This window comes from Mixophyes fleayi, chromosome 6, assembly GCF_038048845.1.
Source record: "Mixophyes fleayi isolate aMixFle1 chromosome 6, aMixFle1.hap1, whole genome shotgun sequence".
NCBI lineage: Eukaryota > Metazoa > Chordata > Amphibia > Anura > Limnodynastidae > Mixophyes > Mixophyes fleayi.
Genome location: NC_134407.1, coordinates 19,286,411 through 19,358,499, shown reverse-complemented (window position 1 = coordinate 19,358,499; position 72,089 = coordinate 19,286,411). Strand labels below are relative to the sequence as shown.

General features: G+C 42.2%; 4 protein-coding genes across 7 annotated transcripts; 2 read left to right on the top strand and 2 right to left on the bottom strand.

The window, feature by feature from the left end:
• Positions 1-12,605: 12,605 nt before the first annotated feature.
• Positions 12,606-26,157, bottom strand: CUTC (cutC copper transporter). Of its 2 annotated transcripts, none has more exons than XM_075215963.1 (9): positions 26,114-26,157; positions 25,246-25,322; positions 25,088-25,147; positions 21,286-21,495; positions 20,226-20,261; positions 19,672-19,805; positions 18,855-18,882; positions 17,525-17,630; positions 12,606-14,481 (listed from the first exon to the last, which is right to left on the bottom strand). In XM_075215963.1, exons 2-9 carry the CDS (start codon positions 25,316-25,318, stop codon positions 14,370-14,372), a joined length of 759 nt encoding a protein of 252 aa, XP_075072064.1. In that variant the 5' UTR covers positions 25,319-25,322; positions 26,114-26,157; the 3' UTR covers positions 12,606-14,369. The 2 variants fall into 2 exon arrangements, with proteins under 2 accessions (XP_075072064.1, XP_075072063.1); XM_075215962.1 differs by having other exon boundaries at positions 26,046-26,127.
• A 268-nt stretch (positions 26,158-26,425) lies between these two features.
• Positions 26,426-32,574, top strand: COX15 (cytochrome c oxidase assembly factor COX15). Of its 3 annotated transcripts, none has more exons than XM_075215961.1 (10): positions 26,426-26,518; positions 26,983-27,130; positions 28,170-28,357; positions 28,587-28,709; positions 28,955-29,141; positions 29,246-29,413; positions 29,931-30,012; positions 30,702-30,856; positions 30,966-31,079; positions 31,417-32,574. In XM_075215961.1, exons 2-10 carry the CDS (start codon positions 27,050-27,052, stop codon positions 31,546-31,548), a joined length of 1,230 nt encoding a protein of 409 aa, XP_075072062.1. In that variant the 5' UTR covers positions 26,426-26,518; positions 26,983-27,049; the 3' UTR covers positions 31,549-32,574. The 3 variants fall into 3 exon arrangements, with proteins under 3 accessions (XP_075072062.1, XP_075072060.1, XP_075072061.1); XM_075215959.1 differs by having other exon boundaries at positions 28,167-28,357; XM_075215960.1 differs by lacking the exon at positions 26,426-26,518 and adding an exon at positions 26,525-26,870 and having other exon boundaries at positions 28,167-28,357.
• Positions 32,575-34,370: 1,796 nt separating this feature from the next.
• Positions 34,371-39,311, top strand: LOC142160898 (V-type proton ATPase subunit e 2). Its single transcript, XM_075215958.1, has 4 exons — positions 34,371-34,603; positions 35,044-35,091; positions 36,404-36,523; positions 38,495-39,311. The coding sequence occupies exons 1-3, from the start codon at positions 34,500-34,502 to the stop codon at positions 36,495-36,497; spliced, it is 246 nt and encodes an 81-aa protein (XP_075072059.1). The 5' UTR covers positions 34,371-34,499; the 3' UTR covers positions 36,498-36,523; positions 38,495-39,311.
• A 482-nt stretch (positions 39,312-39,793) lies between these two features.
• Positions 39,794-68,206, bottom strand: ENTPD7 (ectonucleoside triphosphate diphosphohydrolase 7). Its single transcript, XM_075215957.1, has 13 exons — positions 68,075-68,206; positions 66,071-66,196; positions 65,741-65,923; positions 53,770-53,975; positions 51,876-52,026; positions 51,128-51,231; positions 50,444-50,503; positions 49,983-50,131; positions 48,155-48,321; positions 47,746-48,070; positions 47,575-47,660; positions 44,812-44,973; positions 39,794-42,204 (listed from the first exon to the last, which is right to left on the bottom strand). Exons 2-13 carry the CDS (start codon positions 66,076-66,078, stop codon positions 41,973-41,975), a joined length of 1,833 nt encoding a protein of 610 aa, XP_075072058.1. The 5' UTR covers positions 66,079-66,196; positions 68,075-68,206; the 3' UTR covers positions 39,794-41,972.
• Positions 68,207-72,089: the final 3,883 nt, after the last annotated feature.

Below are 72,089 nucleotides of genomic sequence, written 5' to 3'. Positions count from 1 at the left end.
ATGGTTAATGATTACCACTTTAAGGAAAAGAAATTCATGTTGACTATCTGTTCCTATATTGATCTTTATCAATGAACTAATGTTCTACATTACTGCCAGGATTTGGACATTCCTTTAATATTGTTAAGAATGTTCTACAAGTATATGAAATTACAGTAGTATCTATTTGCGGCATTTGATACTGTTTTTATATCTTATATGTAATATTTCTTTTATTCTATACCTCCCTTGTGCATGATGTGGGATATTGTAAACAAATGTGATTGCTGCAATGAGATCAATGTCTTTGCAATTCTATTAGGTTTTAGATAAACTCATGAGTTTAGTACTGGTTTTATATGGTTATAATTTATTTTATTTTATATTACATTATTAGAGAGTTATGTGTGATTTATATGATTGTGAATTACATTACATTAAATTAATTACATTAAAATTATATATATTTGTACCGGTGATTCGTGAGAAACTATTAATATTTATGTTATTACTTACAGTGCATTTTTGGGCAATTAGTGCTATCATTTTCTTTTATTTGGTCGTTTCAATGAGTGTCAGCCCATGTACTGGCAGGTTCACGCTCAGTGTGCTCCAATGAGTGTCAGCCCATGTACTGGCAGGAGCATGCTCAGTGTGCTCCAATGAGTGTCAGCCCATGTACTGGCAGGTTCACGCTCAGTGTGCTCCAATGAGTGTCAGCCCATGTACTGGCAGGAGCATGCTCAGCGTGCTCCAATGAGTGTCAGCCCATGTACTGGCAGGTTCACGCTCAGTGTGCTCCAATGAGTGTCAGCCCATGTACTGGCAGGTTCACGCTCAGTGTGCTCCAATGAGTGTCAGCCCATGTACTGGCAGGTTCATGCTTAGCGTGCTCCAATGAGTGTCAGCCCATGTACTGGCAGGTTCACGCTCAGTGTGCTCCAATGAGTGTCAGCACATGTACTGGCAGGAGCACGCTCAGTGTGCTCCAATGAGTGTCAGCCCATGTACTGGCAGGTTCACGCTCAGTGTGCTCCAATGAGTGTCAGGCCATGTACTGGCAGGTTCACGCTCAGTGTGCTCCAATGAGTGTCAGCCCATGTACTGGCAGGAGCATGCTCAGTGTGCTCCAATGAGTGTCAGCCCATGTACTGGCAGGTTCACGCTCAGTGTGCTCCAATGAGTGTCAGCCCATGTACTGGCAGGAGCATGCTCATTCTGTGCCAATGAGTGTCAGCCCATGTACTGGCAGGAGCATGCTCAGTGTGCTCCAATGAGTGACAGCCCATGTACTGGCAGGTTCACGCTCAGCGTGCTCCAAGGAGTGTCAGCCCATGTACTGGCAGGTTCACGCTCAGTGTGCTCCAATGAGTGTCAGCCCATGTACTGGCAGGAGCATGCTCAGCGTGCTCCAATGAGTGTCAGCCCATGTACTGGCAGGTTCACGCTCAGTGTGCTCCAATGAGTGTCAGCCCATGTACTGGCAGGTTCACGCTCAGTGTGCTCCAATGAGTGTCAGCCCATGTACTGGCAGGTTCATGCTTAGCGTGCTCCAATGAGTGTCAGCCCATGTACTGGCAGGTTCACGCTCAGTGTGCTCCAATGAGTGTCAGCACATGTACTGGCAGGAGCACGCTCAGTGTGCTCCAATGAGTGTCAGCCCATGTACTGGCAGGTTCACGCTCAGTGTGCTCCAATGAGTGTCAGGCCATGTACTAGCAGGAGCATGCTCAGTGTGCTCCAATGAGTGTCAGCCCATGTACTGGCAGGTTCACGCTCAGTGTGCTCCAATGAGTGTCAGCCCATGTACTGGCAGGAGCATGCTCAGTGTGCTCCAATGAGTGTCAGCCCATGTACTGGCAGGTTCACGCTCAGTGTGCTCCAATGAGTGTCAGCCCATGTACTGGCAGGAGCATGCTCATTCTGTGCCAATGAGTGTCAGCCCATGTACTGGCAGGAGCATGCTCAGTGTGCTCCAATGAGTGACAGCCCATGTACTGGCAGGTTCACGCTCAGCGTGCTCCAAGGAGTGTCAGCCCATGTACTGGCAGGTTCATGCTCAGTGTGCTCCAATGAGTGTCAGCCCATGTACTGGCAGGTTCACGCTCAGCGTGCTCCAATGAGTGTCAGCCCATGTACTGGCAGGTTCATGCTCAGTGTGCTCCAATGAGTGTCAGCCCATGTACTGGCAGGTTCACGCTCAGCGTGCTCCAATGAGTGTCAGTCCATATACTGGCAGGTTCATGCTCAGTGTCCTCCAATGAGTGTCAGCCCATGTACTGGCAGGAGCATGCTCATTCTGTGCCAATGAGTGTCAGGCCATGTACTGGCAGGAGCATGCTCAGCGTGCTCCAATGAGTGTCAGCCCATTTACTGGCAGGAGCATGCTCAGCGTGCTCCAATGAGTGTCAGCCCATGTACTGGCAGGTTCATGCTCAGTGTCCTCCAATGAGTGTCAGCCCATGTACTGGCAGGAGCATGTTCATTCTGTGCCAATGAGTGTCAGCCAATGTACTGGCAGGTTCATGCTCAGTGTCCTCCAATGAGTGTCAGGCCATGTACTGGCAGGAGCATGCTCAGAGTGCTCCAATGAGTGTCAGCCCATGTACTGGCAGGAGCATGCTCATTCTGTGCCAATGAGTGTCAGCCCATGTACTGGCAGGAGCATGCTCATTCTGTGCCAATGAGTGTCAGCCCATGTACTGGCAGGAGCATGCTCATTCTGTGCCAATGAGTTTCAGCCCATGTACTGGCAGGTTCACACTCAGTGTGATCCAATGAGTGTCAGTCCATGTACTGGCAGGAGCATGCTCATTCTGTGCCAATGAGTGTCAGCCCATGTACTGGCAGGTTCACACTCAGTGTGATCCAATGAGTGTCAGCCCATGTACTGGCAGGAGCATGCTCAGTGTGCTCCAATGAGTGACAGCCAATGTACTGGCAGGTTCACGCTCAGCGTGCTCCAATGAGTGTCAGCCCATGTATTGGCAGGTTCATGCTCAGTGTGCTCCAATGAGTGTCAGCCCATGTACTGGCAGGTTCACGCTCAGCGTGCTCCAATGAGTGTCAGCCCATGTACTGGCAGGAGCATGCTCAGCGTGCTCCAATGAGTGTCAGCCCATGTACTGGCAGGAGCATGCTCATTCTGTGCCAATGAGTGTCAGCCCATGTACGGGCAGGTTCATGCTCAGTGTGCTCCAATGAGTGTCAGCCCATGTACTGGCAGGTTCACGCTCAGTGTGCTCCAATGAGTGTCAGCCCATGTACTGGCAGGAGCATGCTCAGCGTGCTCCAATGAGTGTCAGCCCATGTACTGGCAGGTTCACGCTCAGTGTGCTCCAATGAGTGTCAGCCCATGTACTGGCAGGAGCATGCTCAGTGTGCTCCAATGAGTGTCAGCCCATGTACTGGCAGGTTCACGCTCAGTGTGCTCCAATGAGTGTCAGCCCATGTACTGGCAGGAGCATGCTCATTCTGTGCCAATGAGTGTCAGCCCATGTACTGGCAGGTTCACGCTCAGTGTGCTCCAATGAGTGTCAGCCCATGTACTGGCAGGTTCATGCTTAGCGTGCTCCAATGAGTGTCAGCCCATGTACTGGCAGGTTCACGCTCAGTGTGCTCCAATGAGTGTCAGCACATGTACTGGCAGGAGCACGCTCAGTGTGCTCCAATGAGTGTCAGCCCATGTACTGGCAGGTTCACGCTCAGTGTGCTCCAATGAGTGTCAGGCCATGTACTGGCAGGTTCACGCTCAGTGTGCTCCAATGAGTGTCAGCCCATGTACTGGCAGGAGCATGCTCAGTGTGCTCCAATGAGTGTCAGCCCATGTACTGGCAGGTTCACGCTCAGTGTGCTCCAATGAGTGTCAGCCCATGTACTGGCAGGAGCATGCTCATTCTGTGCCAATGAGTGTCAGCCCATGTACTGGCAGGAGCATGCTCAGTGTGCTCCAATGAGTGACAGCCCATGTACTGGCAGGTTCACGCTCAGCGTGCTCCAAGGAGTGTCAGCCCATGTACTGGCAGGTTCACGCTCAGTGTGCTCCAATGAGTGTCAGCCCATGTACTGGCAGGAGCATGCTCAGCGTGCTCCAATGAGTGTCAGCCCATGTACTGGCAGGTTCACGCTCAGTGTGCTCCAATGAGTGTCAGCCCATGTACTGGCAGGTTCACGCTCAGTGTGCTCCAATGAGTGTCAGCCCATGTACTGGCAGGTTCATGCTTAGCGTGCTCCAATGAGTGTCAGCCCATGTACTGGCAGGTTCACGCTCAGTGTGCTCCAATGAGTGTCAGCACATGTACTGGCAGGAGCACGCTCAGTGTGCTCCAATGAGTGTCAGCCCATGTACTGGCAGGTTCACGCTCAGTGTGCTCCAATGAGTGTCAGGCCATGTACTAGCAGGAGCATGCTCAGTGTGCTCCAATGAGTGTCAGCCCATGTACTGGCAGGTTCACGCTCAGTGTGCTCCAATGAGTGTCAGCCCATGTACTGGCAGGAGCATGCTCAGTGTGCTCCAATGAGTGTCAGCCCATGTACTGGCAGGTTCACGCTCAGTGTGCTCCAATGAGTGTCAGCCCATGTACTGGCAGGAGCATGCTCATTCTGTGCCAATGAGTGTCAGCCCATGTACTGGCAGGAGCATGCTCAGTGTGCTCCAATGAGTGACAGCCCATGTACTGGCAGGTTCACGCTCAGCGTGCTCCAAGGAGTGTCAGCCCATGTACTGGCAGGTTCATGCTCAGTGTGCTCCAATGAGTGTCAGCCCATGTACTGGCAGGTTCACGCTCAGCGTGCTCCAATGAGTGTCAGCCCATGTACTGGCAGGTTCATGCTCAGTGTGCTCCAATGAGTGTCAGCCCATGTACTGGCAGGTTCACGCTCAGCGTGCTCCAATGAGTGTCAGTCCATATACTGGCAGGTTCATGCTCAGTGTCCTCCAATGAGTGTCAGCCCATGTACTGGCAGGAGCATGCTCATTCTGTGCCAATGAGTGTCAGGCCATGTACTGGCAGGAGCATGCTCAGCGTGCTCCAATGAGTGTCAGCCCTTGTACTGGCAGGTTCATGCTCAGTGTCCTCCAATGAGTGTCAGCCCATTTACTGGCAGGAGCATGCTCATTCTGTGCCAATGAGTGTCAGCCCATGTACTGGCAGGTTCATGCTCAGTGTCCTCCAATGAGTGTCAGGCCATGTACTGGCAGGAGCATGCTCAGCGTGCTCCAATGAGTGTCAGCCCATGTACTGGCAGGTTCATGCTCAGTGTCCTCCAATGAGTGTCAGCCCATGTACTGGCAGGAGCATGTTCATTCTGTGCCAATGAGTGTCAGCCAATGTACTGGCAGGTTCATGCTCAGTGTCCTCCAATGAGTGTCAGGCCATGTACTGGCAGGAGCATGCTCAGAGTGCTCCAATGAGTGTCAGCCCATGTACTGGCAGGAGCATGCTCATTCTGTGCCAATGAGTGTCAGCCCATGTACTGGCAGGAGCATGCTCATTCTGTGCCAATGAGTGTCAGCCCATGTACTGGCAGGAGCATGCTCATTCTGTGCCAATGAGTTTCAGCCCATGTACTGGCAGGTTCACACTCAGTGTGATCCAATGAGTGTCAGTCCATGTACTGGCAGGAGCATGCTCATTCTGTGCCAATGAGTGTCAGCCCATGTACTGGCAGGTTCACACTCAGTGTGATCCAATGAGTGTCAGCCCATGTACTGGCAGGAGCATGCTCAGTGTGCTCCAATGAGTGACAGCCAATGTACTGGCAGGTTCACGCTCAGCGTGCTCCAATGAGTGTCAGCCCATGTATTGGCAGGTTCATGCTCAGTGTGCTCCAATGAGTGTCAGCCCATGTACTGGCAGGTTCACGCTCAGCGTGCTCCAATGAGTGTCAGCCCATGTACTGGCAGGAGCATGCTCAGCGTGCTCCAATGAGTGTCAGCCCATGTACTGGCAGGAGCATGCTCATTCTGTGCCAATGAGTGTCAGCCCATGTACGGGCAGGTTCATGCTCAGTGTCCTCCAATGAGTGTCAGGCCATGTACTGGCAGGAGCATGCTCAGCGTGCTCCAATGAGTGTCAGCCCATGTACTGGCAGGTTCATGCTCAGTGTCCTCCAATGAGTGTCAGCCCATGTACTGGCAGGAGCATGCTCATTCTGTGCCAATGAGTGTCAGCCCATGTACTGGCAGGAGCATGCTCATTCTGTGCCAATGAGTGTCAAGCCATGTACTGGCAGGAAAAACAATACTTGTTGAAATGTAGGTATTTTGTCCTTGCTTCAGGAGAGCACAGTAGTGTACGACGCATTTCACACTGTGGTGTCATAGATGTGCCCATAGAACTCCGAAGTCGAAGTTATGCAACGCATTTTGTCAGCAAGTGTGTGTGTAAGTCTTTGTTTACGCGGCTATAATGTCTGATTTTAAGTTTTTAACGTCCATGTATAAGAGTAGTTAGTATGGTCCTGAATGGTGTAATAACCATACCCCCCTTACAGCAAAAAAAGATCCATAGACTGCACTATGTAACGCAAAGCCAATGTAATAAATTGCGGCATAGCGTGTCTCCCTACTTCTAAGCAGAACTTATATGAATATACAGTGAAAAACAGATACATACGTGCTCGGTCAGGTATTTATTTTTACATATTTCAGTTTAAAATTGAATACTGAACATGCAACACTATGATAAAATAAAAAATATATGTTTCATGTCTGCCGTAGGGAAAAGTGACATTGGGTATCGGGATCTAACCATCCATTACACACACTTTGTTCAACACACAGCTGCCAGTCTGTTCTGCTGCCACTTCAAATGCCCACTACCACCCACCACCACTGCCACTGAGGGAGAGCTAGTGAGCGCCAGCAGGGCCTTTTCTGACTGATGTTTCTCAATAATGATGTGTGTGCTAATAACTGGTCCTTGTAATTATGAATGTATATTAATTAATTTATATTAATGTTAGATTTATGCATAAGGGTATTTTTGTGAACGTTACAGTTAATTCCCTTCCGCCGAGGCAGCAGGACACAAATAGTGGGTTGTGTTTCACCCCTAAGAGGCAGAGCACTGGAAACAGATGACAGAACCACTGCCCTCTATTCCAGGAGACTGGCATCTATAGTGACTCCCCAAATAGGGTGGTTGTGTGACGGACTCACCCTGGCTCAAGCATTACTTCCGTGATTTCACCTCCTAAGGGTGTTGCCTGGGGGTGCAGAGACACCACGGTAGCACCGAGGGGAATCTGGTTGTACCGCACGTAATTTTTTAGTCTGCTATTTGGTACAGACATAACTGTGGACCACCACGTTTGGGGGCAAAGAGCCCATCATAATCTGAGAATCAGACACGGTAGGAAAATAGTTGAACCTGTACTACATCCACGCTTCTAAAAGGACACAAGCCTCGCCCAAAATTGACAGGCTTCTGGATCCAGATAAGAGGCCTGATTAATTCGATTCTCCTGGTGGATATTCCCCTGGAGCCAAAAAAATTTCTTCTCCCTATGGGGGCTCCCTCGGCATCCCGACATGAGAACAAATTGATTAGACATATTGTTTCGGCAGCTACCTGCCAAATAGCGGCAGACTGGCGTTCGCAATCCCCTCCTTCCATGCAGTCCATAATCAACAGAATTTGGCAGATTGAACGGATGGAATACATGACCAGTATTATCCGAAACTCCTCCGGAGCCTTCTCCAGGGTTTGGGACCCATGGTTATCCTTCTTCCAGGCCTGCCCACCCTTTACTTAGACTCAGCTTTAAAACCTCTTATTCCTCTTGGATCTTTTTCCAACTAACAATGGATCTAGTCACTCACTCCTTCCCTTCTCTCCTCTTCTCTTTCATTTCTCTCTCCTTTCCTCCTCTATGTATTCTCTCTCTTTCTTCCTCTTTCTATAAAACCTTAGGTCATCTGTTATTACTAATATTGTTAGACTGGTTGATTTAGTATCCTCTTATGTTTTATGCTGGTGGCTGATATTGTTTCCTCCTGTATACTTATGTTATCAGTATGCACTTTGTCATTTGTCCTATGCTGTTCTCATGACCTTGCAAAAATAAAACGTTTATAAAAAAAAAAAAAAAAAAGGACACAAGCCTCACCGGCTACCACGAAGCAAGAGCAAAGGGGACAGGAAGCCAGTGTAGCGACTGGGATGGCAAGAGAGGAAAATTCAGGCAGCAGCGTTGAGGACAGATTAAAGTGGGGAGAAAGTTGGAAAGAAGGGCCAAAGAGGGGGATGTTACAGTAATCAATGCGAGAGATAATGAGTGAGTGGATGAGAGCTTTAATTATTCCAGGGTAAGAAAGGACCTGATCCTGAATATATTACAAAGCTGGAAACGGCAGGATTGGGAGAGCGCTGAATGTGGGGGTGAAGGAGAGGCAGGAGGTGAGGATGAGACCCAGGCAATGAACCTGAGTGACGGGGAGAGGGTGGTAATGTCAAAGGTGAAGAGCAGGACCGGAGGTGAATGGAGCATGGAGGTGGTGGGGGGAAGGGGGGACAATGATTTCTGTCTTATATATGTTCAGCTTCATAAAGCCCTGGGACATCCAAGAGGAGATGGCAGATAGCCAACTGTAAACACAAAAGAGGAGGGACAGGGAGAGATTGGGGGGGAGAAGAGGTAGATTTGGGTGTCGGCAGCATAGAGGTGAAGCGGGTCACTGGGAGGACAGGAATCAGTCCTCATCCGGCACCACCACTGTGTCCCCTGGGATGGCCAATTAGTGGTTACTGTACCGGCTGCTGTGGGAGGCTGAAAAAACTGGAACAATTGTGGAGGCACAAAACTCTGCAGTATCCAGGGATTCCTATTTGCCAGCAGCTTTTGCTGGATACCAAAACAAGGCTTTTGGCTGCCGACAATTAGGAACGCACTGCAGTGCATTCCCATTGTGAAGAAAGTTCCCCCTCAGGCGTGACTAGGAATGGACTGTCAGATCCTCCTTGCCCGGGAAACTGCAGTGACCAGGATGGGGGACACTGCAGGAGTCCTCAGGGGTGGCTGACCACTCTTAAGTGAGCAAGGGGCCACTTGACCCATTCCTGAAGCCGGCGACAGAGTTGGTTATGATGGACTCCCGCTATTGATACTAGCTGATTCACCGGGTGAAATAACACCCGCTGCCATATTTACACAAGTAAGAGTAAACAGTAAATAAGAGTACTGGAAAAAGAACTGATAAGAAGCAGGGAAGCATGGGATATATAGGGTTAAAGGAGTCAGTTCATTATTCCATTGCCCTCTCCCCCTACTGCTGAAGGAGAAACATTTTACTTTTGTTAATGCTAATGGTTACTTGTCTAATACTGTTTTCCAATATGAAAACCCTAACACTACAAGAGGAACAATACGGAAAATAACTTTCATTTATATTTTCCTCTCGCTGGTTCCCAACTATCACAAAGCCTCTAATCACTGGTAAGACAAAATTATATTCCCAGCTGTGTTCCTGAAAAGGAATTAATAAAGCTCTGCTGATATGACGTGAAGACAGGTTTGAAAACCTTTGCTACAGACATTGGACATGGAGTTAATGCATTAAGTAGTCCTTCATTATGCTCCACATACACTACTTCTCCAAAAGTATGTGGACACCTGACCATCATAGCTCCGATTCATTAACATTCGTAAAAACGAACGTAATGTGCGGGGGTTTTTTTAAAGAAAAATTGCACATACATGGTGTACACACACGTCTGTATTCAACAAGGACCAGATCTGAAGATACGTCTCTTGTTCGGTACAGGTCTAGGTACGCTCTTATCTAACAGACAATACACTGCAGGATACGGCCAATACATATGTGGAAGTAAAGTCCCAAAAGAACACACAGAAAAAATAAAAAACTATTGAATTAATGTCACCTGTTAATATAATTATTAATAACAAAACATTAAAAAAAATCCTTTTTTTTTCTCATAAAAATACATTTATTAGGCTTATTGTCTAACGTACATAAAATAAATCTTTGCAGCCGCTCCAGATTGCAAACACGTTCTAGCATTGCATATACAGCCGTCATCACTAATAATCGGCACTTACACCAGACCTGTAGCTGGTACAAGTGATACGACTGAAAGTCACGTACCTTAGAGATGCCCAAAGCTTGAATTCGGACGCTGCTGGGTGCGCTCGATCTTTGCACGCCCTTACTGTACACTGACTACGCCCAGTCTCCTCCCCGTTCCGCCCATGGTATCATAGGCTGTAGTAACGGTCATTTGCGCTCAAAGATGAACTGGACGTTTTCTGCGTCTTGATGCGTATGGTCCAGTTGTGGTTGCGCAGAGCAATTGTGCGTATTATACGAAACATATAGCCAGTTACACTCCTTAATTATCAGGCCCCATATCTATATGTATGTGCTAGTAGAGCATCGCATTCCAAAACTTTGGCCATTAATAAGGAGTTGGTCCCCACTTTGCTGCTATAACAGCCTCCACTCTTCTGGGAAGGTTTCCACTAGATTCTGTAACCGGACTTCGGAGATTCAGCCACAAGAGCATTAGTGAGGTCAGGCACTGAAGTTGGGCAATAAGGCCTGCTTAGTAGCCAGCGTTCCAATTCATTCTAAAAGTGTTCAATGGGGTCGAGGTCAGGGCTCTATGCAGGCCAATCAAGTTCTTACATGCCAAATTCAGGAAACCATTTTTTGGTGGACCTACCTGTGTGCACAGTGGTATGCTGAAAAAGGAAACAGCGTTTCCCAAATGTTGCCACGTTTGAAGCACACAATTCTCTAGAACGTCATTGTATGTTAAGATCTCAATTCCTAGACCAACCATAAAAAGCAGCCCTATACATTCAGGTAGGATCAGGTAGCATTCTCCTGGCATCCACCAAGCCCAGATTCGTCCATCAGAGTGCCAGATTGTGAAGCACTTGTTTTTTTCACTCCAGAAAACACGATTGCTCCAAAGTTCAATGGCATTGTGATCTGAGGCTTGTGTGCGGCTGTGCAGCCATGGAATCCCAATCCATAAATCTGGTGATGAACTGACTTTGCTTTTAGCAGCAGTTTGACACTTATTAGTGAATGTTGCAACCGAGAACAGACAATTTACACACTACGCGCTTCACCATTCTGTGAGCTTGTGCGGCCCATCGCTTCGCATCTGAACTGTTGTTTTTCCTAGACCAGTGTTGGCTAACCTGCGACACTCCAGGTGTTGTGAAACTACAAGTCCCAGCATACCCTTCCAGCAATAAGCTGCTATATATTGGCAAAGCATGCTGGGACTTGTAGTTTCACAACACCTGGAGTGTCACAGGTTAGCCAACACTGTCCTAGACGTTTCCACTTCACAATAACAGCACATACAGCTGACCGGGGAAGCAAACTTTTTTCATATAAAATAAATATTTTTGTAATTTTTAGGGTGTTTTGCCACTGTGGCTTATCCTTTATGTTTAGAATCATTGTAACCAATATGCTGAGAATATACTGGAAGCTGGATATATTATTAAGAGCATGTTATTTAGGAGGTATTGGTTCTTTTTATATGTTATGGCACTGGGGCGGTGTTCACACTTGGAATCATTGTAACTAGTCTGGCGTGGTGTGTATAATACTTGGAGAGATTATAATAATCATCGCCATTTATTTATATAGCGCCACTAATTTTGCAGCACTATACAGAAAACTCATTCACATCTGTCCCTGCCCCATTGGGGCTTGCAGTCTAAATTCCCTAAAACACACACACAGACAGAGACAGACTAGGGTCAATTTTGATAGCAGCCACTTAACCTACCAGTATGTTTTTGGAGTGTGGGAGGAAACCAGAGAACCTGGAGGAAACCCACGCAAACACAGGGAGAACATACAAACTCCACACAGATAAGACCATGGTCGGGAATTGAACTCATAACCCCAGTACTTTAAGGCAGAAGTGCTACATAGCATAACATAGCAGTATACTGTCGGACGGACAACTTTTGGTAGGAGCAATAGATGCTACAAATATTTTAATAGCTCAAAATGATTACTCGCTATAGTATAGGATATCCTATTCTCCTTGTAAACCAGCAGGTCAGGGTTTTTTTAAGAATTCCTTCTGTTGGAACAAGTTGAATAATTCCAGGTCAAGTTAAATAGATGAATATCTCCAATGATGTAATAACACACCTTAATGAAGTCAGATTTGACCTTGCTACAAGGCCGTGCCCTCAATTTGCTGTATTGTGAGAAAATGATCACACATAAGACTGACCAGAGGATTTGGGGAAGAATAAGGGAATTAGGGAACAGAGAGAAGAACAATGGCATTCTAGTGACTGGTAGGGTTTTTCCTTTATAGAAGTTAGATAAACTCTTGCCACGTGAATAATTGAAAGTCATATCTTAATATTTACTTTAGACAAATTCAAAAAGGGAAAATCATGAGTTGCAAAGAAAAAAAAATCCTTATTAGTAAAAACTAAAATATATAGAATAAATTGAGGGCCACTCACATGCACAAAATGGGTTTCTGAATAATAAAAAGAAACAATTAAGACGCACAGGTATATTTTATGAACATTTATGCACCTGGGACCTATAAATAGACATTTTTATTTTCTCAGATAGAAGTTGGAGGAAAGAAAAGTCCACAAACATCGACCAGTAATGCAAAACATTTCTTATTTTATTTGGCTGAAGATTTTTAATTGATCTCTATTTTTTAAATCACACTTAACCAGAAAAAAAAACCAAACAAACACTAGAAACAACCACAAGTGGAACAGGAATTATGATTTAAATACTGAATTTTGTCCGGTCTCTTAACATGAAATGGTTCACTATGCACAGCCAAGGACATACTGTAAATGGGATACTTCCACCTTCCTGTATGTATAACATACAAGCTGATCTCAAATCAAATGATACATTGTACTACTTCCAGATATATAACAATTGCCATGCAGTGCCAAAATAAAAGACATTTGATATGACTTATAATGGAAGATGTTTATTCTGGGTGGTTCTACACAATACCCCCCTGCTGCTCCTTCCCAATTACTTATGTAGAAATGTTCTGTATAATACACTGATTTAGAGAACTCTGCACAAGGAACCCGATGGGGTATATTTACTAAACTGCGGGTTTGAAAAAGTGGAGATGTTGTCTATAGCAACCAATCAGATTCTAGTTATCATTTATTTAGTACATTCTACAAAATGACAGCTAGAATCGGATTGGTTGCTATAGGCAACATCTATACTTTTTCAAACCCGCAGCTTAGTAAATCTAGCCCTATGTCTTATTTTTAAAGCTAGTTGATCCTATATCTAACAAGGCTCATTCAGACAAGTGCTTTTAGAGACTCCTAACATCAAAAAAACACATATTCAATACCTGACAGAATGCTGCTGTATCATCCACAAGTCTTTACTCGCACCTAGAATATAACTTGTTTGAACAAACCCTAAACGATTCCATTAAACCACACAATTAACATTTTATTTTTCCCATTGTATGAGCAACTGGAGGCTAACAAGAGTGCAAATATTTTAAACTTTGGTGCTCAACCCCTTGGCGTTAATAAATTAAGGCCCTCTGTACAGAACAACGCCTGCTAATATGTTTAAAGGGATTTTCCCACTTACACACCACTTTCATTTATTGGTTATTGCGCACCTTCATGTAACTTTTACTAAATACCAGCAAAACAAAAAAAAAAAAAAAAATCAAGTCAGAAAGGTCAAGCGATGTATTCAGTAAAATCTACAGCAAAGGATGACAAGCCAGTATGCTAAAGTTGTCTGAATGTGGAGATTTTTTAACTAAACACTGGTAAAAAAAATAAAATTACAGTTAATTTATACATTTTACTAGTTAACCTTTAATTATAGAGATCTGTGTTATGTGTGGAACATATTAGTGCTTTACTTCCAGGTCCGTATTTAAAAAAATATTTTTATTAATAACCCAAGTGAGGATTTGATTACCATATATTATTGGGACTGTGCAAGGAGATCAACTGCTGTAGTTCAGATTGGGGTAAATGTATCCCCCCTATTAGAGGTGATTGCAGTGAATTATACGTTGTACACTCATTGTCAAGGCGTTCAAGCGCAGGATTGGTTTAAATGGCCTCTACAGCGAAATGCACTCATTCCATTCTCACCACTACAGTGTTTGTGCACAGACACAGTCTGGCCACTGAAATAGAACAGGTCTGTGTTAAACGAGTACTGTCAGACATCGCCTCACCTAGTTTGGACAAGGAAAACAAACAGCCCAAATACTGTCATGCAGTAGCACCCATACCAAACTTTGCCCTCTGTCTCCCAATCTACCAGCCGGCACAGTATTGCAGGTACCGGTCTCTTCCGTCTTGATGCCGCACCGCCGTCTCTTCTCTCCAGGAGGCCGGTGGCGGCAGCGTTACAGGAAATTCTTCGCCATAGCATTCAGTGTCCTGACTTTTGCCACGTCGGCAACCTTGATGGAATACTCGGAGGTAGTAAGTGCGGCTCCCATGGAGACGGAGTTGTTTCTGGCAGAGAAAAGATATCACAGGGTGATGAAGTGATCCATAGAGCCGGACATATTCCTGATGATGATCTGTACATGTATGTGGCAAGACACGGCTGTTTATGCATTAAACCAAGGGGAAACATTGGGCAACTATCACTTTGCTGCCAAAAACGTAATTTTGGATTTAGTTATAAATAATATACAGAATGACAGCACTCGGGAGGATAGAGCCTTAGTTAAACCTTTCCATCTTTATATTACACCGAGTCAGCATTGTATCTGCTGGCCTACTCTATATAGTTTATATGCGACGATATTGGGCCTGCAGATATATGTCAAGCATCGAGGGTGCTGATGCCGTAACACTACAGGAGCAGCTGTCCAGCATCCTGTTTACCTGCCACAATTTGTATTTACTTCCAGTGACAGAGCCCAATTTGTGGCTATGATAAATCATTCTGCTATCAGACCCCAAATCCGTTACCATAGAACATCTTTATCCATCTTTATGCGTTTATTTAATGGAATGTGGTGGCACTAAGGGGACGGAAATTAGACCTTGCTGTGAGGTTCTTCAGGTGGCAGCTTAAGTCTATTGGCATAGCCATCAGTCACATAATTCCCTGCTTGCCTCTCCCAGCCTTCTTGTCTCTCTAACAATACAATAGAGCTTGGTATACGGCCAGTGACAAGTAGCGAGCGCAGGTACGACCTCACCTACAGACAGAAACCACGGAGATAACAGGCACGTCGCCCTAATCTGCAACAGCGTTGATCGCAAAATGGGAGTAGATTACTCTTAAAAGAAGAGCACGTAAAACGAGTGTATTTCCACCCATATGCTCCTGCTTTACGGAAAGTCATCATCATCAGCGAGTATCTACAGCTTACATAGAGCCACAGTTGCATAAACGTCTTTACTGTATTTGGCTAACAGTAGAGCGCCTCTCCCCAGCCCCCGCCTCTCCAGTCACAGGCAGGTGTAAGTACCAGAATCATGCCAGTCTGCATAGGGGCATAAGCGTGCACCCACTTGTAGAGCATGCACAAACCGATGCTATACAAACTGGCATACATCCCCCCCCCCCAGAATCAGCTCCAGAGAGTACACAGAGACAGCAAAACAATATGTCCAGCATATGCTGTCCCCTGTGCTTGAAATATTTTAGAGTTTGGAGTGCCCTTTAAAAGCACTAGTTAATAGTTGGTTAAACCCCCCCTTCCACACTCATCCTCCTTCTACACTGCAGGACTCCATTGATGAAGCAATGACAGCCGTACAATAAAGGATATTTGTCCTTACTTGAAACTCAGGGATCAGATACATATAGATGGGATACAGGAACTACCTTGTGCTTTTGCTCCCTCAAGCAGAGTTAAATCAGCGTTCCAAATCATCATCATCATTTATATAGCGCCACTGATTCCGCAGCGCTGTACAGAGAACTCATTCTCATCAGTCCCTGCCCCTTTGAAACTTACAGTCTAAATTCCCTAACACACACACACAGACTAGGGTCAATTTTGATAGCAGCCATTTAACCTACTAGTATGTTCTTGGAGTGTGGGAGGAAACCGGATTACCCGGAGGAAACCCACGCAAACACGAGGAGAACATACAAACTCCACACAGATAAGGCCATGGTCGGAAATTGAACTCATGACCCCAGTGCTGTGAGGCAGAAGTGCTAACCACTGAGCCACTGTGCTGTCCAAATGTAAAACGGTCATGTTTATGGTTCATGTTTATAAATCTACAGCTCGGAGTGCAGGATTTGGCAAGTGTACAGGAACCCTGAACCTCACCTGGCTTTCAGCAAGCTTATGAAGTCCATGCATATACATTTTAAAATGTATGTACTTTAATATAGTGTTTAACGAACCGCAAAACCTTAACATTTAAAATTTTAAAAGATATGAGCCATGAAAGTAAACTATATTGTTCAACATTAACATGACATTGCACTGCAGCGCTGTTAAGAGGTAAATTATTACATCTGAATTTTAGAACAGACAGCTGCAACAATTTTTAGGTCAAAAAGATGAGAATGCAGTCACTTGTGCTACTGTGACATCACTAGCCCCGCCTATGTATGGATCATCCAATTGGAAAAATGTATTTCTGCAAAGTTAAGTCTGCTAAACAATCAGTAACTGTCTGTTTGCTTTGTTAGAGAAGCATCACTTCCCCCTAACATTACAGCCCGCTGCAGAGGGAGCGGAAGAGAGTGCAATAGCTCTATTTATTTATAAACACTCTAATTATTTCACGTATAGTGTCCATAGATCAGTAATACACACCCTATAATATTTCTTCTAACTTCTTGTTTTAAAATATTTCCTCTAATGTATTCTATAAACATCAATAAAGTTTGTCTGCTGTTTCAAATCAAATACATTTATTTCTCTGTTCTAAAGAAGAACTTTACCTAAAACGTAAAGGATCACTAAACCCATAATATCATCATCGCCATTTATTTATATAGCGCCACTAATTCCGCAGTGCTGTACAGAGAACTCATTCACATCAGTCCCTGCCCCATTGGAGCTTACAGTCTAAATTTCCTAACATACACACACAGTCAGACAGACTAGGGTCAATTTGTTAGCAGCCAATTAACCTACCAGTATGTTTTTGGAGTGTGGGAGGAAATCGGAGCACCCGGAGGAAAGCCACGCAAACACGGGGAGAACATACAAACTCCTCACAGATAAGGCCATGGTCGGGAATTGACATTTTCTTATGTTACTAATAACATTCACAAAACTATATGCAACAGTGCCCATCATTTGAAAGAACTTGATATGTTTGACAGTTCATTTACATAGTCTATGTAGATAAGTGCAAGCTACTGTTCTCCGTTATCTGCCCCTTTCATGTATAAAGAGGCTGGTTGCAGCGTCCTTCAATAGGTTTACTGACAACCATCCAGTCCTATCACAACTCCCAATTGAATATCCTGCTACAAACAGTATTTGCACAAACCACGTTCAAGTCCACTCAGCCCCCGTTTGACAGGCAGGAATTCCATATCATGGATGTATCACACTGTGTTCCGTACCTATATTTCATTAATGACTCCTTAGTGGAACGAGCAGAACAGTGGAACTCCTGGACTCCAGCTCCCTCCAGGATTCTGTGCAGGTTCCGCTCTGTAATACCACCACCTACCAGACCACAACATGAGAAACAGGGATTGGTTTAGGTTGGGTTGAATTTTGTTTACAATTATGTATTTCTTTCAAAATAATAGATTTAGAATTGCAAAATGAAAAACAATTATTCACACATTTATCTTTTAAATAAGGGAGACAATGAGTAATCGGTGTAAGCTGGCGAGGAGTCAGAGCAAGCTGGCGAGGAGTCAGAGCAAGCTGGCGAGGAGTCAGAGCAAGCTGGCGAGGAGTCAGAGCAAGCTGGCGAAGAGGTCAGAGCAAGCTGGCGAAGAGGTCAGAGCAAGCTGGCGAAGAGGTCAGAGCAAGCTGGCGAAGAGGTCAGAGCAAGCTGGCGAGGAGTCAGAGCAAGCTGGCGAGGAGTCAGAGCAAGCTGGCGAAGAGGTCAGAGCAAGCTGGCGAGGAGTCAGAGCTAGCTGGCGAGGAGTCAGAGCAAGCTGGCGAGGAGTCAGAGCAAGCTGGCGAGGAGTCAGAGCAAGCTGGTGAGGAGTCAGAGCAAGCTGGCGAAAAATCAGAGCAAGTTGTGATGAGCGCCCTTTGTAATCAGCACTATAAGATCCAGGGGCAGGCTATGCTGGGGGGCTGGGCCTGGGCCGGTCTGATAGTGGGCTACCTTGGGCTGGGTCACCTGCATTTTTTTCCTTTTAAAATGTTTCTAATAGGCTGCTGAGTCGAGTTTTGCCCCCCGGTTAAAATCAGCCAGCCCTCCCGATAAGACTCCCGACTGTATGTGAATTGCATACAATCGCAGCAGGAACTAACAGCGCTAGGTATGGGTCTCCCTTTGTTTTTTTTATTAGGGGACCAGGAGGCAGATCATTCAGTTATATTTTTGTCCACCACCCAATTGCCACTATAATGCTAAAATTGTCAGATAAGCTGATAAAACTCAATCATTCAGTCTGTTTTCTAAGGACAATCCAGCCTCTCCTGTTTCCTCCTCCACGTCTGTGTCTGAGACAACAACTGAATATAGAGGGTAAGGAATGGGCTGCACAAGAACAAGATGCAAGAGATCCCGGTCACATCCTAACAACACTGACAGCCTATATAGAATAGCGACCGGCATTGTGTGTCTCACAGGTACAAGGTCCTGCAAGATATATGATAACCGCAATGTATATATCCATAGTAGACAGGTAGAAACTGCTCAAACAGAACATTTTGCCAAGCTGCAAACATTTCAGTTGAAAAACACTTACCGAGCCCTCTACCTACCTGGCATCACTATGATTCGGCCTTTAGCCTAAAAGAAAAACACTATGTTATTATTATTAACTTGCTGATAGAATAATTATAGTATACAAGGATTTACTATTACATTAATATCACCAACTATAAAAACATGAGAATTTAAATATCAGGTGTGATTCACTAAGGACAGAGCATTTACTACATTCACTCTCCCCCCTGCCCAGTTTTGAAATGGATGGGGATAGAGCAAACGGTAGCCAATCATATCTTTAGAATGGTCACAGCAGCACAGGGTATTTCAGGACAGGAGTGTGCCGATTTTATGGGAAGCAGTGACCAGCCAACGTGTGTGATTAGTGAGGACAGGGCTGCACGTGACAGGCGCGGGTCCATAATATGGGGAGAGGGGCAGAGGCAAGCCAGACAGAGTTAGATAGTTAGTTAGGAGCAGGATCCCCCACAATACAGAGTAGTGATTTGAGGCTTTGAGTCAAAGAGGTGATAAAAAGATCAAACTCGCCTCTATATGAAATTAAATTCATACAATTTGATAAATAAACATTCTTCCACCAGGTCAATGTATCCAGCTGACAAGTCACAGTCCACAGACCTCAGTTTAATTTAAAATAGGAACCTAGGTAACTCCATCTGCTAAATACAGCTGAATAGCACAATTGTATTTTCCTACTGAGACCCACACAGCATATTCCTGCTTCCACAATCAGCTTCCAGTCTGAAGAGGTCAGAAAACAAACAAGAGCATTGATTCCAGGGGAAACCTTGTTACCTAGTCTCTGGACACAACCTAATAGAGGCACTGCAGATAGAATACTGAGGTTACCTGTTCCACTAGTCTTTTTATTAAAGGCAGACCTTCCAGGGCCGAACTATCACACCCGCTGGTCAGCACTCGCTCAATGCCCATAGAAATCAGAGTCTCCATCGCAAGCAGAGGGTCGTAGACCATGTCAAACGCTGCAATGTAACGGTACATAGTGCTGCATTATACACCTGCCATTGTCGCGTTACTGGGGATGACATCATATTTATAATGGTCTAACATAAATACTGCTCGATGAAGAAACAATTGGAAAAAAAAAAAAGACAGTACAAATATCTCAGCTGTCGGGAGACTTGTAGGTTTACAATACAGGCAGGAGGAAGTGTAGTCTGCACAGTGTAAATGTGGAAGGACATCCTGGGATAACAGCCACACATCGAGTATGTACACGCCGCCAGCCCCTAAGTCATTTTTTCTGAACGTTTTGTATGAATAAACTTTATTAACATCGACAGCCACTGACACGTTTTTTAAGTAAAAAATAGTCTCTGCATTCAGGCTGTGCCATATACAATATTACAAATACAGGGACCAGTAACATACGTCATGCTTACCTCGATGGAAAGTGACAGGAAGAGGACGAGAGACAGCTGGGGACATAAAGACAGGAGTCAGTCTGAGTCCTGAAGTCTACAAATATAGATACAAAATATTTTCCAGGAAAGAGAGAACCCCCCCCCCCCCCACCCCGGTGTGTTAATACGGACATGTATAATAGTCCAGGCATTTCAAGCATATATAATAAAGTGGATTTCATAACCATAGCTGAAACAAACACAATCATGTAAATATATTGCTGCAAACAGAATGACGACAACCTTCAATCCCATAAACCCAATGGTTAAAACGTATTTATCTCCTGCACTCGGTGTTCACGAGAATGCACCCAGAATGCCTCACGTTTCAGCAATGTTCCTAGTGAGCCGATAGGCTGGATTGTCATGAATACTGGGCAATGTTCCTAGTGAGCCGATAGGCTGGATTGTCATGAATACTGGGCAATGTTCCTAGTGAGCCGATAGGCTGAATTGTCATGAATACGGGTTTAGACTACAAAAGTGGCAGCTCCACTGTGTGTAGACAATCGTCAGACTTTGATGTTAAAAAGTCCACATTAGTTGAACCACTGTTGTGAGACCTCAGGACCTTAGCCCAACTCAGCCTCTATCCCTACAATCCCCTTTCATACGATAGTAACCATACATTATATTATTACAGTGACAGTAAAGCCAAAGTTTTATCTGTCCATCTAGGTCATTTTGCTTCCCATTGATGCTGCAAAATCTACCACCCCCTATCCCCACCAACACTGAAAAAGTAAACAAAATAAAATTTTACAAAGCACCCGCTTCCCTTTTATACAGCTTCAAGCTAATGCATGCAGGGGAATGTGCAGATGGTGATTGGTCCTGGCCTCCATCTATAAGAACGTATAGCAAGCAGCCTGCTTTTATAAGTTACTATGATTGACACGGATCTCATGTGCGCTTGTCTCCAGTACTTGTAGCCAGCAGCCTGCACAGACTAAGCGCCGTCAGCCCAGACAGAACTTGTCAGCTAAATGTACAGCGCAAAACTTGAATTTTAAATTAAATTTATGGTTCTTTTCTTTACCTAGTAAATCCATGCACAGCTCTGTGTCGATTCTCCCGTCTTCCGTCAGGGCCCCGAACACCAGCCCATCGGCTCCATGTATTTTAGCATGACGGATGTCAGCCTTCATCACCTCCACCTCTCGGTCAGAGTACAGAAAATCTCCCCCTCGCGGCCGAATCATTACAAATACTGGGATCTGGACATACTGCTTAACTATCTGTAAAAGACCTAGAAGGTAGACAGTTTTGTGTGTTGTATAAATTGGTATTAGAGATCAGTGTGTTGTAAACATCATTAATTGTAATTATCTATAATATAGCATTAGAATTACAACAAAAGAAACTTGGGGTACGGTAACCATGGGTGGCCTGTGGTGTGTTGTCCTCTCATAACAGTGATCAGTACATCCCTATGAAGAACATATTATTGGTGCTCACAGTATTGACTACAATCTATAGATTTACCTAAATTGTAGCAAACTTTATCCAGGATCTGTCTGGTATTTAAAGTCAGTACTAACAGTATAGTCCTCAATCCATTGATCCCTATTCTTCATCATCATCATCATCACCATTTATTTATATAGCGCCACTAATTCCGCAGCGTTGTACAGAGAACTCATTCACATCAGTCCCTGCCCCATTGGAGCTTATAGTCTAAATGTCCTAATACAGACACAGACAGACAGAGAGGGAGAGACTGGGGTCAATTTTGATAGCAGCCAATTAACCTACAAGTATGTTTTTTGGAGTGTGGGAGGAAACCGGAGTACCCGGAGGAAACCCACGCAAACACAGGGAGAACATACAAACTGCACACAGATAAGGTCAAAGTCGGGAGTCGAACTCATGACCCCAGCGCTGTGAGGCAGAAGTTCTAACCACTAGGCCACTGTGCTGCCCATATTCTGATGCCTGTTCATTCAGTCAGGGCCTGATTAAGTGTTCAGGCCGCCCTAGGTTAATATGCTGGTAGTGCCCCTTCACCTTCCATGCCAGGCTAATACACTGTAGGTAAAACCAAACCCATCATTCATTTAAAATGAAGGATCAACTCTCAGCTTGATACATTTAACCCCTGAAGTTCACGGTGAATAAAATGCTGATGAAATTAGGTCCAAACCTAAATAGGACTTCGGGATAGAAAGTTAAGGCCATTCGATAGAATGCGTTATGTGTATCAAGAGATTCCATCGCCTCCATGCTAGAGTTAGTGTTGAGTATAGACATGTCTGACATACATATCAATTGTCTATCCAGGCAAGAAGCTGATCTGGGTGTATATAAAATAACACTACTGAAGCTTCCTACAAGAACCTTGCAGGATCGGAAGGTTGGAACGAGATTTTTAAACAGAACGAGCAATCAAATGAAACGACGATCAATACTTTGGAACGACTGTCGCTCATTGTGTAAATATTCTCACTAGTGCGATATCGGGCCAAACGGTTGTTCATCGGGTATTTGGCCCGATAGTTGGCTGAAAAACCTGTAGTGTGAACCTAGCCTTAACTCTATCTGACCTCCTTACCATTTAATAAGTGTACAGCATCCATCTCACAGTCCACTCTGGTATCAGACACCTTATGACAGGGTTATAGACTGGAACAGCCCATGAAAGTGTGGAGGTATATTATATATGGAAGCATCACATCATCTAGCACACATATATACTTTAAGTTAATGATCAACGCTTCATCGCCAAACGCTCCGATACCGATTCTGCACCAAATGTGGTATAAAGCCTCTCCTCTAAAAATCTCTCAAGGTGTTAACGCTCTGCCTTGTATTGGTTGCCTTCATATCATCCTCTGTTCTTATGAAGATCAGAGCTCACTAGCGACAAATCAATATGGACCACATCAATTTTGATGGTACATTTTGCTTGGCACCCAGTAATACCAGCAAGCAACCGAGAGGTGTCTGGGGTCCTCCGTCATGTTGTTCAGTACTCCATCTTGCTCTACATGGTGGGAACCACAGAAGTAGACATCTACTGTTGCTTCACAGCCCCTGCTGTGGATTTCCCGGCACCCAACACAGAAGAAGTATGGAGATCGGATTAAGGAGCAGATGTCATGGAAGTGGCTGTAACTATGGATGGAAATTTTAATTGCCAGTGCTAGAGGCTACTGGAGCTGTTATTCATCTGTTCTTCTCTTTTTCAGCTGAGGTGTTTACTATAACTGGCACCAGTGATGCAAATAAAACAATAAGGTTCTTGTGCAGCACAGAAAAGCGATATATAGAGGAGCATTGTAGAGACTGACCTCATGCCCTGGCTAGCCTCAAGACAAGCAGTCATTAGAATGTTAACATTCAATATGTAATGCTTTATTTTATTTACATTAAATGCCTTGTTATTCAGGTGAATCTGCCTTTAATTTGTCAATTTTTAAAATAAAATTTAAAGAAAAAATGTAACACTAGTTTTAATAACAGACCAATAAAATGGACCAATAATCCCGCTATAAAACCACACTGATGTCTTTAAAATTTGGCAAAAAGGTTTACTTCATATACAAAAGCCTTGTTTGGGGGGTGGCTTCCACATGCTAATGGTTACTGTCAGGCAGCGTGCTTGGCCCGACTATCAAGTCTACATATTTAAAAATAATCAACTTGGTGGGCCATATCCAAACAGTATGCGTTCAGGCTCAATGGTTCATCAGCCATATGCCCGAGAGCTGGATGGTGGTGAAGGCAGCTTAAACGAAAGTAAAAACCCAGAACAATGATCCTCCACTCGCATGCTGCCCACCTTGTCCTTAAAACATCTGGCAGGCAGCAGAGCGACAGGGTTCTCTGGGGGAATGAAGGAGAGAGCCCACTCAGCCACCTGAACCTAAAAATAATCCGACGGCTGTTGATTGGGCAAAGAGCCTACACACTCACTTAAAATCGTCGGTGGAGTTGTACATGTCATAGTGGCTGCTCCACTGTTTCAAGTGGCACCCATATAATTAACAAGTGGTGACTGTATAACCAACAGTCTAGACAAGTGCAGGAGGAGAGAAGGGCTGCAGTGTCACGAGCTACCGGAAGCACAGCATGTGTAGGGTTCCAGTGGTTCAAGTTTAAGTGGCACCTATATAACTGACAGTATTACGCAACATTATCAGTGCGGGTATTGATTATGATTTACTAAAGGAAAAATTATTCCTTACTTTGTTTCTGATTAATCTTCATTCAGCTGCTGGAAATAGATACTGTCATGGCTTATTCCAGAGGAAAACATCTAGCTAGAATTCCTACCGTGGCATTATCTGGAACACCTGACTTACATGGCAATCATTGTCCCATGGTTACCAGAATTCCCTCTGGAACGGATTCTCAGATATGAAGTTGGTTTGCTCATACGCCAAGAGGGTGGCCTCTAATGCACTCCTTTGTGTGATCCCAGGATCTCTAACTTCCAGTAAACCACAAGCCTCATCATCCCTTGTACATGTCACGGAGACAGTCACTTCCAGGGGCAGGCTGGAGGACAGGGGGAGATCTGCCCCTAGGCAGGTCCCATAGTGAGCTACCTTGGGCTGGATCACTGGGCCACCTGCATTTTTTTTTCCTTTAAAATGTTCGTAATAGGCTGCTGAGTCAAGTCTTGCCCCCCGTGCTACAATTTGCCAGCCCTCCCCTGGTCACCTCAAGGCTAAATCAATTTGAACTGACCTATGAGTTTTGCATTGGGAGGGCACATGCGGGACATCCCTTGCTGGTCATCAGCACCCGTCATCCACATCCTACTCAGCCCAACAAACCTGGGCTACACTACTACGTTTAAATGATTTATAAAATGCAAATAAATGTAACAGCCTCACCTATGGTAGGTGTGATCCCGCCTTCCAGTAGACTAGCACACAATTCTATACGCCCGGCACCTATTAAAAAAGAATGGTATTTATGCACAGAAAGAAAAAAAATATATAATAAATTACATATAATAGATGACATTAAAAAGAAAAATAAGATATCTCACCTCCTCGCTCAGCATTCACTGCAGACTCGACCGAGTCTACACAAACTTCCATAAGAAATCCTTGATCCCCCATCTCTCTATATCAACAAACACGTAGAATAATTATAAAAACTGCAAGTGGAAAAAAAGTCAAACACGGACATTGTAAGGTGGGTCCTAGATGTATAAGAATATTAGTCTGAAAAGAACAATTAGATTGGTTTCCAATAATGCTTTCTGGCAATAAAACATCTGGTAAAATGATCCTATCTAAGACAAACTGTATAGGTGGCATTTTGTGAGGTACAATTACTAGAATGCATTCGTAGGACTAGTTTTGAAATTCCCAAAATGTCAGTAACTTGAGACAGCTACAGACTGCGCAATAGTAATGTCTAAAAAGAATAAGTCTGTCCGCTGCCACTGATTGTTTAATTTGTCCTTGAAATGCAACGTACTGACAAGCAGTAACTGTCACTGAACATACAACTATTAGCACACAGTATTCACACTCAGCCCAGGCAGCATTACAGTGAATTACTCACATCACTGCCATGCATTATAAATGGCAGACATGGAAGTAATTTTGGGCTCAGTATCTAGGACCCATAAGATGAAAGTTAAGGCATGCTACTATTGTACAAGCTGGATGAGCCCTGTGCCTGCAGTTTGGCCTGGGGACAAGCACTCCCATTGATGACATAACACAGCACACTGGTTCTAGTGTACACATAATAATCCATTTATATCTGGAAACATATAAATGTGCAGAAGGACAGCAGGGGACATGTAACATGTCAGGGAATATAGGGATCACCCACATCCTGCATCCTTAGAGCGGGGTCACCAATGCAGCTCACTCCCAAATCCACACAAATTGCATGTTTACCTCCCAGCATCACCATCCCCCACTCACTCCCAGCCAGCACACACCACCCACTCTCTCCTGATTGGCTGCCCTTTACGACTCCTTCCTCCCCATTGGACGATTAGTCAGCTGCTTTCGACTGATTTGACAGCTGCCATATCCGCGTCAACTCTGATTGGACGCTCAGATGACAACTCTGCTTCACGCTGAATATTCTGCGTACTAGTGTTACTTCATTGGACGAGCCACCGCGGCTTCTGATTGGACGACACTAGATTTTTGTTCCGCCCTTATCCATGACGTCAGGACTATACAGGAACTGGAGCTGCGTCTGCCCTGACCTCTTGATCCGCGTGAACGTTAAACGTGGTGACGTAAAGGCGTCAATATGGCTGCGCCCAGAAAGTGACATTTTTCTCCTTACCGGTTGGTTTCGTCTCCTGCTATGGGAATAGTCATAGGGTGCCTACATCACAGCAGCTGTTTAATGAAACTCCATTCTGTAATAACTCTAGATGAAGTTTAGGCAGCCTCTGACAAGATCTTCTGGGACTTGTAGTTCTACAGATGTCCTTAGCCTAACTTAGACCCTAGTAGAAACCCCTACCTGGTGGGTTTTAGATACAGACACAGTTATGAACTATGTAATGTGTACCCACCAGGCTTTAGTCTACTGCTACATTATAAGCTCATGGTCAGTGATGGGTTATAATGTGATTTCATGGTATTTTAGCTCCTTCAAGTATGTAGCATAAAATAAATTGTGCATTATAGTTTGGTAAGTAGTAAAATAATAAACATTCAATAAGAGGTCATTGAAGCCTGAGAGGATCCATGTGATTTACAGATATTTGGTAACTGCATTGTTGATGGGTTTGTATTTATTACAGGTCACAGTTAAAGGGGTAACTTGTAAAGTTATGTTGGTAGAGCTGGTGTAATCATAAAGCACAAACCATGCTTCTCCTTACCCTTCGCTCGAGCCTGGCGCACAGTAGAGTCCAAGCTCTACACTTTATCCACACAACAGGAAGAAAGGTAAATAAATGCTTAAGGGTTTTTACATAACTGTTTTTGGCATATTTGTTGCTATGCATTATTTTTGGATACAAAATGTACTTGTGGTTGCTTTTTTGAAACATTTCCTAGTTTGCATTTGCCAAATTGCTGGATTTGTAGGTTTAGTCCCCCCCCCCCCATGTGTTTTGTAGTCATTTGAGAGCACAAAGGTGTCAATAGAGGTGAAAGTCTTCCATGTAATAAAAAAAAATAATCTAGCAGGTCAAATGAAGCATCAAAAATAGACACAAGTATTTAAACATGCTTTCAATGCCTACAAAGCTATAAAAAAATGCACACATATTGTTGATAGCCTTAAAGTTAGTGACACTTTGAGCTTCCTGACAGGGTAAATGCAGAATTGCTGAAAAATACCATGAAAGCTGTAGGCTCAAACCATCTGTGTGTCACCAGCCTAAGGGCTTATTTACACAAGCACCTTTTCCTTATTTTTATTTTTCCTCTGCTGTGTTCGGAACGGAGTGCAAGTGGAGGAAAGGGGCAGTGAATTTCAAACAACCCTAGAGATTACTCATCCATAAGGTGACCCAAGTCTTCTGTTTTCAGTGAAAATTGGACATTGCAAAAAAAATAATAAAAAAAAAAAATTGTTATATAGGTGCCACTCAACCATGATATTTTGATGCAGTGCCCAACTTTCATTGCCTGGCTTTGGAACCTTAATATTGCAAGAAACTCTTTTAAGTGGCTAGTGTTTCAAATAATTCTTCTGTGGAGGTCTGTAGATACTGCATAATTGCTAAAATAATAAAGTAACATATAAATAACACCCAGAAGTATGTATAAATAACATATAATAAAAGTATAAATTGTATGTAAATTATCTGGTTATATAACAGAATACATGCTTCATAGACCTTCATAATGAGACCTGTTCAGAACAATGTAACTTCTATTTTGCATATAGAGATGACACATACTTTATTGTTATGTACAACTTGAGGCTCAGTGAATTATTCAGCAGCATCTGAATTGTTATTCCTGATTATTTCAGCAGAACAGCACTCAATGGAGACACACAATCCAGAAAAGATGGAAAAGCAGCATGGTATCAGAGATGGGGGCTCCGTCCAGAGCCGCTGTGGGGTCTGTACCAAACCCTGCCACAAACCGCATCATGGGGCGTTGGCTTCTTGCATGCAGCGGCATGGTAGCCGGTGCTGTAATCCTCGGGGGAGTTACTAGGTGAGGCACTGGCTTTGTAAATAGACCTTTTGTAAGTTATTGGAGAGATGGCAAAACTCCCGCCTGCCTTGTGTTACGTATTACTCTAGACCAGTGATCTGCAGCTGCCAACCCATTAACTCTGCACTAATGCAACTGTGAATGTGAATCAACCTACAATGTGTACAGTGTTTCATCCATATATTTAAAAAAAAAAAAAATACATCATTTCCTTTTTGGAATTTCATAGGTTAACTGAATCTGGACTTTCAATGGTTGATTGGCACCTGGTAAAAGAGATGAAGCCACCAGGAACTCAGGAAGAATGGGAGGCCGAGTTTCAGAAGTACCAACAGTTCCCAGAATTCAAAATGTGAGATGTGTTAATCATGAAGCAGCAACTAACATCGTGCTTAAGGGTCCACAAAGACATTGGCTGTGGCACTAATGTATAAGAAATGAACACACATTTATTTTATTGTCAACCAGAGTGTGACTTTAGAACTCAAGATGATCTACTGTTAACTTCCTCAGCAAGTTAACTGTATTGCATACACTGTATGTATAATGAACGTTGATGGGTGGTTTTAATGATATTATTATTTATTTATTCTTCAGTTTGAATCACAACATGACTCTGAGTGAGTTCAAGTTCATCTGGTACATGGAGTATTCACATCGCATGTGGGGACGGGCAGTGGGGCTGGCATACATCTTGCCAGCTATCTATTTCTGGAGAAAGGGCTGGTTTAGCCGGGGCATGAAAGGAACTGTTCTGGGTCTCTGTGGCTTTGTTTGCTTCCAGGTAACAATTTATGAGCGGAGAAGAATTAAATTACTGCTTCCCGGTCAGGAGAATAATTTTGTTATTTCAAAATCCATCTCTGTTATTCATATATCATCCCACAGGGTCTGCTGGGCTGGTACATGGTGAAGAGTGGGTTGGAAGAGAAACCAGATTCGTATGATGTACCACGCGTTAGTCAGTACCGTCTGGCTGCACACCTGGGCTCAGCGCTAGTTCTATATTGTGCAAGTCTTTGGACAGGCTTGTCTCTTCTCCTCCCAAAACACAAGGTATAACAAAACTGCGCTGTGTTATATTATCTGTCAACACCCATCTCCCTCACCGTGCCCACCTATGTGTCACTGTGTCTGCGCCCTCTAGATGCTCTTTACTACACTTGTTATATACCTTGTCCATTCTGTCTTATGTACTATATTGACTGGCCAGTAATTTGCTTGTTTGTTCTGTTCCCCACTGCAGATATCTGTTGTAAATAAATGATAATATTAATCCTCGATATAGGGCGTTCTGATAAAGTGTACCTTTTTTTTTTTTTTTTTTCCCTCCTGCGTTTCAGAGTTAGTTTGTTTTCCATTTTTTAAATGCATTAAATTAACCCACAGTGGAGGCAGCAATTTTATGGGTTGATAAATGATGCCTCAGTGATGTCACTACTTTTTGATAGGCTACCCCCTCTGTGGATAGGCAACAGGTAGTCTTCACTATATTTTATGTTGGTGGGATTATGCCAATTGTAGTTATTTTTATGGTGCTTCACAACTATATATTTTTTTTCTCTCTGGATAGTTACCGGAAACAAATCAGCTGTTAAAGCTGAGGAGATTCACACACTGGACGACAGGCCTGGTCTTCCTCACAGCACTCTCGGGTATTTGGGTCCTGTATACTGCTTAGAGCAAACCATGTGACGGGGAGGCTGTGTATGCCACGTGACGGGGAGGCTGTGTATGCCACGTGACGGGGAGGCTGTGTATGCCACGTGACGGGGAGGCTGTGTATGCCACGTGACGGGGAGGCTGTGTATGCCACGTGACGGGGAGGCTGTGTATGCCACGTGACGGGGAGGCTGTGTGCGCCTGTATGTCATGTGACGAGGAGGCTGTGTGCGCCTGTATGTCATGTGACGAGGAGGCTGTGTGCGCCTGTATGTCATGTGACGAGGAGGCTGTATGCCTGGCAATAGTTGAGAAACAAATGTCTTCACCGACATGGAAAATCTTGTTTGTAGACGCTTTGTAGAATCTGTACTGTATTACATTAATAATATAGCCTTATTACCTTACGTGTATTAGTAGTTCTCGTTCTGCCTTTCATGTGAAATATTGCCCAGTATAACAATTACTCTTTGGGGCCAGATCTACGTCTCAGCACTTTCCTGCCAATCCCAAGCAATAACTTTTTGAAAAAATGTGTAATGGGTCGCTGTTGACTTAAGAGGGCGGCAGAGAATGTCTTTTTGAGGTTTTGTTTATTATTTATTTATTATTAGTTTTGTTTATTTCTTTCTTAGTACTTGGAATTGTTATTTTATGATTTTCCACTGTTCTCCAACCACAGGGGCCTTTGTGGCAGGACTAGACGCTGGTCTAGTTTACAACTCCTTCCCTAAGATGGGGGAGCGCTGGATCCCAGACGACCTCCTAGCCTTCTCCCCAAAATTGAATAACCTCTTTGAAAACCCCACCACCGTCCAGTTTGATCACCGCATCCTTGTGAGTGACGTCATGCCTCTTCTTTTAGTCAGCAATACACAATGAAACCAGGTGTTTTGTTCATTTTGAGTGTTAGAAGTTTACCAAAGTGTATGAATCTCTTTTTCAGGGGATCAGCTCAGTAGCTGCCGTCACTGGACTATATTACTACTCTCGGAGGATCCCGCTCCCTCGTAGAGCCAGGTTGGCTGTTAACTCGCTGATTGCTGTGGCTTATTTACAGGTAACCCATTAAATTTCCCATAGTGGTGCTTAGTTGTATCATGTGATTTGGATTATCATAGAATATTTCAAGACGAGTCATCTGTTTGTCTGTTTCGTTTATTGGAGGGAAGGTTGGGAAAATAGAGTATTATCATTGACCAGTAGACAAGGCCTGAATTTACATAGTGAGCAATTTTATTTTTGTGTTGCTGGATTTATTTACTAAATGGTGGAAAAAAACTATATCACCCAGGCGTTGCTTCCATTATCTGGTGTTAGATAGATGTACGCTGACGGCTGCTATTGGTTACTGATCCATACAGCCTGGTTATTAAACCATTCTTTCTTTATTTCAGGTTACACTGGGCATAAGTACTCTGCTTCTGTATGTGCCGACCTCATTAGCAGCCACACACCAGTCTGGCTCTCTTGCACTGCTCAGCATGGCTATCTGGCTCATGAATGAATTGAGACGGCTGCCGAAGTAGCCACTTTCACAACTCGAGAATCTTTACAATCACTTTCTTTATTTCATTGTTCTTCAAGAATATTGTAAAGGGGGGGGGAAAAAAATCTAATTATTTTGCTGTACCTCTGTTTCCGCAAATATGGAAATATTGTCTTTTGTATATACTTCTTTTCTTTTTCTTTTCTTTTTTTTTTTTTTATTAAAGCGAATTACAATTGCATTCTCATGTATGAAAACCTTCTTAAACTATCTGCTGACCTGTCTGTTATAAGTGCACTCATGTTAAAACAGGATAGCGAGCGTTTGCAAAAAATATAAAAATCTCAAGAACAATCAGACTTGTCCTACAGATGACCTTAAATATTATGGATTTATGGCATAGTAGACCATACTGTGAAATATAAGTATGTAAAAGCACGAGGCAAAACTCAGACTTTTTTTTTTAATATACGTCTATTTAACAGTAGGGAGAATAGTTTCCTTTAAAATAAGTAGTAGTATTATGACAAAGACATTAAAACAATTTAGTTTTTAATTACTCTTCATTCAAAAATGACATAAATAAACACTATTGGTCCGTCTGTCACCTGTCTTATGAGGAGGTTCCTGCTGGTGGGGAGGGGTGTGGCCATGTGTAATGGGTGTGGCCGGGGTGTGTGGCCATGTGCACGGGGTGTTCTGTGCAATAAAGAGAAGTATACACTCACACACGTACAAACTAATAATAATTAGATTTCACACATGCATCTGTATAAATAAAATCTTCCTTGGGTTGTTCTATGTCTAATGTATGACTGGTTAATTTGTCAATGAAAGTGAGAAACAGTAAATGTGAAATATAACTTTTCACTCGCTGGTCCTAATGAGGAATGTCCCATCATTGTATAGAAAGATATATTATTACATGATGTGAGGTTACAGGTTGACAAAGATAAGAATATATTATTCTGAATCCATGGCACGTACTAACGGGAGTGAGTCATCATGAAAGATAGTGCTGAGATGGCTTAAATACATTAAAAAAAAAAAAAATACCATTCACCTTATGTTGTCAGTTGTTGTTTTTTTATATATTGATGGATAAAAAGAAAAAGTTTATCTTTGTGTCTTTAGTCAGTTCTTGTGTTGTGGCTCCTAGTAAGCAGTTTACAGACTTCACATGCTAAATACATTTTTAACAAAATGTTTAGAATGTGATAAATACCTTGAAGCATTATAGCAGCGCTTGTACCCTTATTATTCATTTGTGGTCTGTCTTTATTACTACATTTATAATGCAGTTGAAAGCTCTGCAAGCAGAGATAATGTGAGGTGTGTAACTGGGTATCTTGGCAGTAACACCACACAATCACATAGAAGTATAGAGGATGGCACAGTGGGATGTATGGCAGTGTGTGTAGCATATCACCATGTGAGTGCCCAGAAAGTGGTCACATGTATATGCGCTATGCAGCTTTATGTGATTCTGCCACTGATGACAGACTGGAGAGGCGTGACGGGGGCTTTGTACCATAGGCCGAGTATGGTAAGGAAGTGTTTGCGCAAATTGATAACAAATGCAGACCAAGAAAAAGACGCCTATACGCCTGAGCTAGCTGCGGATGGTAAGGGGCAGGTGTAAATAGCGGAGGATGATGGCAGTCTCTTGACTTGTGATTGGCTGTTTGCAATTGCACTGCTGATTGGTGCTTTTTTTGTCACTAGGACAGATGTTATGCTTTTGTATATGTGTTTAAAAAAAAAAACCCTAACAGAACTGTCCCTTGTTCGGAAATGAAAAAAGTTTTGCTTAAAGTTTTGTTAGTGCGTAATACGCTTACACATGAAACAGATAAAAACATGAGTGCAACATGGGATGTGTGTGTGCAGTATGCCTCTAAACCACTTCGGCCTGCACAGATCTCCGTACGCTATGTTTATGTCTGGCTATTTGAGTGTAAATTCCACCCCAATTTCCGACCACCTCTGCTCAGGCCCTTATCAGATGGGAAACTCAGGAACATGACCATGATTGACTCTTCTGCCACTGTTGACCGTGGCACAGAGCCTGGTATTGAACAGGAAAGCAGTGATTAGATCTGCATGTTATGTAGAATGAGATGGAACACACCGGGGAGGGAATCTGGAAATAAGCGATGTAATGTTTATTTAATTATAGTCTTCAGGGAGTGCAGACCTGCCGACATTGCTACATAGTGATAATGTTCTACCCCTATTTTGCTCTCTTATATTCGAATTGTATTACAATTAGGTAATTGATCAAAATAAAATTAATTTTGACACCAATATAATTTATCTGAGATTATTGCAGTTGGAAAGTAAAAACATAAATGACATTCAGAATTTACCATTTATACAGGTATTAGCATCACTTGTGTATTATAGTGTACATTAGGTATAATAACAAAGAGGGATGGAAGGGGTATGATTTCAGTTGCTGCTCTGGCAGCAGAATCGCTGGGCACACCCTTGCAGTATTATATCATATCCCTTTTAGAATACCATGAATACACCTGAAATGAAGGAAAAAAATTAGATCATAGGGTCATTTTTGCTATAGCTATTCTCCATTGCATGTTTTCTATAAGAAATATAAAAATAGATTATTTAACACATCCTGCCTAATTTTGTGTCCCAATATATTTTGGTTAATAGTCACTAATTTAGGGTCTGTAATTCCTCTAAATATAATGTTCATATGACGTCAATCACATAGACAGGTATTGACTAATGAATCAGGGTCATGCTCTGGGTAAATCTCCACCTGAATCCACTGATTGACTCGTGACTCAGCCAATAGAATTAGGCTCGAGAAGACTAGCAGCCAATAAAATGTGAGAGTAGTTAGGAGGAAGCAGCTGCATAGATCGGGGAGGTGAATCTGACAGCTGGAGGAAGGAGCGGATGCTTTGATGATACATTAGTGATACATTGTTGCCTGAAGGTTCTATATAGAGATTCTGCATCAATATGACGGCGCACTCCTTTACTGTGCCTATGATTATCTTCACCACCTTCTGGGGCATTATTGGCATCGCGGCGCCCTGGTTCGTCCCGAAAGGCCCCAACCGAGGGTAAGATTTGTCCTGTATATATTACTGGGGATGAAGACTTGTGCTGTTGCAGAACCTCAATCGGTTTGTGTCTGTCAGCTCTCCAGCTGCTGTGGAACTACGAGTCTAAGCATGCTTGCAATACTAGATGGCTGGCGGAGGATGCTTAGTAGTTCCACACACACGAATTGTCATGCTGGGGTATATCATCTGCTTCAAAGGAGATTCTACAGCAGAGCTTGTCTAGACTACATTTTAAGGGTGTAGTACTCTATGTAACAGAGCTGCACTGTCTTATGAACAGTGATGATCCTCTTACAGGGGCAGCAGACTGCTATCTTCATGCTGTATGTATTGTATGCTCCATCACCACGATCAACTTGCTTGCAGTTACATTTTTATTTTCAGATAGACAGAACAATCTTCAGCGTTCAATAACCCATTATATTTCTCTTTTTCAGGGTCATTATAACTATGCTGGTAACCTCAGCTGTCTGCTGCTATCTCTTGTGAGTATCTATTATGTTGGAACAATGATTTAAACAGCTAGTTTTGTGTGTGTGTGTGTGTGTGTGTGTGTGTGTATATATATATATATATATATATATATATATATATATTCATTCATAATCTGCACTCCTTATGTGTGAATATTGGTATGGTTTAGAGGAAACAGATCTACACCTACAATGTATCCTACTGCAAACAGAACACAGCTATCTGATGCCCTCATCAGATTTCAGTGGTTCTATCTTCTTACAGCAATATATCTATAAGGGCTAGTTACTGACATCTCACCAAGGTGCAAATCTGCTCTGAGCCCATAGTAACCAATCGGACAGTGGGAGTGGGGTAATCATTACATTGCATGTCCACTGATCAACCCAGGTGTTCTCTAACATCGTAGAAATCTACACAGTTGCGTGATATCTATATAACCTGGACAAACTGGCTTATATAAGGATTGATCAAATGAAATGGCCAGATCACACCGTTTAAGTGTGTGATTTTAAAAGAAGTAATCCACCTGCTGTGTAAGACTGTTGGGGTTCCCCCTCTGGAAACTCATCCTTCCAATATATCTTTCTGGCTATAAATATATTCTGTTTAGACAGGTCCATTCACTTCAGAAGTTATAGATGTTTTCCAAGGCATAACAATTTGTAACGTCATCCTCCCTCTTGAGAAATCCTGTACCGTTCAGTCCTTTAGGACTATCCACTTATTTGGAATCTGCCCAATTGGCGACATGTAGGGGAGGGCTGGAAAACTTTAGCCCAGTGGACAAGACTCTACTTGGCAGTCAATTGGGAAGATTTTAAAGGGGGGGGGGATGTAGGTGACCTAGCCAAAGGTAGCCCACTATGGGACCGACGCAGGGGGCAGATTCTCCCCCTGCCACCAAGGCCAGTTTGCCCCTGGCTACATGTGTAGTAATCAGTGACTGCTTCACCTACTGAATCACTGGTTATAGAAAATATTGCATGTTATCCAGTTGGGTCTCACTCTTATTCTAAAGAACAACATAGGTCTTGAGTGGATCCCCACTGGTGATCTGGGCAAGACGCTCACTTGTTTTGTCTTATGTGCCATTGTAAAGGATTTGCGATCATTTTGTACAATATTGGTTTGGTCAAATTTAGCACAATATTTACCATTTTAAGAAGTTTATGGTTGTGACCCTTCCCACAATACTAATGTCCATAATGTTCTATAATATCCACCAGGCTTGGGGAATAGGTGCTTTGTAACAAATTACATGAATGGTCACCTGCTAAAGGTTTTATTTTGTAATATGGTTTCGCCTCCTATCTCTAATAGCTGGCTGATCACCATCTTATCACAAGTGAATCCCCTGTTTGGACCCCAGTTGAAAAATGACACCATTTGGTATGTGCGCTTTGTATGGGAATGAACGAGCAGGAACATTAATTAGTCAAGGTAAGCTATTAAATGGCCACTGTTACTATTACTGTCCACAGGTACCTCTGACCCAACAGTGGGTGTTCCAGATCAAATTGGTACCTACAGCTTATGGACTGGTGAGCGTCTCATTCTAAGGGGCTGATTCAATTCAGCCACGTTAGTGTAGGAATAACAGGGTCGGATGCTTCTTTGACAGCGCCGCGGCTGCTGTATAGTACAGTGCTGCTATGGTGGGCACTTAGTTAGCGCAGGGGGGGGGTTTCTGGAGACTCAGAAACCCCCCATCCGTGTGCCACTGAATAACGTGGTGCTAATTGTATTCCCATTAATACAGTAACTTTAACCAGGTTTTTTTGCAAAATCAGCTTTAAAATTAATGCACTAATAGTAATACTGCGCACGTTTACAACAGTAACTGTAATAGTGCACAGGCAGCGTTATTCCTAGAATAATGTGGAATTGGCCCCTAAGGGCTTGTGCAGACTCGTGGTCCACTTGTCGAGCATTTTATTGCTATCTGTGTTTATCTCTATCCTCCCCAATTTCTCTCAACGGTTTTCCAATCAAACTAAACAAGAGTTAATTATTTCTGGAGAGAGCGGTATTTCTAAGGTGGTGATTGAGTGAGCCGCGAGGTTCTATAGTTCTACGCATCGTTTATTCACGAAAACCAGTAATATTGCTTAATATTTGATTGCACCACTATGAGATGCAAGCAAAAATGAGTGAATTCCTTGAGAGCATCAGAATAATTGATACTTCTTGTGGATGTTACCATAGAGCTGCAAAATGCTCATAAGTGAGTGGCCACAAGACAGCTAAGATAACTGTAATGGCTTGTAGAATGTTATAAAGAAACTATCCTTCTAACCTATTTGGTCTACAAGTTTAGTGTTAGTCATATAGATTCATTGTAGACTTAATTTTTTCATTAAAATAATATTAGTTTAGTTTTAATGGATTTGTGGTTTGGTTTAGTCTGGCTGTATAGAGGTGTGCAGGGAGGAGAGCTGCACAAATCCAGCAGAAGTTTTGCTGTAGTGAGAAGAGGTACAGAATAAGAGCAGCAGCGGGTGGGGTGCAGAGAGAGGAGGTACAGAATAAGAGCAGCAGCGGGTGGGGTGCAGAGAGAGGAGGTACAGAATAAGAGCAGCAGCGGGTGGGGTGCAGAGAGAGGAGGTACAGAATAAGAGCAGCAGCGGGTGGGGTGCAGAGAGAGGAGGTACAGAATAAGAGCAGCAGCGGGTGGGGTGCAGAGAGAGGAGGTACAGAATAAGAGCAGCAGCGGGTGGGGTGCAGAGAGAGGAGGTACAGAATAAGAGCAGCAGCGGGTGGGGTGCAGAGAGAGGAGGTACAGAATAAGAGCAGCAGCGGGTGGGGTGCAGAGAGAGGAGGTACAGAATAAGAGCAGCAGCGGGTGGGGTGCAGAGAGAGGAGGTACAGAATAAGAGCAGCAGCGGGTGGGGTGCAGAGAGAGGAGGTACAGAATAAGAGCAGCAGCGGGTGGGGTGCAGAGAGAGGAGGTACAGAATAAGAGCAGCAGCGGGTGGGGTGCAGAGAGAGGAGGTACAGAATAAGAGCAGCAGCGGGTGGGGTGCAGAGAGAGGAGGTACAGAATAAGAGCAGCAGCGGGTGGGGTGCAGAGAGAGGAGGTACAGAATAAGAGCAGCAGCGGGTGGGGTGCAGAGAGAGGAGGTACAGAATAAGAGCAGCACCAAGCTGTTGGGCCTGGAAAATCATTAGTTTCAAGGAGGTCAGTATCTCTTTCTAAGCAGTGGGGACTACTAGTTGGGAGATGGGGAATTCTGTTTTTTGGTTTTTTTTGAAGTTTCCCTTTTACGTAGCATATATACTACTTTTCTGATATTAAGAGTTCATTAAAAGACATGGCCTTTTAATACAACAGAATATTGCCAGCAATAGCAATTTAAATGACTAACTGGAAAAGCAATAATTTCAGTAATGTATACATTCTTCTCATTGTAGATAATCCCTAGATGTGTTGTGTCCTCGCCTTCCCTCCTGCACTACAATGTCACTTGAACCACAAGAAAATACTATTAATTCCTGTACACATTGACCAACCTGAAGAAACCAATTCCATCCAAACTAAAAATGATAGATCCCTGTTATAGATGTATTGTATGATTTGGTTACATAGACATTGCTCCAGTGTGGACTGTGTCATGGGACTTGTATAGACTTTTAAGTTATATGTTCTGTATGTACAAGATATGTATAGTAAAAATGTTATATGCACCCCACTGTAAATGTTTATATAGGATACAATAAACATTTGGTTCTTAGGGCTCAGTTGATTCAAACTGCTAAATTCAGTTTGTTGTGATCAGTAATATTATGTGATTTAGAAAAACGTGTGTGTATATAGGATATGGATTACATATTGATCGTTGATACATTAGTAACTAGATCAAAGCAGAGGTTGGTGATATTAACAATTGGAGATTGTATCAGTGAAATAACTGGGGACATCACCAGTCCCTGGGAACCTACACTGCAGTTTTAAAAGCTTGTATTATGTGCAACAACAAACAGATTACCTTTGGCATTGTAGGAATCCAGACTTTGCGAATGTACACAACATATAGTTTAGAGCTGGAACAATTGGTTGCCGTGGTAGATAATTAACTCTTGTGCAATGCTCATGACTTATCTACCATGTAATGCATTTAACTTATTTATTTGTGAAAGTATTTATGGGCTGTGCAATAAATTAGTGGATGTCTGTATTGTTTGTAGAAATTCTTATTGCATTAAACAGTGTTTGATTTCATGTGTTAAATTTATTGGTGATCCCTCTGTTCCCTGTATTGTATAAATGGAGGAGGGAAATGGTTTAGAAACTACTGGAGCACTCGGCAAGGTGTAGACTAGGCCTTTGCCAGTAGACAACCAGTTGATAGCTGGAAGGGCATGCTGGGACTTGTAGTTTCACAACACCTGGAGGGCCGCAGGTTGGACAGGCCTGGTGTAGACCAATGATGGACCAGCTCCTTCCTACAGTGTCAGATCTGTTTATCACCTGTAACCCATGTATAAAATGCCTGATCTGTTCTTACAGATGGGTGTCTCTTTGATTAAATGTTTTAACTTATTATTGGGATTAAGGTTACGTGCGGCTCGTTTGATGGTAAGAGAGCCACCCCCTACGTCCCCCAAAATGTCAGGCTCCCCACTACTGGTGTAGACCTTTCATATCTAGATTATATTGGTCATGGGATAAATAATGGTAATATTGTGTAACAGAATCAGACAGAGAGAGGATGAGAAATCAGATTGTTGTTTTACTGACAAATAGTCAAAAGATGACAGTTGACATAACATGAAATGTATGCAGAGAATATAGTTCCTTGTCTTTCACAGCTGGCCCTGTTCACAGCGTGCACACAACAGAGGAGGAATGTGAGGTGTGAACAGATGAGTAGGCAGGTTGTACAGAAATGCATAAAAGACGTTGACATGACCAGTCATATGGTTACTGTAGAGCACAGTCCAGTCTAAACATGATTATCTGCTCACTGAAAGCATTAACGCATCACTGACTCCCAGCACACAAGTTCCTTGCAACAGACAGACAGAGGTAAAGAGGGGTTTTAGGTTTGTAAACATTTGTGGCCTGTCTGATAAATGACTGCATACTATAAAACACAGCATTACTTTATCATGGAAGTCGACTCATCTTTAGCGATTAACTGCTGACCCTGAAGTTTATAATGATAAATGGACAGAATGGGGAATGTATTTATAAATATGGTGCTGATATAGTGTGACAAAACGTTCCAGTATTTTTTAACTTCGAAAACCATGAAAAGAAAAATGGTAATTGTAGCTGTATTTTCTGAAAATTAACAAAATAATTTAGTTTTTTTGCATTTAGACAAGGCTCTAGTTACGTTCAATGCTGTCAATAGTTTTAGTTAGTCCACGTTGAATAACACTGTTCCTGAGTAGCAATGCCTTAAACAGATGTAGATAAACCAGGCTAAACCTGAAGTGAACCGTTTGAATTGTGTACTATAAAACAAGGGTAAGGGTTATAAATCGGCAGCACCTCTTCAGTGTGCATGGGCAATAGCACTTCCCAGCTGCGCCCCCTAGTGGCAGTATGTGTAACAGCAGCTTCAGCATATGATGGGCTGAGATATATTCAGGAGGATTGAGCCCATCAATTCTATAGGAATTAACAACAGTTCTGAGGGATGAAAATCCACAGTCAGCAATCGGTTCACTATGACAAGTGACATCGTGAGGAAGGCATAGTGGTCAACCACATGCTCTGGAATTGGTTAAGTCTGCAAGTAACACATACAAAGTGTGCATCAAATAGCAACAATAATACAGACATCAGAGAAGACAATCACAAAACAACAACGCCCTTTGTTTCACATTTCCGGTTTGGGAAGAAAATGTTTTGTTTTACGGAATGTAACAAGTCTCACACAGAATCATCAATCACGTCTCTTAGTAAAGAAAAAAATGAACAAATTATGGTTTTCATCATGTTATTATGGAATGTGCAGACTTTTGGGTTTTTTTTTTCTATCACAGTCCACTAAGCATGGTTTTAGCTACACTGTATCACACATACTCTAGTTTCAGGGGTCACGGTGTTTAGTGAAAAGAAGTCATCTAGCCACTAAAAATTTAAACAAAACTATACATTCACATATAAAACAGCAATATTCAATTCACAGGGGCCATGTTTTAATGGAGTTTCCTTAAAGATAAATAATGCATTAACCAATTAATCATCAAATTCTCTTGAGCGTTGGCTTGTCTGCACTCGTGACACATTTATGGTGACGTAATAAGCAGCTTTAGGGGGTTCTGCCGCAAATCACTGTTTTATTAGCTTCTAAAGAAACATAATGATAGTTGGAATGCCGAGAAACAATGTTGGCCCTTAAAACCCGAGCCCTATATGTAAACGACTGCCTCAAGGCAGAAATAGGAGAGATCAGTTCTACCTGTTACAAACACACGGTGCAGGCAGTCATTCTGTGGGCTATAGAAATAGGCAAGGAGTATGCAGCCTTTTCTATTCGCTGCGTGACAGCACTGACCCAGGAGGTGCTTGGTGGCTCGTGCCTCAGCGATGTCACTCGTTCTTAGTCAATTATTACATTTAAGAATTGAACAGCTTTTAAAAAATGGCTGCCTCCACTACAGCGACGTTTTTGTGTTGAGCATAATCCCTTCTATGGAGGAATCAGAGGCTATTCCCATATCTGGATGCATGACACCAATTGGGGCTTGCGGGCAGCTTCCTGACATCACACTGGGACCAGGACATCCAATGTTCACAAGAGAGGAGTCCTTCAATATTATCAGGAAAAAGGGAAAAACAAATGTGTTTTAATTTAAAACCATTTTTAAAACGATATGCATATTTATAGTGTCTAAAAGAATCCAACAATAGGCGATGGATCGGCAGTAAGAGGTGTTATCTGGGGATCCCAGGTTCTGTTATCACGTGCACGCCTTCCTCCATCAGTACTAAGTCCAGAGCAGAGGCCCGGGTCTGTCTCCTGTGTATACGCCTCAGCCTGAGAATGTACAGGACGATGGACAGCAGCACCACCAGAATACAGGCCAGGAACAGATAGTGGTTGTAGACGAACGAGAACCTGAACCAGCTCACGTGGGCAGGACGAGAGTTCTCCTGGCGAATATCCCTGCAACATGGAATAATAGAGTAAGCAAGGATCCATTACAACATGACAGGGACATTGTACGGATATGGCAGCTGCTTTCAGGAATTAAGGTTACATATCACAGCCGACATTGGGCAACTGGCCTGGCATCACAGCAAGCGTGGGCCAAAAATGATGTAGAAGCTCAATGATGATCCAATCAAAACAGTTAGGATCACTATCAGGCATAGCAAAAATTAGAAGCTAACCGGAAATCAGCCTGTAGGGGGCGGTCACCTTCCAATGCCACTAACTGAGGCTATAATGGAGCCAGAAGTTATCCAGATGCCCGACCGACGGGCCAAACAGAAGGATGTCGCCCAATTTAGCCAACGCGAGTAGACAAATTGAGGAATAACCCTGTCCCAGCCTATGTGGTTCTAGGGTTTTCTGTATTTTTTTTTCATGTTTAAAATACACAATATTACCTGCTTTTCTTCATATTGCTTCTGACATTAAACAGCCATAAACAGTTTAGGACAGTGCTTGATCTAGGTTACTAACAGAATTTTAAAAAATTTTCATGTCTGTGATAAATACATTTATTAATAAACAAAAAACAATCATAAAAGTTTGCAATAAAATCACACTTCAGTGTTCTAAATAAATTAAAAACAACCTCTTATAGGAAAACAATCAATTCTCCATATAGAATACATACTCCAATAGATTATATATATATATATATAATTATATATATAAAATCTTTATAGATGTTTGGATTAATAATGTGACAACTGATAGGGAATGTGAAAATCCTGCAATTTCTTTACAGATGTATTCTCCGGAACACGGAGTCCCAAGCTTCCACAGTTTAACCAGTAATAAATATTCTCCTAAGAGACAAGTAGTCTATACCAGAGTCACAAAATGCATTGTTTGGAGCCGAAATCAAATTTAACAAGGTATTGAATTGTGCCTAAAGGTGTTAATTACCAACGCGTTTCACCGCTCCTTCAGTGCCTCTATCAAAGCACTTTGTCACTGTCCATTAATACAGATGCCATGGATCAGAAGAGGACTCATATTCCAAGTATATTTCTTGCTAAAATTTACTAAAATTGATATAGTAGTTTATACCAGTCAATTTTTGCAAGAAATATACTTGCATGGAATAGGAGTCTTCTTCCGAAACATGGCATCTGTATTAATGGACATTGTTCTCTTTGTTAAAGCCGCTGAAGGAGCAGCAAAATGCGGATGAATTTAATACCTTTAAATACAATTCAACACCTCGTTAAATTTGCTTTTGGCTCCAAACAATGTAGTGTGTGACTATGGTATAAACTACTACTTACTACTATATGGAGAATTGATAGCTTTCCTATAAGAGGAAATTTTTAATATATTTAGAACACTGCAGGGTGATTTTATTGTAATCTTATATGATTATTTTATTGATAAATATGGATTTGAATGCATTTGTCACAGACATGAGTTTATTTTTAAATTCTATTACTAACCTAGATTGAGCGTCGTCCTAAACGGTTTATAGTAATTTTGTTATATTGAGGAGGATTGCAGTCTCCTTGGGACAGCTGCTAATATAGTTATTAATTGCCAGTGCCTTGAGGATATTTTTTTGGTTGACATTAAATGGCGTAGCAGTTTTGTTTATTTGTATTTATTCATATGAATGTGATGCTTGATTTGATGTAGTCTATATATACCAGTACAACAGTGCCACCAGTGGCCACATTGTATTACTACAACATCGGCAATTGGATCCCATGATCTCTACAGTTCTACAGGTGGGACCGAAGCAGCGTACAGCTATTCACAAGCTGGCAGGATCATCATCAAGGGCGAAACACCGATTTGTCCATGTTTTATGTTAGAACACTTCTTTTCCTTGAATACAGAGTATTCCTACATCTGATTGAAAGCATATGACTGATAAACCACATCAAATATGCTATCATTGTTTCATCATAATCTGGCCACCGGTAAAAGAGTTGCACTGGTATCTGCAGGTAAGCTCACACTCGCCTACAGGTAAGGACACACTCATATGACACTTTACAAATAAAGTTATAGAATAAGCAATTGCATACAATACTCCAATGAATATCACTTATACTAGAGATACACTAGCACTTATGTTAGCATGTGGACTATAAGCCTAGCTAGAAATATATATATGCAATGTACAAGTTCATATCATACTATAGCATTAGTAATGTTATAGTATAAGATGATATCATATAATGCCGAGGTAGACAACCTGTGGAGATACGTCTCCCTGAACGCTCTACCGGACTGTGCCCACACACAGCATAAACGATCCATTTCAAACACTGTGGCACGCTGGAGCTTTCCACATATATCGTCCAGAGTTACCCAACCATCAGCCTGAACCAAGGTCTGGTAATAAAGCAGCACGGCCAATGTCTTGAAGAGAAGGCAACACACAAGGTGGATAGTCCTGCTAGGGTTGTCTCTCTCTAGGTATTTGGTGCTTTTTACCAAAAGCAGATATTGGCATTTATGTTTACCCAATCTTGTCTGTCTGTTCACCAAAACCTTCTAGCGTGACATTAGTTTTAGATATGAAGAGCACGTGCCATACCCAAGGTCAGCAGTAGTTACCTGAGAGGTAGAAAGCGGGTTTTGTAAAGCATTGCTCCAAGCGTCCATTGGACCTCCTTGTCATATACTAGCTGGGCGGTCTTGAGGTTTGGGTAGTCGTGCGGAAAGTGGAAGCCGTCATGAAGAACTTTATGCATCCACGCCGACTTAAAACACTGATACCTGGAGAACAGATATAGCTGATGGTACAAGTGTACAGTACAATATAGTAACATACAAAATGCTGCAAACAACACTAAAATATGGACACAGCAACTCTGTATAGTACAGAACAGGTATAGGAGAAGGTGGTCATATTAATTACAAGATATGTGATGCAAACATGACAAATTTAGAAGGTCCAGGGAAGTTTCAGAACCCAGTGTTCTATATCTTACACTGATGAGATCTAAGAAGACTATTGGGTATGTGACATTTGCTGGGATGGATACATTTTAGAAGTGATGGGAATTCACAGTTAAACACAACATGTGTGTTATATACTGCCCACCTGCCTCCTTGCATTTGAAACTAAACTCTTTCCATTTGCTTCATCTCCAAATATGGCATTATTCCCTATTAACCACAAGATCATAAGACTGCTATATCTATGTACTGGCTTGTCTCCGACATTAATTCCTATGTGATCTCTTGATCAGTGATGCAAATACCAAGACCCTAAACAAGCTTCATGTCCCACACCCTCTCTCTCTCTCTCTCTCTCTGCACATGTATCTCATCAGCTGACAGATTTACTTTCATGGGCTACAATTGTAAACAAGCCACAGTACAGCTTGCAAGTCAGCCTGGGGGGGGGTGCATTTACTGGGGGTGGGTGCATTTGTGTTTCCCTTTATTAAGCGATGGGAATTGACAGTTAAACAAGCATCGACCAACGTCCACAAACAACAATTTGCTTCTGTTACATCTGAAAACTTGTATGTCCCATCTCACTGCTCTGTACAGACCCCTCTTAAATCCCACAATCAGTCTTACTTTCCCTCTATGGGATTATTCTTTGATGAAAACATCCTTCATCTCCCTTAGAATCGCATCTCATTAGCCAAACTGCACCCTCACTAATCTACCCCCTCCCGCCCTCTAATACCCCAGAACTTCATTCCTTAATCACAATATCCTCAGCCAGTCGGCACAAACAGACCTGGATCCACTATTGTACAGTCATCTTCTCTTCCTCTCAGTCCTTCTGCTTCTTGCAGTTAGTAGTAGATCACTAAATCATACACCTATTCCATACACTTTATCCTGGTTCAAACACTATAGAAATCTATCGAACTTCAAAATATCACCGTTCTCACATCACTTTCAGAGTCCTTTAAATGTACCCTCTTAAATGCACCCTCTGTTTGCGTTAAACTAACTTCCATCCATTGACCTCTAACAACCTCAACCTTCTGGCAATAACAGAAACGTGGCTCACACAATCGGACACTGAATTACATGCAGCCCTTTCACATGGTGGCCTCCACTTCACCCACACCTCCAGACCTGGAGGTAGGTGGGGGTGATGTCCTCCTTTCCCCCAATGGCATATTCACGTTCTCCACTCAAGTTTCCATTCGTTGAATTATATACTATTCGGATCCCCTTCTCTCTGCATGTTGCAGGGAGCCACCATCCTCCACAACAATTCCCAGCTTGGCTCCCTCATTTCTTATCCTCTGGAATCTGCAACATCAGTGTTGATCTGTCACACTGTACTTACACTAAAGCGCATTTTCTGTCACCACAAGTAGCAGTACACTATATTAGGGGGAGTGTGACAGATCAACATTGTAAATTATTCATCTATTCCAAAGACTCTTATAAATTTACTGTTTATTTACTCAGAATTTCACTTTAACAATCCATTTTGAACGCAGCATTTAGACAAATTTTTGCTGCTATATGTTCTGGTAGTACGGCGGCAGTCCATACATTGGTTGACTGTACTTTAGAGAATCTGATTTAATATACTTCTACTACTACTAGTAACACCAATATACACCTCTTCACTCTCATATCATCTCCCATGTCGCTCACTCTGCTCTTTGTCATTCATACTCACTCATTACAGGCTACATCCAGCAAGACTTCCACCTACCGTCCAACCCTCCCAAGCTTTCATTGAAAACCCACCTTGCCAGACAAACTTACCAAATCCCTGAACCACCTTCAGAACCTGCACAGGGTGCTCTACTCGATTACTGCACTTCTACATAGGTCACTGAAAGATTACATTCATTCTCTTCTATACTGACCACCCAAACTACCATTGCTGTGCGACGGGATCATACATCCCAACCAGAGCACTCGTTCCCACTGCAATCTGGCTGGACCAACATGTAGTATGTGGCACTTACCCTCCTATTTGATTTCAAATTGTAAGCTTGCAAGCAGGGCCGTCGTACCCCTCTGTCTGTGCTAATACCCAGTATTGTTTTATTACTGTGTTTGTTCCCTACTGTAAAGTGCTAAGAAGTATGCCAAAACTAAATAATAATAATAATAATAATAATAATAATAATAATGCAATTGTGGAATGACAGTTAATATAAAGAAGAATTTGCATGTTTTAAGGGATGACGCAGTTTCTAAACTTTTGTGTTTGTGAAAAAGAAGACTTTAGTAACAGGGAATATGTGAATATCCATCTATTTTTGGCTGCTTTTAGCTCACACTGCCCCAACCTCATTTTTTTCTGTAACACTCTGATTTTGACAATTTCGATTTCACCTCAAATCCACTTGACAGCTACTACGTGGGCACTCTATTTTTACTTACTTTAACCGATGCAGGTCAGCATGGGCAGAATAGAGACCGTTGTTAAAGCGCTCGGTTAATGACGTCCAAGGCATGCTACAGTAATCCTGGTGGGAAGATCAGAAAAACAACATGTAAGGACTGATCGCACAGCTATGAAGCTCAGGAAGAGGTGGTGTCTGGGTTCGGTACCTTGGCGGCTTTGGAAAACTTGTGGCTGTTGTACATTCCCCCCATACGAAGCACATCCTCCGTGCAGTAATAATACTCAGAAAAACCATAAAACTCGCTGTTTGAAAAATCGATGACTGGCTGGTACACCCCGTTCAGATAGGCCTGAGAGTCATTAGATTTGGACAATAGTGGTTCTAGTAGCTGCCGGCAGCTGTCCCAGTTCCCTTTCCCCAGGATATGGAAGTCCTTGTCTAGTCGCTGAATCATGTCTGTGTGTCCAACGGGTAGACAGGGGTCCAAGTACGGAGTGCTGAGGTCCATTCCTGTCTTTCCTCCCGAAACTCTACAGGAATGAGAAAATGCTGTGAGCCAGATGTTGTAACTTACATATATTAGCCAAAGACTCCCCACACATTGCACAATATACCGGTTCTTGGCCATAGTCTGGTTGAACACCACGTCTTCGTAGCGTTGACGTGCAAAGTTTCCTCCAAAGCCCATGAATGTTGTGACATAAACCCGGTACACGTGCTCCGTGTGCTGAAGATCACAACCCAAGTTGAACTCGGCCAACAACGTTTTTGCAACTTCCTCCTGAAATGCATAAAACAATCAAATGTTACTCAACACTCTAAAGTGGCCCAACGCATCCCTCCTCAGAATGGCGCCTTCACACAGCCCGTACTGCAGGGTAAACCCTGATTGGATGGTGCCACCTCTTCCCATCCAATGACCAAATTCAGCAACCAAACATGGAAAAAAAAGTCATGTCCACATCTGGGACATTTTTTTCCATGGAAGAGCTGACAGGAGACAGAAGAACTGGGGGTAAGTACTGGCCTCTGCTCAGCGGTCACTACTACTAGCGCTGGCCTCCGCTCAGCGGTCCCCACTACCACTACTAGCGCTGGCCTCCGCTCAGCGGTCCCCACTACCACTACTAGCGCTGGCCTCCGCTCAGCGGTCACTACTACTAGCGCTGGCCTCCGCTCAGCGGTCACTACTACTAGCCCTGGCCTCCGCTCAGCGGTCACTACTACTAGCCCTGGCCTCCGCTCAGCGGTCCCCACTACCACCACTAGCGCTGGCCTCCGCTCAGCGGTCCCCACTACCACTACTAGCCCTGGCCTCCGCTCAGCGGTCCCCACTAGCGCTGGCCTCCGCTCAGCGGTCCCCACTAGCGCTGGCCTCCGCTCAGCGGTCCCCACTAGCGCTGGCCTCCGCTCAGCGGTCCCCACTACCACTACTAGCGCTGGCCTCCGCTCAGCGGTCACTACTACTAGCGCTGGCCTCCGCTCAGCGGTCACTACTACTAGCCCTGGCCTCCGCTCAGCGGTCACTACTACTAGCCCTGGCCTCCGCTCAGCGGTCCCCACTACCACTACTAGCGCTGGCCTCCGCTCAGCGGTCCCCACTACCACTACTAGCGCTGGCCTCCGCTCAGCGGTCCCCACTACCACTACTAGCGCTGGCCTCCGCTCAGCGGTCCCCACTACCACTACTAGCGCTGGCCTCCGCTCAGCGGTCCCCACTAGCCCTGGCCTCCGCTCAGCGCCCCCCACTAGCGCTGGCCTCCGCTCAGCGGCCCCCACTAGCGCTGGCCTCCGCTCAGCGGTCACTACTACTAGCGCTGGCCTCCGCTCAGCGGTCACTACTACTAGCCCTGGCCTCCGCTCAGCGGTCCCCACTACCACTACTAGCGCTGGCCTCCGCTCAGCGGTCCCCACTACCACTACTAGCGCTGGCCTCCGCTCAGCGGTCCCCACTACCACTACTAGCGCTGGCCTCCGCTCAGCGGTCCCCACTACCACTACTAGCGCTGGCCTCCGCTCAGCGGTCCTCACTACCACTACTAGCCCTGGCCTCCGCTCAGCGGTCCCCACTAGCCCTGGCCTCCGCTCAGCGGTCCCCACTAGCCCTGGCCTCCGCTCAGCGGTCCCCACTAGCCCTGGCCTCCGCTCAGCGGTCCCCACTAGCCCTGGCCTCCGCTCAGCGGTCCCTGCAATACATCACAACACATTTTTTTTTGTTTTTTCAAAAACACAAACACAGTATGAAATATCAGAATGTGTGAGGTCTATTTAAGAAACCGCAGAATCGCTACAAAAAAACAAACATATTTTTCCTTTCAAGAGGGAATATATTTTTATTCTATCAGCTACGAAAAGTGACCGGAATGGTCCAGGAAATAGGCATCTGAGAATCTCCATGTATGCTCACACAACCACTGGATGAGAGGTGACACATGTACTTACATGCTCTGCAGAGGGGAAGGTCATAGTTTTTGGAACCTCATAGGCAATCTGGAGGGAGCCTCCGCCCATATCTAGAATGCCCACTGTCCTCTTGCGGATTATGGCCTCCTCCTGTGTACCCAGCGTCACTGCCACCACTGCATCTTCCTCTATAGAATCACAGGAGATACAAGTTACAGGAGGATTTGCACAAAGCATAACTGTATCATCATTATAATGGCTCTATTTCCAAAGCATTACTGTAGAACGGAGCTTTGTAAAGCTAGAAGGGCTCTTTTACTGCAATGAGATGTAGAACTTGGATTAAGCAACGGTCGATACAACAAAGATTGCAGAGACCATCATCTTAAATAATGTCAGGTTACTAATCAAATTAAGTTTTTACAATAAAAAATATGAAAATATGAATCACTGAACCCTACAACAATAAAGAAACCCTCCCTTTACCCACAAACACTCACCATCCACGGAATGGTCAAATCGCCCGAGGACAGAATTAATACTGATCCACGAGTAGACACCTGTATACCAAAGAAAAGGCAAAAAAAGTGACTTTAGCTGCAGAAAAAAAAGATTGTGATCAAACATGGTCTCCTATAGCTTGGTACATTAGTTTTATATGGTCCGTTGGATTGTTTCATAGTCCGGCAAGGACTTTGTGACAGGTCATCATCAGCTGCTATTTATATAGCGCCGCAGCGCTGTACATAGAACTCACATCAGTCCCTGCCCCATTGGAGCTTACAGTCTAATTTCCCTAACACACACACACACACACACACACACACCGACCAAGAAAGACTAATAGCAACCAATTAACCTACCAGTATGTTTTTGGAGTGTGGGAGGAAACCAGAGCACCTGGAGGAAACCCACGCAAACACGGGGAGAACATACAAACTCCACACAGATAAGGACATGGTGGGGAATAGAACACAAGGGGGCATATTCAATTAGCTCTGGGCATCGCGGCTGCGCAGCAGAACGTCCCGCAAAGATAATCCGCGGTACTGCAACACCGCAGATTTCCGTTCGCAACCCAGAAATCCGCGATGTTGCGGTAGCGTATTGACACAGTTACAGGACTTAATTGAATACGCCCCAAGAGGTCTCAGATACGTCTATCTTTACAGTCATAGTAATACCTTCTTGTTTTCCTGAGATGACCTCAGCGTGAGCCTCGGAGAAAAGGAAATCAAATTCCAGGGGAATGTCCTTGACCAGGTCCTGAAGGATTGCAGTCTGCTGGCTAAGAGTTACACATTATTAATATACATTTAGTTATACGAGCCTCCATCATTACCTGGTGTGACAAAGAGAGGAATTTGCCACTGGCCTCTATGAGAGGAATTAACTATTCCACCGACAGTCTGCAGAGCAAGGCTGCAGACATTACACACTAATATACCAGTGCACCTAGGTTAAAGGTTTACAGGTGTAAGATGTGTGACAAAGTAAAAGTATAAAGTGTAACTTGCATGGCGGAGGTGCTTTGGATAGGTTTCTTTACAGCTGACTGGGTGTGTCTGCAGTGAGACAAATCAAACAGAGCACCTGAAGAGACCTCCTTCTCTTAGGACCAGGTGGGAGTGTCACCTGTCCATCAAGGTAAGGCTGTGGGAGGAGTCTCAAGTATAAAAGCCTGTGTTATGCATTTCAACAGCGAGACTGATGCCAGACAGTGGCCGGTGTCTAGACAGGAGAATTAGGTCTAGTCAGTGTTCGGTTTCCTGGTGTCATCCTGATGGAAGTGTATGCCGTTTATTGTGATGCAACAATGAAAGCTACTGAATAAAATTATGGTTAATGTCAAGATCACTTTTTACCCAAAAAGATGTCACAACTTTGTCATAAATTGAAAATCAACACAAGTGTATGAGGAACAACTCTCACCTCTCCGGCAGAACCCTCATGCCGGCTGTGCACAGGATGTATATAGGGGTCTCTTTGTGCTTATTTTTGGGGATGTACGATGCTGCAAACCTCAACAGGGGGTTCATGTAATCGCTGGCCTTTTCTGGTGTCAGCGCCAACGTAGAGATACCTGCAGAATCAGATGCAAGGCGATAGTGGCAAGTCTTATAGTTATAATATACACATCAAACCAAGCAAGACAACCTACAGGACTATGGGAAACCTAAAGTATTATGTCTACATTTACTAGTACACATCTCGTAATTAGCAAAAAGAGAATACAGTCTCTTGGGCAGGTTTATATGCGGAGTGGATAATATTAAAATAATAGAGGGAGGGTTGACTTATAGGGGGCGTTTATGACACCTGGTGCAGGTAAATGTACAAAAGAGGTGTTGTAACCCATAGCAAACAATTAATGGTTTGTTTGGGTTTTTTTCTAATCTGTACTAAAAAAAATTATACATGCGCACCTATATCACCCCCCTCTCTGTCTCACCAATCACTGTAACCCGACAGCTAAACAGGATTATAATACAACTAATGTATTATAATCTCCTTCAATGTACAGAAAACACTACAGAATAATAACATGAATTATAACCAACAAACAGACAGAGATGGTGCCGAGCGTTTGGTTACTTTGAAAACAACTATGTGCAGCTTCAGGCAATTCCTCTACTACCTGCCCATGTAACAAGAGTCTATAATAGAATGTGTGTAACAAATACCTCCCCATTCTATATACATGGTTATTATGCCCCCACATCAATAAGGGTACCTGAAAGTGAACAAATGCTTGAAACTGGGACTATCCAAGTAGTTAGGGACATGACAGCTCTCTAATCTTTATATTAGATATTTTTAATCATTACGCAATATGCAAAGAATGTTAAACCCGCATATTATCATTCCAAACACTGCCATGCCGGCAGCTTCATTTTCCTTAGAACGACTTAATTCCAGAGCACAATCACAGCCTTACTTCCTTTTTTGCAATAACACAGAGTCATCACTAGGAGGCAGCACATACCCAAACAATTATACAGCAGATAATGACAGAGTAGAAATGAATTTTTCACACATTACTGAAACAAAACATATTGAACTTTTTTATGATCTTGCATGTAAATCAAAAACACAGTTCAGGTTATTTATTTATAAATTAATGGCATTTAAAAACAGCCTAAAACGGGTATTTTTATTAAATGGGTATTCATAATTAATGGTGTTCACAATTAATACCGTACAATTAATGCTGTTCTGTATATGTACACTAGTGCTATAGCATAGAACACTCTGGCAGTGAATGGGTTTGTTTATACCATTCTTGGTTTTCATCCAGTTGACATGCATTCTGAATACACAAACACTAGATGTAAAAACACAAATCTTACACACACTGTGCCGTCCTGCCAACCTACGTGCTTGACAGTCTCGTAATTTGCCAACATCATGTTCAGAAAACCAAAGTGGGTAAAATATTGACTTCAAGGGTTAAAATGAAATGACGGTTATTTGTATATAGATGGTATATAGTGAAACATGAAGCTTGAAGCTCCTCCAACCTTATTCAGTGAAGCGGGCTTTATAGCGCTTCATGTGCTGAGTGGCAAAGCTCTTCCCTACACTGATGAGCCCCTACAAGGGCTAAAGAGTTGTCTGTAGGTGAGAATCTGTATCATGTTTTCTCTACAAATAAACTACCCTTTCTCTGTACATTGTCTCTGGCAGCAAAATATACACCCACTTCCTTTACAAGCTTCTTTCTCAGGTTGTCACAAATCGTTACAAAACCAAAGAGAGTTATCGTCATTGGTTACACACACATGGGTTTATACATGTTTAGACACTATTCAATCAGAGCAGATACCTGGTTTAATCTTTTTCACCACTGGTTTGCTGGTGTGGTCCCTCATTTGCTTAATGTCGAGGAGGTCGTGCGGATTCCCGTTATGCGGAGGCCAGAAGTACACAAAGGCCCGAGAGCCGCTGCTGCCACAATCAATGACAATTCCATAGTTTAACTTGAGGTCCTTCGTATCTGTAGCTTCCAAGTCTTCTATCTGATCCAAGTACCTGCAGGAGAAATCGAAGCGGAGCTAGTATGAAACGAACACTGGAATAAATGGCAAAATATACCCAATTGGTTCATCTAGTCCAATACATACAGATGTACTGCACGCATCTCTTAAGGGCGTCATAAAAAAATGAGCGGTTTAAGCAAACTCACATCACATGATTGTATTTGCCTACAATTTGCGTGGCAAAAGAACGCACGAGGCAAAAACGAAACTGAATCGACCGCTAAGACTTTACTTTTAAACAACCACTACTGTTGCTTTGCAGACAAATACATTACAGAGCAGAGGGTGTAAATCTATCACCAGTTATAACAACCAATTTAGGTGACAGACATTGTAAGAAAACGTTTTACCAACACGAGACCAAATGTCATGACAATCAATATCGTATATCATACAAAACGTAACACAGAAGCCTGGTGATAGTGTTCTTATTACCAGACTACATAGACAAAGCAGGAACAGCTCCATGTCCTAGTGAGGCATGGACTTGTGACTCTATATCAGGGGGGAGATTTATGAAACCTTCTAAATTATAAAAGTCGAGGTGTTGTGCATAGCAACCAATCAGATTCTACCTATCATTTACTTCCTGCATTCTAAAATATGATAGTTGGAATCTGATTGGTTGCTATAGGCAACACCTCCCTTTTTAGAAGATTTGATAAATCTACCCCCAAGGAGTTTTAAAATTGTGGGTCATCCCCCCCAAAAAAATCCTCATTCAATTTGGGGTGTGGCCCCTGAGATCCTCTTTTTTGCATTCCTATGCTGTGCGACCAACTAGAAAAATCTTTTTTTTAAATTTGACATTAAATTATATAGTACCTTTTGAATAAAATCATTACAGCTAATTTATAGTAAGGAAAAAAGTAACTATAGAGAGATAAAATATATACAAAAATAACCTCCAAAAAATTGAAAAAACGCTTTTACTCAGTGATTTTATCATACTAATGTGTCTCCTCCTCCGGTCACTGTGAGGAGCACTGCTGAACAAGTTAATGATGAGGTGAGTGTCAAGAGCAGTATGGGAAGAGACAGGGGTCATTTTTAAATGTAAATAACAGATTGCATAGATGTAGTGCTCCCAATAACAGAAAAACACATTATCCAGTAAAGACCTAGACAGACATAAAGACATTGCTTTTACAATCAACGCATTCATTCTTAAAGTTAACTTTGAGATCGGAGATAGTAACAGACAAATTGATCAAAATGATTCCGCTGTTCAGTGTGTCATAGGGAGGCGGCTGTATAGATTGGATAATGGGCCTAATGCACACAAGAAACATTATCGTGAATGTCAAACACCCCTCTGAGGACACTAATAGGAGAGATGATATTCTGCTTACATCTACACTATGTCTGTCTGCTGGTAAAGACTCATCTATTCTATATAATCATCTCCCGACAAACTACTTCAGCCCTGGGGTTTTGCTTAGTGCACAGAAATTAATATGGAGCCACCGGACAAACCAGTTAACAGAGAGATAACAGACTACATTCGTGATTAGGATAAACATAAATGTTGTTAGGATTCCGCAGCACAATGTGATTATCCCAACCTGAGCATCATGTTCCCTGCCAGTAACAGTCCCAGCAGCAATATCCAGCATTTAAACCAATTGCACAACCATTCTGCGGTGACCAAGCTGGAATTGACTTAGCCGAAGTCGAATGGGTAAGTAAAACCTCAATGGGCTTACGTTGCTAGGACTTGTTTCTGCAAGCAGAAATCAGACCGCAGAGCTGGGAAATGACGAGCCCTGCACGGCTGAACGGTCTTTTTTCTAATCTGATTATACAAGAACCCATCTGGTGTTTGGAGGTGCTGTCACTTCTCGGTTTGATGTTACTAAATCTGCGGTTTTGCCGTTACATCATGTCTTTGCTTCCTCCCAGAACGGACCCTACAGTCTAGCACTAGTTGCCGTGCTCAGCCACCTCTAATCCCACTCTTAGCCTCACACATCAATAAGCCCCATTTACCACTGAGATGGTTAATGAGCTTATTAACAGTTTGAAATGACAGCGATCCAACTGTTCCTTTTCTTTTTCTCTTCTGCAAACGAGAGGTATTTGGGTCAAATTGTACAGCCTGGGTTAAAGTATTATCTAATATTTTAGCCCTTAATCCGTTTTCCATAACTACCAGCGAGCGTTCGCTTTTCATCTCTTGGCAGCTGACACTTGTTCTTGAAACTTTCACCAAACAACAGACACATGACTTTGTTTGATTGTGATAAAGGATATTTTGTCCATTGCAACATGATGCTCTGGTGTGAACAGAAGCAGAACATATTTGGATAGTTGTCAATAATGGTCAGTATTTTGGACATGGAGCATACAACAAGAACACAATTAAAATAAAAAAGAACATTATTTTTTCTTATATATATTTTTAGATGGTCTTCTCTACATTTACAGCCAAATATCAAGTTATAATAAAGCTTCTAAACATCCCATTTCTAAATTATGTGAATTTAACAGATAGCTTTTATTTATTAAATTTTAATAATGACCAGATCTATTTACATGATCAGACACGGCAGATGACTGCTATGAGCCTGTGTGCACAGATATACTTCAGCGGCACCAACAGGCTCCAGAAGTAGAGACGTCCTTTTGGATCTAGCGTTGAACGGTTGGATATCATCCAATGTAGTCACCCACATCTATCGCTTGGGCAAATAGCAGGAGTGGCGGGTGTCTGGCCATGTTGTAGTGTGTAGTAACCAATAGGGACCAATTTTGTTTCATCGGCCTAACGATGATATGTGCTGTACACGTAAATCGGATCATAATGATTAACTGCAGCTCAGTCCGGATGTGTGAACGACTACGCAAAGGGCGGACAATATAATGTACAACTTGGGAGCCTGTGGGAACGTGTCCAACAAATGACCTCTTTAGAAAACACTCCCTAGCAGAAAACATTTACATTTGGCTTCACAGATTCTGGGATATATCCAGCCCTCAATTAGGCTACAAACACGGAGGGCCAAATTACACAGATCCAATCAGATTGCAATGATGCAATAAGATCAGAATATACTTCCCCTCCTATTTAAGGGTTGGCCCGAAGACCTCACATAAGTACAGTTGGGTGGTTAATGACACATTTTCCATCCTGCTGAAGCCAAGAGAATTCTGATCTAAGATCTGGTCACACACTGCGCAATGGTTCGCTTAGTTGGTTTCCGTTCTCCCAAATTAAACAAAATCATTACTGTGTGTGGGCCGCTTAAAATAATAAAACAAACGTATGATTGATTGCTAAGGGGTTATTGCACATTTGCATTGTTAATAAATAGCCCCCAGTGTATATCTGTAATCTAGCAGTATCGTACATTATTAATATGGGTGCTCTATCCAATTACTCATCAGTTTGTATTTAGTATTCCTTTGCCTTTTCCTATAGAGCATCTAATAGATCATGATTTTTATTTATGGGATATAACGGGCAGAACGAATGGTTCTAAACCACAGCATGCGATGCCACAGAATGAGCCCAGTGAGTTTCTTTCAAAGTTTAGGAACTTTTACTTATATTCTTGTTGTTTTATTTGCAATATTTTTCTAAAAGTGTAACCTGTGCCTCTTTTCAGTCACTTGTATGTACTCAGCCCCCACCTCCAAAAAAATACACCCATTTGTGATCAACTCCACTTTGAAAGTCTTTCATAATGGTATGATGTGTGATAGTCATTTAAGTTAAATCACATTTACATAAGACAAATCAGCTCCTGTAGCTTATTTTCTTTCAGCTGTTCCCATTGGAAAGCGATCTGTGAGTGGGAGGAGTCCGGTTATCAGGTAAGTGAAGGAGGGGCTTGTAACATGTGTACCTACAGACAGACTGAACTAGCTTGAACACAAAGCTGCCCATTAGCAAATCACTATAAAAAAAAAATGAAAATAAAAAATTTCTGTTATAATATTTACCCCAAAATTTATGAAATCCCTAGGAACAGCAAGAAACGTTATTTAATGTTTACTGTGCGCGCGCGAGAGCGTTGCCAAACCAATTACCCATTTTTGGTAATAATTTTGTCCACAGGGGGACGCTATACCATTAGAGAATATGGATGATGACCGTTTCAAATTAATAAATGCAATTTGTCAAGGAATAAACTTCTCTGCCAGGAATACCTTCCACCCATGTGTTTTACTGCACATTTACAGAATATAGACCAAAGCAAAATTAAATTGTTATTCTAAACAACTTACTGTTACTCTCCAGCTTTTGAGGAACTACAAGTCCCAGAAAAGGCTGACAGGGCGTCCTGGGACTTGTAGCTCCACAACAGCTGGAGAAGCACCGGCAGCCTTGCTCTGATTTACACTCTGTTCAGTTCACACAGACAGGTGCACGTAAATACTCTCTTGAAATCTCCACACACTGACATTGCTGCGTGTTGTCTGCAGGATTTCGTTGCATTGTCTCATGGGCTTAAAACGCCTTTTGATGTCTGCACCAGGATATGACCCAGCTTACGGTTTTCACCAATGTATGGTACACAAAGAGGTAATAAGTCTAATGAGTTAACAGTTCGCCAAAGTAATTACCCAAAAAAGACTTTAATCATTTGCAGCTTCCTAACACCCGCAGCTGCTGAGCTGTGAGATCACTTCCAGAAGTCTGAAGGAACCCGGCAACTGGTACTTCATGTCTGACCCTGAAGGCAGCTGGCAGTCTCACAAGTAGGCAGTGTGAACCCCAGCACCTGCGCCAATTAAACCACAAGCCCGGGCTCAAGAAGAGTAAACCAGCTCCGTACTGAGGAATATTTCACACTATGTAATAATATTTTAACCATTTATTTAAACCGAGAGCAAAGGAGGAAACCCATGCAAACAAGGGGAGAACATACAAACTCAACGAAGGTTCCTGGTCGGGAATCAAACCCATGACCCTGGTACGGAGGCAGCAATGCTAACCACTGTGCTGCCCGATATCACACAGTAAAGCACCATAATGTTTAACGGGTATATCCACCTTAGGGGCTTTCTGCATTTATGCTTTTATTTTATTTTTAACCTCACAAACCCCTATTCCCCAACTAGCAGATCAGCCTTGGTCCCTTTCTGGGAATCCCTATTTAAAGAATTTTGAAAGGGGTCCCAGTCTTGTCTACCTGATTGGATTTCCACAACACACATTAAATCAGACGGACACTCCAGCCAACTTTCAATATGTAAGAATACAAGGTTCAAGCTGTACATCAGTGACTGCATGGGTTTAAGAGGCGATAGACCCTCCATTCAGCAAGATACAGAGAGTGACATCCAAAGCTGATCATCACCTTTAAAGGGTCTTCAGGGTTTTTTACTCAGTCTGTACAACTCCATAACACCCAGGTGATACACACACACTCGGATAGGTTCGAATGACTCATTCATATCCTGCTCAACTTAATGTCAGGTGACCAGAACGGCAGAGTATCATTATTCTGTGGTTGAACACAGACTATGGAATACATCTGTCTGTCTGCATTACTGCATATTACACATAACTTAGATTGCACCCTCTGCCTTCACACTGTGCATTGTGTGGGTTGTGACAGTATTAACGATGATGCTGTCTATGGACCCGATTCATTAAGGAGAGCAAAGCAAAAAAGGAGTAAATTTGCTCCTGGACAAACCATGTTACAATGCAAGAAGTGCAAATTAGTTTATTATTTTGCATGTAAGGAAAATACTGGCTGGTTTTTAATGCATAAAAATACTTGATAGCTTTCTTTTTACACTGAAATTCAAAGATGATCTAGGACATAACCTACCCAAACTATAAATCTCTCTCCACAATTTAAATTTACCTCCCCTCCAATGCAACATGGTTTTGCCAAGATGCAAATTTACTCCTTTTTTTGCTTTCATAAAAGCTAACAGGATATTTGATTTAGAAAATGATACATACACGCACAATTCCTTGTAGCTCTGTGCCATCAACCAACATTATTGCAATGAACACCCTCCAAGAGTGTGTAGGTTAAGTAGAATTTGGAGGGTGGGAAGGGTTAACATAGCCTATATCTTCTCACCTGGTAGCAATTTTAATTTAAAGCTTCTCTAGAACACAAGTGCTGCCTACCCTTTGTCTCCTGTCAGCCGTCTTGTCTGTATGTCCCCCTTTACAATGTACGCTGTGTGCCATTACTATGTTAGCTCCATGTATTGAATATTATATTATCTACATATTATAACTATTTGTTTTGTATCGCTGTACGGTGATGCAGAATCTGTGGCACCTTACAAATAAACAATGAGGATGATTTAAAGCACAACTATTGCCTACAGACACTGAGGCAGCCAATGTGGGCAAAACAACATGATATAGCAGCCAATCAATTCACTAGGATCCAGTGTTGCAAGAACCACCTAAAGGAGAAGCATAACCGGTTGAAATAAATTAAATCGGAAGACCTGAGCAACTTCAATAAATAAATAACAAATAAATAGAGACATGAAAACAGAGGAGTGCTTACATTCTACTGGATCGTACCTAAGGCTGGGTACACACTACAGTGTTTACATCTTATTGGGTCAAACACCCAAAAACCAACCATTCGACCCAATATCGCAGTAGTGTGCACACAATGACAGATTGTCGGTTCATTTGGTTGGTCGGTAAACCTAACAATCTCGTGCCAACCTCCTTCCGATCCTGCAGTGTGCATGAAATCATGACCGATTATTCGACCATAGTGCCGCTAGTTCCCCAAACAGCGACTTCTTTCTGGGTAGATGTAAATTTCTAAAGTTCATACCTCTCCCATGTGGTGCGTTCTCGGAACATCAGTCAAATGGGAATAATCTGCTTTTAATGGAGAAGCAAAAGTAAATCTGTTCCATAGGACATGAACGTGCTCCTGTGTGCAGTGTATACAACATGTATTCTTACCACATATGAAAACACGTTTCAATTTCATGTATTATATTAAAATTGCTAATGTGCCATTCACAAGGAACGTAGACTATACAGTGTATAGTTCATGTTTTTAGGATTTCTGTCTGTAGAAACGGGTGGGATAATTACTGACCCAGCCAAATAGATTAACTCAGCTGTACATGATTAAAGAAATCCTAAAAACATGAACTGGATATGGCCCTTGAGGACAGGTTTGCCCACCCCTGCTATACACAAAGACGTGTTATAGAATGAATGGCGATGACGTATTTCTTTATTCTGAATTTATTAATTTATTTCAATTTCTACAGCATATCGCTGCAGGGAGCCCATATATATCGTTTCAGTGTGTACAGACTCACAATCTTTTGAACCGATGTTACATCTGATCAAAATCGCTTCACTCCTACAAAAATCGTTTAAAACATGTATATTGTGTGAATGCAAAAATCAACCGTAAGTCATAGGTAAAGTCGTTATAGATAACATATCTGTTGGAAATGTCTGTAGTGTCTACCCAGCCTAATTAATGCTTTTCTGGCTGAATCAATATGCAGGATACAAATAGGGAGGGATATGGTGCTGTGGAAGTTTATAGTTTTCCCTTTTAGGTTTCCTGTAATAGGTCTTAGTGCTGCTACTACTTAATGTGGCTATTTATTAATTTATTATGTTTGCTGACCCTCCCGATCCTCATTGCCGCTTGTTAGCCTCTCCCAGTGTTTATACAAACTGGAACTTGGGATTCCATATGGACGAGCTCTTCTAGACTGTAAATATAATTTCATGGAAGATAAGGCTACTAAATAAGTATAAGATCACTCCCCAGACATACTTTGCCTACCGGAGACCCACATTACAGTCCCCGAATTAAACTACTTAAACATTCCTGGTGCCTTTCACTCACAGCATCCACCCACTCGAGAGGTGTCACTACAAACAGAAAATCTATACCGGATACATTGCTGCTCCCTGAACTTAAACAAGGTAAATATTTAATCTCTATCTACCACCCACCCGTATGATTCCCCTGTGAGCAATTCACAACTTATCCGCCAACGTGACAGAGAATGGAAGCTCTCGCACAGGGGTGCATTTGACATCAGGAATTATCTTATGTTTACTATCAAGTTTAAAAAGTAACGTTTATGAATATGCATTAAAATACATTTGTAAATTGATTGTCCTGCATTTATTTAAAAACAGACATAAAATATAGAATGTTTCTATAGTGTGAAAATAAAGGGAATTAAAAATGGTCATGTATCAATTACTGTCACTTATATAAAGATCTGAGATTAGTCTCACAAAGTTCACGTAGGAAACCACTGAATGATTTATAGATGCTCAGAGGCCGTGATACACTATGTCCTATGTGTTATTAAGGATATTTATACTGCAAACATGAGACAGATACATGGTTCAAATCACCTATAATGCTGAAAGTTTACTTTATATTCAGTAACGCACTTGGTCTTTGATTATAAATGATTCAGCTATTAATTTATATGTATCAAGTGAATCACAGATATTCAGTGACTTAAATGTTGCTAATTAACTGCAATCACAAGGTCGCTGAATTAGAGGCATATAACAGCAGCATGTGATATAATTTAATATCTATGAGATTTAATACTGGTGGAAACCATGAAGCTCCTGTGGTAGAAGGAGAGATATAAATAAACCATAGAGTGCACGCGATCATATAATAGTTCAGATTATAATTAGCAATATTTAGTCACTGAATATCTGCGATTCACTTGATACATATGAATCAAACATCGGGCTCATTTGTAATCCAGGACCAAATTCACTACTAAAGATAAATAAAATTCTTATTATAGGTGAATTGAACCAATCCCCTGTGTCCAGTATAAATATTCTTACTAATTTGAAAATGAGAATAAAGTAGTAAAGAAACACGGGATATGTCAGGAACACATATGACAGTGTATCACGGCACAGTCCTCATAGAACCAATAAATTAATCAGTGGTTCCACCGGAACGTCACAAGTTTCATCTCCAATCTTTATATAAGTGAAACTAAAGTGCATTAAATATGGCAGTGTGCCAATTGTCACACTACTTACTCGATCTATATTTTATTTTGTTGTTTGTAATAAAAATGCAGAACAATTTACAAATGTATTTTAATGCATATTAAACTCAATAATAAACATAAGACAGTTTCTGGGCGCCAGTGCACCCCTAGACAAACCTTCTGCCTCTCTTTTGTGGATTAGTCTATCCTGTCTTGTCTTGGATCCTATTCTGTATCGGACTCCTGTTATTGGCCAGTCTGACTACTCGTTTGCTCAGACCCTCAGTTATAGATCTCGGACCCTCGGCCCTCGATGGTTTGATTATTCTCTGGTTTCATTTACTTCCACCATTTTAATGAAGTTGGTTTGTAAAAAGATTTTCCAGAAAAAAAAAACCCTCCCAAATTACCAATCCTGTCCATCCATATTAATCCCTACTGTGGGACAGTTCCACTGTCGTTGTTAATCAGGCATCCCCTCCTGATCATAGTGCAAGTTCCTATAGTGCCAATCAAACACCAGACACCATGCAGAAACATCAGCAGGCCACGTAGACACAATGACCCCGGCCTGCGTTGGCTCTACCCTTCTCTCCCCCATCCCGCCTCTCCAGATGCAGGCGGGCATAAGTACCAGAATCACCAAAGTCTGCATAGGAGCTGACGAGTACACCCACTTTCTGGTCACACGCAGAGGGATTTCACGCAAGATACGTTACGCAAACTGGCGTACGTTCCACTCTGAATTAGCTCCACTATGTTTATTAGGTGTATTAATCTGGAGGTGGTAATTGACTTAAATACATACTATGGGCCCGAGTCATTAAAGAGAGCAAAGCATAAACAAAAAAAGAGGAACTGCACCTGGGCAAAACCATGCTGCATTGGAGGGGGGAGGTAAATTTAAAATATGGAAGCAGATTTATAATTGGGGTAGGGCATGTCCTAGATCAACTTTAAATTTCAGTGTAAAAATAAAGTTATCAAGTATTTGTGTGTTAGATGAAAAAAAACAGCCAGTATTTTACTTACATACAAAATAATAAACTAATTTGCACCCCTTGCATTGTAACATGGTTTTGTCCAGGATCAAATTTACTTTGTTCGCCTGCTCTCCTTATTGACTCAGGCCCTCTGTGCAGATTTTGTGACAGCAAATATACATATTTACAATTAGGAAAAAAACACAAAAATAAAAGAAGACTGGATACTACCACACAGACAGGGGTAAGAGGGCCCTTCTTGCATGCTTACAATCTATAGGAGCCTGACACATGATTGCAAAGAGACAAAGGGGTATATTTACTAAACTGTGGGTTTGAAAAAGTAGAGATTTTGCCTAAAGTAACCAATCACATTCTAGAATGCACTAAATAAATGAAAGCTAAGATCTGATTGGTTGCTATAGGCAACATCTCCACTTTTCCAAACCCGCAGCTTAGTAAATCTAGCCCAAAGTGTTCACTGAGGTTATATGATCCAGTCACACGTCAGTGTTCGTTTGGGGTTGTCCGAGTAGAGAAAAAAGATAACTGAGTGAGTGGTGGGATTTGGGTACAATAGCCCAGGGAGGTATAGAAGATGGTTTAGAAATTAGATAATAAAGAAGTGGGTTTCTGGGGGAAAGTCTAGTTATATGAAAATTTCACAGAGTGTGTACAGCCAGAGCCCTAAAACCAGGAACAGAAGCGGGTAATGAGTGTGGATGAGAGAAGCAGATCTTGGGCAAATCAGAGGGATTAACCTGGGAGATATTTTGAGACAAGGGAAATGATATATGTGGTGCAGTTTCATTAATGCTTTGCATGTTAGTAAAAGTATTTTATATAGGATTACAGACAAGTACAGGCAACCAATGTAAGGGACTGTCAGAGCCGGGCCGCTGCCGTTAGCTGAAGAAAGGGTTAATAGCTTAGTTTTTGGAAGTTAGAATTTGAGGGGCCCCGAGGACATCCCAGATGAAATACCACAAAGACAAATCACCACACGTCCCGAGTCCCGACACGTGACATCAACTACAATGCACAGGACACGAGTGGGATTAAAGAGAATATTGTGTCACTATGGCTTTGTAAATAGGACACAAGTAGTTATAGTTTTATTAGTGCAGAAGTGATATTATACAAAGTTGAGCCTGGGGAGGGAGCACTGCAGTGTTGGGTTCTAGCTATCAGCAGCTCTTCTGGTCCAATACTATCCTTGGCATCAGGAAAAGATGGGAAATTAATGACATTAGACTATGTCTGCTACAGCGTACAAGGACTCAACCTTCTCTGCAGATCTTCATTAAAAAGTCTATGGGGTATATTTACTAAACTGCAGGTTTGAAAAAGTGGAGATGTTCCCTATAGCCACCAATCAGATTTTGCTCTCATTTTGCAGAATGTACTAAATAAATGACAGCTAGAATCTGATTGGTTGCTATAGGCAACATCTCCACTTTTTCAAGCCTGCAGTTCAGTAAATCTAGCCCTATGTATGTATGTATGTATGGGAGCTGCAACATTAGAAACGGATACATGACAGAAATCTACACAGACTTTACCACCAAGAAGATAATTGAAAAAAATATGAATAAAAACGAATAATATATTATACACATTTAAAATTTAGTTGCAAACTTACATTTTCGAGAACAATTAAAACTGCCCTAAAACCCTCTGTGCATCAGCAGAGGTTTCTTTTTACTTTAAGTATTACATCCGCTAAAGTTTCATTTTATCAGGAGAAAATATGAACTTATAGTCACTATTACCACAAAGGCAGATAGACTGAAACATGAATATAGGGATATTACTTTACCTCCTAAACTGCCGATCACGGAATGCTCTAGGGCTCCAAAATCCGGGGTTTACAGCCGCCACCAAAATCAGAAGTAAACATATGATGAAAATAATTAAAAGGACCACTCGTTGCCGGGAAAACTGTGTTACCGAGGGCAGGCTGCAGTGCCAGGACACCGGAAACAAGCAAGAAAAACTGATTCTGGAAAAAAAAGAACAAAGACAATCAGGTATTAGTAACACATGCGGAACATCAGCAGTGTCCAGACTGAGCGTGGACGCTCTCGCTGCACTTTATCAATTTCTATTATTTTTCAAAAACACGTATCATACAAAATTCAGGTATTACCTGGCCATAGGCAATAATCCTAGTCAGCCGCTCTCTGCGTCCGATTTCCACATGTCACCTGTTACACAGTCTGCTGCAAGAAAGTGGAGTGACGGAATCAAGCATTGCCTCCTCCTTCAGTCCTGGCTAAAAAAAAAAAAAAAAAAGGTTTAAACCTGTAACGTAGCCTTAATTTTTTCCTTGCCTACCTAAAGTACAAGACTGACGCGACATAATGTTGAACATTAACTTCACAGATTACTGTATTTGTAATCCATCTGACACGTTGGAAGGAGATAACACCCCCCTTCATCAGTGGAACAGGAAGTTAGCTGATTAGGGACATGTTGCAAGGTGCTTTCTAGCTATAAACTTAAGTATACCGACATTATGATCAAGACATTTACGATTCCCTTTAAATATAACCGGAAAACCGGGCAGAGACGTCGCTAACTTTAATCATAACTTGGGGCTACCAATATGAAAAAGCAAAAAATATAAATGCAAACAGATGATTTAATTGGCTGATGTAAAATGCTCTAAAATACAACATTAAAGGAGTAGTGCTATTAAAGTAGACAACACTGAAAACAATTTGTAAATTGCGGTTTTATGCAGGCAATCATTCACCTGGTCTGGCAAAAACATGGTAGAAGAGGTTTACTACATACTGTGCTAAGTGTGTCCTCATAAGTATAGGGACAAAATCCTATTTGTGTCAGCTGTGACAGGTTACAAAATCCAGGTGACTAGAATGAGTTGTGTGATTTAGGGGTTATCCATTGTCGCTTACATTTTCCAAATGCCAGCATTTACACATTTTTGGGGTATAATTAATGTCGCCTTTTATGTACAAATTCTACCAGCAGCACTGAACATAGAATAGAATACACTAGAACATGGGCAGGAAGTAATTATTCTACCAATATTCCAGTGGATCCCACTCAGGGGGCTATAGGGTGATTCAGGTATGTTTTGCCATTTTCTGTCCATCAGTTAAAGAATTTGGTGGGTGATGTCCTCTCGTGCAGTATGACTGAAGAGTTTGTGTAAGCACTTCTTGATAATGCACAAGCATTAACTTTCTTACAGGTGCGGCAAAAAAACGTGTCCACTGTACACTTGTACTCTCTTAAAAAGATAAACCAGTTGATATCACAATGAATTTTCTGCATTTTCCTACACCTAGATCCTTAATGGTGCACCAGTTAAATGCGTTTTAATAAATTCATTGGCTGAGATCACAATAAATTGCTACACTTTGACAACTAATGGCACCGATGACAAGTACAGACAACAAATGTGTTTTACAAAGGTCACTGTGTTGTTGTAAAGTGTAAACACATAAAAATACAAAACGATAGATCAGGAGGGCAAACCTGCAATACTGTATAAACATCTATGTAGCAAACAGAGTGCACATACGGGTATACAAAATCTGGCATACTAATAGTCACAAAAAGCATCCAGACATTTTTCCCACAGTACAACCCAGGAAAAATGAATTTAAGCATCTTTTACAAGGCGATAGACATGTGACCTTCATTGATGTTTGCTAATTGGCTTCTTTATATTCCAGGCCCTGTGATTGGGCTGATCTCCAGTGGATGTGATTTATTCACCGAATTTCAAGTGAATTGGAACGCAAACACAAATTCGTCAATGGCAAAATTATGAAATTTGTTGGGATTTCTACGTCGATTCCTCCATCTCTGAGCACTTCTGGGTCTATTTCAGGTTAAAAACAAAATATACAGATGTATACATGACAATTTAACTTATACAACTAAAGGCTGATGACACTGACACATACAAGGAACATACATGACCAAAAGGAATATATCCCTGGGTGGGAGCCTGACATAACACAGACATGGAGATACTGATGAGACTTGTTTCCATAGCAACCATACACAACCTTTGTTCCTCTTGTGGAACTACAAGTCCCTGAAGCCCCTGCTATCCTTTGTCTTACTGGGAGTTGTAGTTCCACAGGTATATTCTGATACTCATTAAGCCTGTTACCTGTGTCAGTGCTGCCTCCAATTCTGTTCCCTTTATCTCTGCCGCAAATATGATGCCAGACTCTGTATATCACAGACTGATGCCCACACATCAGGCACCTACTCTGCCCTTACTCTCTCCACCGGAAGTGAGGAGCCGGAAATGTGTAACAATAGCATCACGTCATTGGGGTTTGTTTTTGTTTTTTTCGAACAACTTTATTGACAGAAAATGCATCATGAACAATTGGGGGAAATACAGCGATTATCTCTCACATTAAAGGTATTAAACCGCACATGTCACTTGCAACATGCAGAAAAACATACTGTGCATCGAAACACTGGTCCCTGCTGAGGTTATAAACTCTGGGACACATATAAATTAGCATAGTTGCTGATGTATTCAGTTATTATCCTGGGAGATTTCTGTACTGAGCCAGAGTCATGGTCAGTATGTGTTATAACATACTGCTTTGTGTTTTTAAAACTTCTTAATAACTATCATATTATCAAGCCATTAATATAAGATTAAATGGTAAGAATTTCATTAGAAGGGCAGAAAAAAATAAAGTTATTGTGCAGTTTGGCAATATTGCACCATACGTCCCAAATGTCCTCATTTAGGCAGGATAGTCGAGATTTGAGGTTTCTGTCCTTCCATCCTGATTGGGACAGTTTTTTGGTGGGAAATTAGGAAGGTTCTGCCTGTTCAGCCTTAAGCATGCGCAAGATAATAGCTTTCTATGGAACAAGTGGGACACTGAGTAAAATCATGATTGCAGCATCTTGCTCTGTGATAGCAGTGGCGCACGCCGGGGGGGTTTCTGGTTCTCCAGAAACCCCTCCCCTCCGTGAACCAACGGTACTCCACAGCAGCCGCGGCGCTGTCAAAGAACGCTAAATTTTCTTCAGCAATTGATCCGAAAGTGCAGAACGCCGCAGGTCACATATGGAAGAAATGAATGAACCGCAAAGGAACTGTAAAGTGTGCCATAGTGACTTGTTTCCACCTTTTCAAACCCGCAGCTTAGTAAATCTAGCCCTAGGGATTTCAGCCTTACATTTCTCTGGCTAGACTGAAAAGAAGACTAACAAGGGTTTAGCTATAAAGTGCTTAGATAGCCAAACCACAATAATCCATGTGCTTACTTGTGTACATCCTGTTGCTTTAGAATACAAGTAACCCTTATTTTCACCTACAAAAGCAACAAATATTCCATTCATCAAGTTCTGCTGCAATGGTCTCAAATGACGTCAACTATAATACTGGCAAATTGTTTGTTAATCGGATATATAAGAGTAATAGTGATGGGCAGCACTTTGGCTAAGTGGTTAGCACTTCTGACTCACAGTGTTGGGGTCATGAGTTCAATTCCCAACCATGGCCTTATCTGTGTGGAGTTTGTATGTTCTCCCAGTGTTTGCATGGGTTTCCTTCAGGTGCTCCGGTTTCCTCCCACACTCTAAAAACATACTACTAGGTTAATTGGCTACTATCAAAATTGACCTAAGTCTCTCTCGGTCTGTGTGTGTATGTTAGGGAATTTAGACTGTAAGCTCCAATGGGGCAGGGACTGATGTGAGCGAGTTCTCTGTACAGCGTTGCGGAATCAGTGGCGCTATATAAATAAATGATGATGATGATGATGATGTTAAGGGCCTGAGCACGTGTCTCTCCTGTTACAAATACCTTCAGCAAGTGTTTTCAGACCTGAAATCTGAAATTGTCAAAATAGGAAAACACACTCCACACCTGCAGACTAAAATGAACAAGGCAACGCAACTCTAGAATCATGTGGAGGATGATATTGTGTATGTAAAGGAGAAGGTTAAACAGATTAATTTGCTCCAAAATGGAATGTTGAGAACACAATCAGAATGTGCAGATTACAAAGCCTGAGGGAATATCTATTTCAACTGTTCCAATGCCTGGTGTGGCTGCAGAATTATGGCGAATAGATAGACTGTCTGAAGATTTTTACAAAAACTAGTTCATCTTTCATATCTCTATCATCCACTGTCTCTCCTCATTCCAACCACACCACAGGTGGTACAAACATTCTGGTAGCCAATGGCGACATTAATATTGGTGACTGATAATGTTTTACCTTACAGAAGCCAAACACACACTTTCCTCACTAGCAGCAACAATTGTTATTCTGCTACCTTAAGTGTCAAGTTCCCCACACCTATTAGATTGTAAGCTCATTTGTACAGAACCATCTTTACCTCCTGCTTTGTGTCAAAGTATGTCCAAATTTGTATAATGAGCCTTTTAATGTAAAGTTCAGAATATGTTCGTGTTTCATAAATAAAGCATAATAATAATAATAATAATAATAATAATAATAATAATAATAATAATAATAGATCACAGGGTCCCAGCATTCTGAATGCACAAAAAAATTATTTTATGTCTACATTATTTTGCAAGGAACATACTTTGCAGGCCACGTGCCAGCTATCAGTACTGACATTTAGAGGCCACATGTTACAGATATTAAATGATCTCTCACATATAGTTTTGGATAAAAGAAGAGAGCTGTGTCTTTTTCATGAAAAAGCTAAACAACCCTAAACTGCCTATAGATGGAGATACACCTATCAACATAATAAAGTGAAAAACAATTGATTGTCCGACCTATTGGCTTAAAGGGGGAAAAATGCATTTATTTAATAAAACAGTATTTTAAAATTGAATGAAGCAGCGCAGCTAAGGTTTTAGCTTGGAGATTTCTCCATAGTAGAAGGAGTGGAGTTTCTATACTGTTTGAAACAATGGAATCAGTTCACACATATCTATCTATCAATCATTTATATATATATAAATAAAATACAGAAACGGTGCGCACGAAAGTTGAAAGTTCAGTATTTGGCAGTACTAATTCTTAATCGTTGTATAAGTCCACAATACTTTAAACACCAGCAGACCGTACTCTGCGCGTCATTCCCTTCAAACACCCGATCTCCACGGGGAAACAGCAACACACCTATAACATCAAAAAGACAGGGGCTTTGAGGATGAAACGCGTAGAGGTGATGGTGGAATATCTGTGAGGATCACACTGATATGATATCCCTACTTGGATGCTAGATACCTACTGATTTATGCCTGAAAACTTTTCAGTTTTGGTACGTGTAATTTTAATGTTTTGGAAATAAACATTTTACTTGGATTTTACACCATGGAAGCGCCCCTGTCTTTTTGATGTTATAGATATATATATATATATATATATATATATATATATATATATATATATATATATATATATATATAAATAAATGATAAATTATATATATATAAATTATTATAATGTTATACAACAATTAAAACAGGTAATTCTTAAATAGAAATATTACAATTAGTGAAGTCATATTTAGTCTTAAATTAATAAGGATTTAACAACAGATGTGATAGTATCATTTTCCAAGACTCTAAATCGTTTACTTAAAATTTAACTTATTATTATGCTATTTAACACAGATTCTAGACTATTTCAGAATGTTATTCAGGGACTGGTTCCCATCAGAAATTACTTTCCACACCTAGGTGTTTACATACGACTTGTGAATACAACAAAAGGTCACGTTTATACTAAATATACACACAAATCTAGTTACTGACATATAGATCTGTTTATTTGAGACTCTAACTAATATTCAGAGGTGGTAGCGACTGAAAGGAATTTTATTCAATATAGGAATCTTAGGTTTCATATATCTTACTTAGTAAAGACAAATATAGCGTCATATTAAAATACAATGAACTGATGATTGAAGATACAATCATATCGATTTATAAAAACAATACACTTCAGCAAACTGATAGCATCTAAAAAATGTCCGGCAGACAGGCCCGGCGCTCCCATTAGGCAAGGTTAGGCACTTGCCTAGGGCGCCGGGCTCTGGAGGGCGCCCTCCAGAATGAAAATTACTTTAAAACTGTGTGGCGACCGCTGACCATACCTGTCGCGGCCGCCGCACAGCATTCAGATGCACGGGGGAGGGGGGAAGAGGCTATTGCTCACCACCGC

Excerpts from the sequence above, each read along its gene's own strand:
- CUTC (XM_075215963.1), bottom strand. The coding sequence starts at position 25,318 with ATGGGGGATCAAGGATTTCTTATGGAAGTTTGTGTAGACTCGGTCGAG. Across the intron at positions 20,262-21,285 it reads GCTGTGCATGGATTTACTAG|CTGTCTCTCGTCCTCTTCCT; the intron begins GTAAAGAAAAGA and ends TTATGTCCCCAG. Across the intron at positions 14,482-17,524 it reads GAGTCATTAATGAAATATAG|AAACAACTCCGTCTCCATGG; the intron begins GTACGGAACACA and ends TTTCTCTGCCAG.
- COX15 (XM_075215959.1), top strand. The coding sequence starts at position 27,050 with ATGCTTCTCCTTACCCTTCGCTCGAGCCTGGCGCACAGTAGAGTCCAA. Across the intron at positions 27,131-28,166 it reads TCCACACAACAGGAAGAAAG|CAGAACAGCACTCAATGGAG; the intron begins GTAAATAAATGC and ends TGATTATTTCAG. Across the intron at positions 28,358-28,586 it reads ATCCTCGGGGGAGTTACTAG|GTTAACTGAATCTGGACTTT; the intron begins GTGAGGCACTGG and ends GGAATTTCATAG.
- LOC142160898 (XM_075215958.1), top strand. The coding sequence starts at position 34,500 with ATGACGGCGCACTCCTTTACTGTGCCTATGATTATCTTCACCACCTTC. Across the intron at positions 34,604-35,043 it reads CCGAAAGGCCCCAACCGAGG|GGTCATTATAACTATGCTGG; the intron begins GTAAGATTTGTC and ends TCTCTTTTTCAG. Across the intron at positions 35,092-36,403 it reads GCTGTCTGCTGCTATCTCTT|CTGGCTGATCACCATCTTAT; the intron begins GTGAGTATCTAT and ends TATCTCTAATAG.
- ENTPD7 (XM_075215957.1), bottom strand. Across the intron at positions 52,027-53,769 it reads GGTGAAAAAGATTAAACCAG|GTATCTCTACGTTGGCGCTG; the intron begins GTATCTGCTCTG and ends CTGATTCTGCAG. Across the intron at positions 50,132-50,443 it reads ATTTGACCATTCCGTGGATG|AGGAAGATGCAGTGGTGGCA; the intron begins GTGAGTGTTTGT and ends GTGATTCTATAG.